Raw genomic sequence first — 72089 nt, 5'->3', positions numbered from 1 at the left:
GCAGTGAAGAGTATACCAGCCCAGTACTCCACAGCAAACAGGAGGCCCTCTTAGAGGTTGGTGACATTGACGGGGCTCTAGATAAGGCCTTCCCCACCATCCAGGAGGTGCTAGAAAAATGGACACACCGAGGGTCAGGGTGGGTTGTCAATAGCGTGCAAACACCCTGACATTGCAAGGTATCAGCCACTGAGAGGCGGGTCCTACATCCCCCTAGCTGCAGCTGTGAGTAACAAGAAAGCAGTCATCAATGTGAAGAACAAAGACGATGTCTGCCTCCGATGGGCATTCCGATCTGCCTTATTTCCAGCCGCCCGGGACCCTCAGAGACCAACAAAGTATCCCACCAATGATGGTCTTGACTTTAGTGGGATCGACGCCCCCACGCCCATCTCTCAGATCCCTAAAGTGGAGGAAAAGAACGACCTTGCCATCAACGTGTTCGGGTGGGACAAAGGCGTGATCGTGCATCGCCTCAGCAAGCAGCCCAGCGACACGCCCCGAATCAATCTGCTGCTGATTGGGAAGGCAGGCAAATTCCATTATACGTGGATAAAAGATCTCAACCGGCTCCTATTCCAAGAAAGTAAGGTACACCACTGCAAACACTTCTGCGAGCGCTGCCTACACGGCTACACAAGGGAGGACCTGCTCGAGGCGCATAAGCCAGAATGCCGAGGGACTGGCCAGACGGCGGTGAGGGTGGAGATGCCCCAGGAGGGGGAAAACAAGTTCACCTTTCAGAACCACCACAAACAGCTACCGGCTCCGTTCATCATATATGCCGACTTCGAGGCTCTGACCAGAAAGGTTGAAGGCCCACCGCCGTCACCTACAGAGAGCAGCACTCAAAAGACTCAGCACCACGAGCAATGTAGTTACTGCTATGTTGTGGTGCGTTGCGACGGCCACACAAAACGCCCCGTGGAATACAGAGGCCCTAACGCGACGGAACACTTCCTCAGAGCTCTCCAACAGGAGGAGCAGGAAATCAAAAATGTTCTAGCCAACCCTATAGCCATGACTATGACTCCCCAAGACTGGCAGCCCCACAACAACGCCCCAACCTGCCACGTGTGTGAGAAGCCTCTAGGCGTCAATTCTGTGCGCGATCACTGCCATATCACCGGCAAGTACAGAGGAGCGGCCCATAACGCATGCAACCTAAAGTTGCGGCTGGGTCCCAAGACAGCCATACCAGTAGTCTTCCACAACCTACGGGGCTACGACGGGCACCTCCTGACGCAAGCCATAAGTAAGGCGGAGGGCCGCATCTCCTGCATCCCCAACAACAGGGAAAAGTACATCTCCTTCTCGCTGGGGCAGCTCCGCTTCATCGACAGCGTTCAATTCTTACCGACTTCCCTTGACAACCTGGTAGAGGCCAACAAACCTGAGGCTTTCCACATCACAGCCCGGTATGAGCCCGCCGAAGAAAAACGAAAGCTAGTCATGCGAAACGGTGTCTACCCATATGAGTATATGGACTCCTGGGAGCGCTTCGACGAGTCCAGCCTCCCACCCAAAGAGGCTTTCTACAGTAAGCTCAAAGTCGGAGGCATTAGTTATGAGGACTACATCCACGCTCAACAGGTATGGAAGGTATTTGACTGCACCAATCTGGGAGACTACACAGACCTTTACTGCCGCACAGACGTGCTCCCGTTGGCCGATGTGTTTGAGGCCTTCCGGAAGACTTGTTTACGGCAGTATGGCTTGGACCCTGCTCACTACTTTACGAGCCCAGGTCTCTCGTGGGATGCGCTGTTCAAGAAGACCGGGGTAGAGCTGGAGCTGTTGACCGACTACGACCAACATCTCTTCATTGAGAAGGGGTTGCGAGGAGGTATGTCCATGGAAAGTAAGCGATACGCCAAAGCCAATAATCCGCAGGTGGAGGGATACAACCCAGAAAGTCCAAACAGCTACATCCAATACCTAGACGCCAATAATCTATATGGATGGGCTATGAGTCAGTTCCTTCCAACGGGCGGCTTCCAGTGGGTAGATGACGCGCGGCGTCTAGGCGAAACGATTGCTACCCACCCCTACGACGGTCCTTCCGGTTACAACCTCGAGGTCGACCTAGAGTATCCGGCCGGCCTACATAACGCAGATAACGGCTACCCATTAGACCCGGAGCGTCTGGTGGTCCAGAAGGAGTGGATGTAAGACTATCAGCACGACCTTCTCGGCAAGAAAGCGCCTACCGAGGTCGAAAAGCTGGTCCCCAACCTCCGCAACAAGGACCGGTACGTCCTGAACTACCGGGACCTACAGCTGTATTAATACCTGGGAATGCGCCTGACAAAGGTTCACCGGGCCCTGAGATTCACCCAGAGCCCTTGGATGGAACCCTATATCAGGATGAACACCGATCTCCGAAAAACGGCCGCGAGTAAATTCGAGAAGGACCTGTACAAGCTAATGAACAACTCGGTCTTCGGAAAAACCATAGAGAACCTTCGGAAGCGTGTGGACGTCAAGCTGGTACGCTCTGGAGAAGACGACAAGCTCCGACGCTTGATAGCCAGCCCGATCTTCGCACGGGCAAACATATTTGATGATGACCTCGCAGCGATTCAGATGCACAAGACCCGTCTAGTCCTAAACCGACCTATCTACGTAGGCATGAGCATTCTAGATCTCTCCAAGCACCTGATGTACGACTTCTACTATAACCACATGAAGGCCCAGTATGGAGAGCGCTGCCAGCTCCTTTACACTGAAACGGATAGTCTGCTACTCGAGATTCAGACTGAGGATGTTTATAGGGATATGGCTGAGAATGCAAACCTGTACGACACCTCAGATTACCCACAAGACCACCCCCTGCACAGCGTAGCAAATATGAAGGTCTTGGGGAAAATGAAGGACGATTGCGCGGGGTGGCCGATCGCCAAATACATTGGTCTGCGTCCCAAGATGTACTCCATTCTGGAGGCAGGTGGGGCCAACATTAAGAAGGCCAAGGGCGTGAAAAAGGGAGTTGTGGAAAAGCGCATCCGCCATAAGCAGTACAAAGAGGCCCTCTTCGAGAAGAAGATCTTCCGACACGGTATGGACGTGCTGCGATTAGAGCACCACCATATCTATGGGCAGCACCTGAATAAGGTCTCACTGTCCCCCTTCGATAGTAAGCGCTGGATCGCCGAAGATGGTGTCCACACCTTGGCTTATCGCCATGCGCCTCCTTGACGGCAGGATGGGACATCCAGGAACTACCGTAGAACCCCATCCGGGGGAAGCTGAGTATCGGGAGGCACTATAAGCAACTCCTCACGAACGAATCCCTGTCGCGGGCCATCCGACGTATCGTCTAGATAGTACAGCACGGGTTCATTAGGCTTTGTGACAGAGCGCCCAAGCCGATATATCTCTAGAGACCACACAGGATCAGTCGCGCGACGGCGGCCGCCCTCCAGCTCTCCAGGCTGATAGAGATAACAAACGCCAACACCCTCGGGGAATCTTCCGCTCATTTAGTCCAACGGGACGACCTGCAACCGCCGAGGAAGGCTTATGAGGCACTCCTTTTGCCTTGATGGCGTCTTTCGGCTTTTTACCGATCAGTCTCGTTATTCAGAGCGGCCACAACAGAGGGCAGCCGAGCCACCCATTCAGTAGACCAGTAGGGAGGGAGGCACATCTCCTGGGCGTACTGATGTCCAAAGAGCCGCTCAGCCAGAGTACGGCTGAAACGCTCCACTATGCCTTGGTCTCGGTGGATATCCACGCGGCCTCGGCAAACTGTGACATCGTGTTTGGCCAGCAGTTGGCGCACCGCACCCATAAACTCGCGCCCAGGGTCAATTTGGAGAAGCTTCGGCCATCGAAGGGGTCCCCTCTTGTAAATGCGAGAGAGAGAGTATCAGCGACTTCTTTGGAATCTTTAGTAGCCAGAGGTTCCGCCTCCTTGTAGCGAGAAGCGACATCAACAACTGTCAGCGCGTACTTATACAGCTTCCGGCCTCGCCAATCATGTGGTAGAAATAGAAGATCGGCTTGGTGGATGTCATTCGGCGTGGAAACATCAAACGTAGGCCTCGGTATTTTTCGGGGACGAGGCAGGTATATATGCCAGATAGCCTGCTTTTTCAGCCAGACCCGGACCACATCTTCGGAGACTTTAGCCGCAGTGGCAAGTTTCTGGATGGCCGCGTGGCCCTTCCAGTACCCACGAGGGCTGTAGTAGATATTTGCCAGGCGAGCAGACACTTTACTAGCCATGTCATCAAGGTATTCTAGCAGCCCTCTAACAGATTTGCGACGAAAAAGATCGTCGAGCGAACCTCACTACTAAGATCGTGCCCGGCACAGTCAGTTCGGATTACTTGGTGAGTTTTGCGATTCCGTAACTCACACCCCCAACCACACACATTCCCAGGATGACAAAGGTCATCTCGCGGTATTTTTGATCTTCACTAGGCACATAGAAATCGAAGAACTGTGGCTCTGTGCCCAGCAGCGCGTCGCGTGCGTCGCGTGTAAGAGTTTTGCCCGAGACCCTAGAATACTCGCGGATTGCAGCGTCGACATCCCGGAACGTATGGATAGCGCGGCCCTGGCGGCGGAGTTCATCGTTGATCCAGTCCAAGCGCTCAGTGCACATTCGGGCCCATTTTTCCTGGGCGGCTTGGAGCTGCTCAGCGCGGTCATGGCGCCTCCGCTCTTCGTCGACACCGGAACTCCTCAGCATCGAAAACATCTAGCCGCTCCCGCTGAAGGCCAAAGCGTTTACTAGGGCGCCGCCCAACATCTTTGCGATGGAGGCCATTACTACTTGATTATATTGGGAGGAAGGAGCCTTTGTTTAATTAGCACGTCCTTCGAAAACATGGCCAGGCCTACTTCTGCAATGACCATGCCGACGTCACGGGCTGTTAAGTCCAGCTTCGGGAGGGCTCCTTTCAGGAACATCTGGCCGAGACGAGCGTACCCAATAGCCAGGAGAGAGACCACAGCGGCGTGGTAGACCGCGTTGACTAGCACTTTTCCCTCACCGGGTGGAGTAGACATGCTGCTCTATATAGAAAGGGTCGCGACGTATATTCAAATGGAGATTCTTTTCTTGCGGCGCTGCATGCGGCGTAATATCTGCACCTCTTGCTGTATAGCGGCTGCACCACACGCGTAGCAACACTAGCACTGTAAGGCTACCAACGCCTAATAACGCCAGGGGCGCCCTCCAGTCGGGTGCCTTCGAAGAATGCGGTTCCTTCGTAGAATCCGGTTCCTTCGGCTGTTTCTTGGTGGAATCAGCCGCGCCAAGCAAGGCAGCCTTTGCCTCGCGAAGCTCGTCCTTGAGCTTTTCAGCCTTGGCCTTTCTCGCTGCAGCACCCGCTCGACCCGCAGCGACGTTTTGGGGATTCTTCGCAGGGCCGTCATTCATAGAATCCGCTGTCACACTCTCCACTTCCTTCGGGCCTTCCGGATTCGTTGTACTCATGTTCCTCTGGGTCATCATTTCTAGGACAGCGGTGGTGTTCAAATGAGCAGTGCCCAGAAATGGTCAGCGCCATGGTTAACGGTGCCAAGTACTCACCATAGCAGTAGTATAGCCAGCAGCTAGCACTGCTAAACGCCTGTTCAACAAATTGGTCGGTGGCGAGCTGTGCCATGAGCTTTGGTCGATTCTCGGGTGGGATTGGTAGGAGCCAGCTGGCCGCCCTTACATATGATCTCAAGAACATAACCTCCAAGACCGTTAACCATCCGCGCACCGAGCTTAGCCTCGTACCGGGAGTGCAGCCTTTCAACGTCTTCGTCGCTCATGGCGTCGATCTCAGCGGCTGTTATGTCTTTTCCCAGATATCGCTTGACCTGCCCACCCACCGCAAGTGCCGCCAGCCTATCCCTGAGCTGCCGTGCATGTTGGCTGGGGTCGGGCTGTTGGCTGGGCTGTTGGCTGGGCTCCTCAACCTCTGCACCCAGAATCTCGTCTATAAGCTCGTCGGTATCCATGATTTATACGTAGGGGCGCCTACGTCTAATATATAATCTTAGATGTGGCGGGCGTATCAGTCATTAGCAGGAGCTTAGAATGCGGATTGTTCTTTAGCTTCTGTCGAACCTCTGCCTTTTCGCTCTCGGCCTCGATGATGTGGTTCTCCTCCAGGCATTCGTTGAACGAGTGCCGATCTTTGCAGTGGAATAAAGCCACCCACCTTGTCTGCTCGCGAAAGTCTTTCAGGACGGCGTTGTATTTTTGAGTGAGGACCCAGACGCTTTGCTTTGCATGGCGGCCCGAGAAAGCCATGAATGACAGCATGTTTTGTTTCTTCTTCATCGCCTCCAACGCGCTACAATCATCGATGATGTGTAGGGTGGGCTCCCCTCAAACAATCTGTAGAAAGCTCTCAGGCATTCGTTGAGCCGCTCGCCGGGATCAAAACAATAGACCTCAGGGTCAGACAGTATCCATCGCCGACGGTACGCCTTGTTATGCTTAAGAGTGGGGCACAGGATCACAATGTGATGAAAGAAACCGCGGAAAGGGCCCTCAAGCAGGTCCAGCACGAAGACTGTTTTGACGCAGTTCGTCTGCCTACAGATAATCGCGCAGTGGGCGTCATCAATAAAGCGCGCTAACGAATCTACCATTCTGGATGTGCAGCTTTGCGTCCATAATCACATAGAGATATACGTTCAATGCGCCGGGATCTTCTCTCTCTTTTGTCACCTGTATCGTAATCCCCTCCCTGGCGTTCAGAACGCGCCTCCCACTGCCATGCAGCTCGTCATCGTCGCTTGTCCGAAGGTCAAGCCAGAAGGCGTGCTTGTGCGTTAAGAACTCTTCCAGGGAGACGTCTGCCAGGCCTAAGTCTTTTACGACCCTGGCCATCTGAGGGCCCCGTTTCCGTAGGGGTGAGCTGGCGAAGAACCTCTGGACCTCGCCCCATTGCTGGTACGCTCGCATGCCCTGGCTGTACAGCTGATTGGGGACCCCTTCTATTGTGACTTCTACTTTGGTGATCTTCGAATTGGAGAAGGATTCCGACCTCCTCTCCCACGGGGTTCTTTTAGCCTCGAACAGCATGAGGATGCCCTTCATTGCTCTCGCAGGCGTGTTCAGGTTTATGTTCCAGAGAGTATCAGACTTGTCCTTCACAAACTTTCGGTGGCGGAGGACGCGATCATACAGAATGGAGACGCTCCCGGCAAACTGGGTGCGGATCTGTCTAGCGAGCTCCTCATCGGTGACCATATCGAACTCCAGGCTGATGTTGTCGATGGTGTAAGTCGTGTCATCGTCTGTTATCTTGATGACCCGGCTGTAATCGTTGAACATCAGTTCGTACTCCAGTCGGTCGGCCAAGGCACTCTGGTAGAATGGCATGTGGCTATCTAGAAGCTCAAAGTCTAGCGGGATGTGGAACCCGCTGCCAAAGGCGCGAGCGATGGCTTTTTCTCCAGCATCGTCGTTACTTGCGTCCTCCGCTCCGACTCGAAGTTTAAGCATGTTCGCTGCCGATGCCTTCGTAGGCCGCATTCATCTGTTCGTTTTTGGTCAGCCATAAGTCGCCGTAGCAATGAAACACATCAGAGTCGTCGATGGACATCACCTCATTCCGGCTGATTCTGATCGTGGTTTTCTTGACTACTGCACGTCCGAGATTCCCGACCACTGTGGCGTTCGAGTCTTCTGAATTGATCGTGATCGAGGCCAAGCGCACAATGACGTCATTTGGACCGAGGTTGGGGAAGCGGACCATGAGTTGTTGATTCTGGTCGATCGTACTCGGGTTGTTGGTGACGACCAAGGACTGCCGTACACCTTGTACCCCCCCCCCCCCGAGGCTTACGGAGTGTTCTGAAAGGGTTTAGCCTACGTCCGTATGCATCCATTGTGTGTACTGAAGGTATACCTTGCAATGTTCAATACGAGGATTATGGCAGACTTTGACATTCCGGCGTTCGACGACGTCGAAGAGGACAACGCCCAAGACGATGTCAGAGAGGACAACAAAACCTACGACGAGCAGACCACTCTCCGTGCAGGTGGTGATGTCCAGATCGGGGTGGTTCCCGAGCAACAAAGCTTTGATGATGAGTTCCTCAAATCCCCAGAAGGAAGGATATTAGCGCAAGCCGTTAATGATTATTACAACAACTTGGAGGAGATGTATAAACTCACCCCAAAAAGTCTCACACGCCGTTACATAAATTTTGAGATTAGCGAAGGGAAAGTGCGACTCAAGGATTACCCCGAGGTGGGCCTCATCAACAAACTAACAGGTAGACCGAAAACCCTCACAACAGTCGCCTCAAAAAAAGGAGGGGGTGATGCTATTCGAGAGGGGCTGGGCTTTACAGACTGGAACAGAAGTGAACCGACAACGTTGCATCCGAATGCAGTCGCAGCCCTGGGGAAAGCGAGTTCAGAACTCGGTGCCGCGGCCGCCGAGTCAGAAACCATACCGCTGGAGTATTTAAACCAACCAGCGAAAAAGACCTCTGATGCTATCCACACACTACTGGAAAAAAGCTTGACAGATAGTGAGGTCGGGCGGGCTCTTGAAACGATAAACGACCCTCCTCTTCCCATGCGAGAACTTCTGGAGCTTGACAAGGCACTGCAGACCTCGGAAGGCGAACACGCGAATAACCTCGCCAAGCTGTCAAGTCTCGATAAGTACATCGCAAAAGAAAAACGAATGTTGATGAATTCTCCCGAAGCCGGATGGAAGACCGAATAAGGAATCTCGAGGACGAGAGGGTGGCCCGCCTCGAAGCAGCCTCTTTAACGGGCGAAGCCCTGTGCACGCAAATACACCGCATCAAGCAGACGATCGATCGCATCCTACACAAGGATACCACTCTGGCTGAGCGCGTCCGCACCCTCTTCCGGGAGCAGGGAATAACCGTGGTCTCCATTCTCACGGCAATTGGGATGGCGATCTCGACACTGGGGCTAGCGATAAAGTTGGCGCTAACTGGCGGGTCCGGCGGGGGCATCCAACCATTACCACCTCCATCCGACGGGCGTGGTCTTAAAGAATGGGTGAAAAAACATCTTCAGTCCTTGGCGCGCGCCCTTGGCAAGATGGCTGGGAAGGCTACCGCTGCGATTCCGGGTATTATTTGCAGTATCGTGTCCTGGCTACTGAACCTTCTCGGGAAAGCGGCTGGGTGGCTGGCCGATAATGCCCGGGCTCTAGACGTCGCAGCAGGTGGCCTAATGCTCGTGGCTGTTCGCAATTATTTGACGCATAGTCCACAGCAGCAGTAAGCCGATACCAACCCCAGCGACGACGATGGCTGTCTTCTCCGCATCGTGATTCTTTTCCTTTAGGGGTTCTGCGGTGGGTGGTAGGACGCTTTCTTGTGGCTCAACGATCCGGTGGGAAGGTGGTGGGACGCTTTCTTGCGGCTTAACGATCCCGTGGGAAGGTGCGTGCTTGTGCAAAGTGAGCGTTCACACCCTCATTGGCGCCTAGCTTCTGGTCCTCTGTGGCCACGACGGTTTTGTTGTTGTAGTTCGCCACATGGCCGATCTGCAGAAGCATGTCGCTGGAGGCCATATATAGGCCTATGCCATACACAAAGTCTACAGCGCTCCCGGCATACTGTAGCACGTCCTGGTAGCGTTTGATAGCAGACGGAAGGTCGATCGGAGAGGAAATAGCGTCTTCAACGTTCGCGGCAAACTGTTTTTGCGCGTCGAAGGCTGTGCCTCTGCCTAGAATACGCGCCCTTGTTTGCGCTTGGGCGCCTAGAATAGCCCACACGTATGTCCGGATGGAATCGTTTAGGCGCTCTACGCCTGGCTGCGTGAATCCTTGGGATTTGCCGGCAATGAACGACGCCCAAGCCTCCTCGGCGTCCTGCTGGATGTAGTCGACGTGGAGCGCTGTAGGCTTTCTAGAGAACAACATCCTTCTCGGATCAAAGGTCCCATTGCCAACGGGGCTGTAGCCCGTTCTCGTGATATAGTAATATGCCACTCCGAGGCCGTGATTCACCCCCCTGCTCCTCCAGTCTGTGTGCTTATCTACGCGGAATTCCCTACAAATCCTCTCATAGGCCCTCATGTCGTGGGGGGTTTTGAATGCTGCCCACGCTCTGTCTTGCGGCAAGGGGGGCCTGGATCTCTTCCAAGATCCGCCTAACTTGGTAATACACATGGAACGTGTACAGGGCCCTTATTTGTTTGTTGGGGGCGAGAAGATGGTCTTTTACAGAGACCCCACAGCCCGTGGTTGCGCACCAGACCGCGAAGTTCACTTGGTTCTGCCAGAATTGCATAGGATTGGTGTTCCAGGCCCGAACAATGTCATTGCTGGTTATCTGTGGCAGCCGGTACTTGGCCAACACATCTGTGAACTGGACTGGAAAGGCCTTCTTTTCATCGATGTAGATGTCAAATCGCGTGAGCTGATCTGCGTGGATTTGGATACTATGAAATGCCCCGGCCTTGTAAGTGACCTCTCTATTGAACCTGTAAGCCTCGCTGTTCATCGTGGCTAAAATGTTTATCACATTGACTGACATTCTAAATGGGGCACAGCACACGCTGCCTCATGCCCTTATCAACCTCGACGTCCGCCTTAAAACCGCCCTTCGCGAGATAACATTCTACCCGGCCTGGGTGAATATCCTACCGGAGTGGGCTTCTTGCTTGAGGGCAAACGTGTTGAAGTGCCGACGGGCGACTACAATGTCTGTACGCTGAACAAGATTATATTCCACCCGCGTGGGGTTTCTCTGGAAGTAAATGAAGCCACGGGCCGCTTAGTCCTTACTCTCCCAGAAAATACCTTTATAATACTCCAAGAGCTTGCCCCCACCTTAGGGTTCTCCGACGGGATTGCGCCTATAGGGGGGATTATGGAGGGTCAAAATATACCTAAATTGGTCACACACAGAGAAGCCTTCGTGCATTTAGATAAACTGAACACCTCAGAAAACGTGAGAATAACCTCAGTTTACGGAGGCAGTTCCACACTACTTCAGACCATCTCCGTGACTGGTGAATGGATAAACTGCGGAAAGACGTTTTCATTTCCCAACCCACAGTACAAAGCCTTGCGCGCCGACAATATAACGCGCTTGACCTTATCACTTTTAGACAAAAACGGCAGGCGTATGTATGTAGGGAACATTAGTGCTATCCTAGAAATACAATAAGTATGGTGGACCCAGCCGGTCCCTGGTCTGCGTGCCTGTCTTTAAGCGACTTGGCTGATGTGTCGAAGTTCGAACTTCAAGGCCAGGAAGGTAAAATCTACGCCTTCGAGTTTCAAAGTGGCAAGTACATCCGCAAAAAGATTACGGGGCAAGCAAAACCTGCCACGTTTGCTTCCCTTCAAGATATCTCATCCTCTGTAGAGCAAGATCGCAGGTAGCCGTCTGAGGTGATTGAAGAACAAAAACTCTCTTTAATTCGCTTTGAAGACCGCTTTGTTCTTACCAGAGCTCGCGACCCCGATTGGTTTGTAGATGTGAAGGTGTCCCCGATGACGGTCCAGGCCGACGGGGCCCTTTTGAAAAAAGTTTTCAACTCCGGAGCCTCTTTCGTGTCGTGGGTACCAACCAGCGACTGTCATATAGCTTTGGGTGGAAGAGGTTACTTCACATGCTGCGAATAAACCCTGGATCTATATTTATCTTCAACATCATACTTGGCGTGGCCTCTCAGCGCCGTTCCTCCTTGATTACCGGGGTGAGACTAAAGTGGCCTGCAGAGCGCGATGGAAAGGAGCTCAGACTTATGATCAAATTACAGGCCCAGGGCGATCCAGTCATCCGGAGCTCTCTCGAGGATATACGGGTCTTTGCAGGGAGCGATGACATCAATTTAGAGTCCGGTATAAGACTTCGCAGCTTTCGTGTTAGTATTCCCGATGATGATTTAGAGTTTACCAACGTTGTTGATTCGTAGGACGGACAATATGGGACGACTGTACCCAGCGATCACGGATGAAGAGCCGACGGATGACCACCCCTTGGCCCCGACCGCGCCGATGGTTGAAAACCCCCCGGAGGGCGTGGCGCACGCCCATTGCCTGCAATATATCAGCGAAATACAGAGGCAACTTGAATCTGAGCGAGATCTCCGCCGGGCCTTGTACAAAAAGTACCGGCGCGGTGTCTTAGCCGCCGAGGCCTTTGATTCGGCCATGCTCACGGCCGGTTTGGGACTAGGGGTTGCAAGTGTGGGACTACTCACAACAATAATTGCAGCCCCTGCTGTCTTGGTCATGGAAGCTGCGGTCCTAGCTTGCGGCGTCTTAAATGTCGCCGGAAAATTCGTTAGCCGAAGAAACATAACGATATACGGCTGTTGGCTGAGGCCAAACTTAACAGCATCCGTGTGCAGGTATCTACGGCATTATCTGATGGTGTTATTTTAGACGTAGAGTACAGGCAAGTCGTTCAGGAGCTCAAGAACTACTCTGATCTGAAGCAGGAGATACGTGCTAAGTCTCGTAACACATTCAACGCCTTAGAGATCGATGAAAGCACGAAAAAACAGCTTATAGATCGCGGCCGAAAACTAGCTCGGCAAGAGCTGAAAAACGCTCTTTCGAAATGATGTTCTCGGGGGTTAGGGTTGTTGCTTCATTAGCTCGGGCAGCAGCCGGTTTTCATAATACTGCCGGATGGGCTCGGGGTGATCCACCGAAGCGCACACGTCGCTGGTGAAGAGCTTCAGCACGAGCAGCCGGCCCGCGTGGACACGGCCGTCTTCAAACATACTGTGGGTGACTTCTTTGTAGCCTCGCAAGTCTTGCACCGTGCCGACTAACTTCGCCCAAATAGGCCGGCTGGTCGTTTCCAGCGCGGGAGATCCCATGATTATCCATTGTATGCGCTGTATACCTAATAAGAAATTTCGATAGCCATCAGACCCTCCGCTGGGGAGGGCCCAAGGGGGCCGTACGCCAGAACTTCTGGACCTCGCCGGAGGCTGGGAGCCTCTATTTACCAAGGGGAGGGTGTGCCAGAACCCTCCTTCCCTATACTACTATGTTTATATCTTTTGCCAAATGAAGGGTGCGCCAGAACTCCTATTCCCTATACTACTCAATTTATTAGTTCGTTTAATGAAGTATTGAATTATAATATTACTTCTCCCATAAAAACAACACGTTTCGCGTTTATGGCGACAGCCAGAACAGCCAACACTTGCAGCACGTGATGCGGACACCCGAGCCGCATCTAATACACAACTACATATAATTAAGTAAACAATCACATCATATCAGGTAAACACACGCGTGTTATCAGTCGAGTTAAGTCATTTCATCTTAATTTTAAAAACAAATTCAGCCAAATTATATTTACTTATTTATTTCACTGTGATTTACCTCGCCACTCACATACCGAACGTTAGACTGTGTTAATGGTCGCCTCATAGGGGCACTTCACACTGAACGTTAGACAGTACTAATGATCACCTCTTAGGGACAACTCACACCGAACGTTAGACAGTGCTAATGGTCGCCTTAAAAGAACACCTCACACCGAACGTTAGACAGTGCTAATGATCACCTCTTAGGAACACCTCACACCGAACGTTAGACAGTGCTAATTGTCACCTCACAAGGACACCTCACACCGAACGTTAGACTGTGCTAATCCTCACATCATAGGGACACCTCACACCGAACGTTGGACAGTGCTAATGGTCACCTCAAAAGGACACCTCACACCGAACGTTAGACTGTGCTAATCCTCACATCATAGAGACACCTCACACCGAACGTTAGAAAGTGCTAATGGTCACCTCAAAAGGGCACCTAACACCGAACGTTAGACAGTGCTAATGGTCACCTCAAAAGAACACCTCACACCGAACGTCAGAAAGTGCTAATGGTCACCTCAAAAGGACACCTCACACCGAACGTTAGACAGTGCTAATGGTCACCTCAAAAGGACACCTCACACCGAAAGTTAGACTGTGCTAATCCTCACATCATAGGGACACCTCACACCGAACGTTAGAAAGTGCTAATGGTCACCTCAAAAGGACACCTCACACCGAACGTTAGACAGTGCTAATGGTCACTTCATAGGAGCAACTCACCTTGAACGTTAGACAGTGCTAATGGTCGCCTCACAAGGACACCTAACACCGAACGTTAGACAGTGCTAATGGTCACCTCAAAAGGACACCTAACACCGAACGTTAGACTGTGCTAATGGTCGCCTCAAAAGGACACCTCACACCGAACGTTAGACTGTGCTAATGGTCACCTTACAGGGGCAATTCACACAGTAGACGCTTCACATCAAGTGACTGTTTACAATCTCTTGGGTTACAATCAGGGCAAATCGGGTACTACTGAACACGATCAAAACATGGTGGCAAATGGACAGGCTACTTGTCAGTCGCTGAGGGCCACTTGTCTTCTGGCAACATTTGTATGTAACCTACATATCGGTATTTGTATGTCGATACAAGCTGCAGTGTCCTCCATTTATAAAAGCAACCGCCTTCCTAAAGTTTGACGCTAAACAACAACCATATGAAGTAAATAAATAAAAGTAAATAACAAAGGTGTTCTAAATCGAAAATATTATTTGTTTCTCATTCTATGTTTTTACAGAGTTTTGTAACAGGATTTTCTATTACTTCTGTACAGTTTCTTGGCACTGACGACATTCGGTCTCTGCGCAACTTGGTTTATGTTACACACATCAACTCTGATAATTACGTCGCAGGAAGTGACGTCAGTGTGCAAAGAGAAAACTAACGTCGCCTTTTTGAAGGTACATAAAGCAGGTAGTTCTACAGTATTGAACATCTTGCAGCGTTTCGGAGAAAAACGAAAGCTGACTTTTGCACTACCTAAGGTGGGAAACTACCTCGGAAAAGGAAAGACCATTCAAGAAGACCTCTTACTGAAACCACCGAGAGGCAAGTCTTACAACTTACTGATGCATCACGTGGTGTACAATCGCCAGGCCTAGTGACACTGTTTACATCGCAATTGTCCGCGAACCCTTGGAGTTGCTGGACTCAGCTATCCGTTATTTGGAACACAGACCGTCGTACAAATATCTCAGCTACATTCCTGAAGACAAGGTAGAGTCATTTCTGAGCGCACCAGCAAAATACGAAACTCATACGAAAGTTGCCCACTCGTTCACCAACAATCGCATGGCGTATGACTTCGGACTGGCAGAAGAACATCTGCATGACGCCATAATTGCCCGCGAGTATATCGAGACACTGAAAGCGGACTTCACTCTGGTTCTTGTTCTTGAGTATTTCGACGAGTCACTCGTCTTGCTGAAGAGGTTGTTATGTTGGAAGACTGAAGACATTGTGTACATGCCTGCTAATGTTAACCTCAACCGAAAACGGAGGTACTTCTCACAGGAAGTGAGACAAAATCACCGGAATTGGTCGATATCTGACAATCTTGTATATGATACTTTCTACAAACAGCTTTGGAAGCAATTACTACTGCAAAACGTCGATATTTTCGAAGAGGTAAAAGTGTTCAAACAAATCTTACACTATGTTCACGAGTTTTGTACCCATGTCGATAACAACAGCGCCCCCTACCTTCTTGTGAACAAGACAGATTTTAATGAGGAGTTTAAAATTGATCGTGAAAACTGTAGACTTTTGGCCATGAAGGAGCTGGAGTTTTTAGCCGTATCCCGTAAAAGGCACCTAAGAAATTTGCATGACCAACGCCTAATGACCAAAACCACTGACTACTCCAATAGTCCACAGATTTGGACCCCTGACTACTGACCACTGACCTAGTCCATGTATTTGGATCACTGACCTAGTCCACAGATTTGGACCTCTGACCAAATCCGCAGCATTTGACAACTGACCTAGTCTGCAAACTTGGACCGCTGACGACAGAAATTTGGATCACGTATGAGTTACCACAAACCCCTGAAGAATGACCGACCCCTAATTGCCAAAACTGACCACTGACGGGAAACGCAGACCTAGTCCATAGGCCTGAACCACTGGTCACTGACCTAGGCCACAAATTCGGACCCCTGACCTAGTCCGCAGCCTGGACAACTGACCACTGGACTAGTCCACAGACTGGAACCGCTGACCACTAGACTAGTCCACAGACTTGGACCGCTGACCACTGGTCTAGTGCACAGACTGTAACCGCTGACCACTGGACTAGTCCACAGACTGGAACCGCTGACCACTGGACTAGTCCATAGACTGGAACGGTTGACCACTAGACTAGTCCACAAACTTGGACCGTGGACCACTGGACCAGTCCACAGACTTGAACCGCTAACCACTGGGCTAGTCCACAGATTTGGACTGCTGACCACTGGACTAGTCCAAAGACTTAGACCGCTGATCACAGGTCTAGTGCACAGACTGTAACCGCTGACCACTGGACTAGTCCACAGACTGGAACCGCTGACCACTGGACTAATCCACAGACTTGGACCGCTGACCACTGGGCTAGTCCACAGATTTGGACCGCTGACCACTGGACTAGTCCAAAGACTTGAGCCGCTGACCACTGGACTAGTCCACAGATTTGGACCGCAGACCACTGGACCACTGGACTAATCCACAGACTTGGACCGCTGACAACTGGCAAGTCCACAGATTTGGACCGCTGACCACTGGACAAGTCCACAGACCTAGTCCTCAGACTTGAACCTTTGACCACTGGAATAGTCCACAGACTTGAACCGCTGACCATTGGACTAGTCTACAGACTGCAACCGCTGACCATTGGACTAGTCTACAGACTGCAACCGCTGACCATTGGACTAGTCTACAGACTGCAACCGCTGACCATTGGACTAGTCCACAGACTTGAACCGCTGACCACTGGGCTAGTCCACAAACTGGAACCGCTGACCACTGGGCTAGTCTATAGACTAGAACGGCTGACCACTGGACTAGTCTACAGACTGGAACCTCTGACCACTGCACTAGTCCACAGACTGGAACCTCTGACCACTGGACTAGTCCACAAACTGGAACCGCTAACCACTGGACTAGTCCACAGACTTGGACCGCTGACCACTGTATTAGTCCACGGACTGGAACGGCAGACCACTGACCTAGTCCTCAGACTTGAACCGTTGACCACTGGACTAGTCCACAGACTTGGACCGCTGACAACTGCACTAGTCCACAGACTGGAACCGCTGACCACTGGACTAGTCCGCAGACTGGAACCGCTGACCACTGACACCGTGACCTGACTCTCATAAATTTCAGTTAGCAAGAATATTTATCTCTAACACCTAAGCAGTAATTTCTTGTGGTGAAACTATCACTATAGGTGAAATTATCAATGTAATGCCTCTTATATTTGGATGTATCAGAAATAGGTCGGCCTTTGCGTTACATGGCAGTTAGAAAGTCTTTAATCACAAGAATTTGGATATCTCATTTGTATCTGATTTCTTAGCCAAAATACAGACTAAAATGTAAGTTTTAATGTTTGTCAGTCCGTCCGTTTGTCAGTCCGTCAGTTTGTCATCAGATGTGTATATATATATATTATACACTGTGACTGCTTGCGGCAGGGGAGTCCAGGCCGTCAAAGCGCTGTGTTGCAGCTCTTACTGAAATATATTACCCCTACTGAAAACTTTGTTTCAATCATTATATGATTGTATAATTTCCACGTGGCTTCACTCTCGCTGTGTTTTTATTTTTTATGTGGCTATATTTTTTTATCAGAATAGATATGTTTGTGGTTGTATTTCTGGGAGTAGTGATGCATTTGTATCGTTTCATGCTTTATTTATTAATCCCAATCCCGGGACCCGGGGTATTATATGTTTGCACCCTTCTGCCCTTTAGTCCATGTCAGTCCGTTAGTTTGTCAGTCCGTTTGTTTATCAGTCCGTCACTTTGTCCGTCCGTTTGTTTGTCAATCCGTCAGTTTGTCAATCCGTCAGTTTGTCAGTCCGTTAGTTTGTCAGTCCGTCATTTTGTCAGTCCGTTAGTTTGTCAGTCCGTCAGTTTGTCAGTCCGTCGGTTTGCCAGTCCGTCAGTTTGTCAGTCATTTAGTTTGTCAGTCCGTCATTTTGCCTGTCCGTCAGTCCATTCAAGTCCGTCAGTTTGTCAGTCCATCTGTTTGTCTGTCTGTCAGTCTATGTCAGTCCGTCATTTTGCCTGTCTGTCAGTCCATTCAAGTCAGTCAATTTGTCAATCCGTCAGTTTGTCTGTGTCTGTCAGCCCATGTCACTCCGTCAGTGCGTCAGTCCAAGTCAGCCGGTTAGATTGTCTATTCGTCAGTCCATCACAAACGACTTTCAAATCGTATTTGAAAACGGATCAGCCGTTTAGTCCATACCGTTTTACGTATATTTTTCAAAAAGTATCATAGTACCGAATTGGAACTTGGACAATTACCTTTATATTAGCAAGGTGCAGATTTAGTTCAAGTTTCGAACCGTTTACCTTATTTATTAAAGATCAGTTTGGAGTTGAGGACACTTGCGACTAATTTCGACACAATCATGGCTTTTGTACAAACAGTTTTTGGACTTTTTCTAAAAACGGTCAGTCATACTGGAATGAATAACCTCCGTCCTCTCACAAACATCACTCAACATCCACAGACTAACCACTCACCCACCCGCAAGCCCAGCTAAAAAACTCACCCAACCAAAACAAAACAAGAAAAATAACAACCAAAGCATCCACCCATCCAACCAAAATAAAAACCAAATCACACACCCATACACCCAACCAAAACAACCAAACCGATCTTTCTCTTCGCTCTGTTCATTTATATAGAAACGTTGCCAAGACCAGAGATGACAATTTAAAATTAAAGTAAAAAAAACTTAATTACAATATAAAATTATTTCAACATTGTAATTTATTTCAATAAGAGTTGCAACAAGGCAATCATTTTACTTACAATTTATGTGGTGAATTTGTTAGCTTCAACCTCAAATGTGTACATCGCTAACTTCAGCGTGATACAATGCCATACCACCACATGCAGCTTGCAATTTTCTCTACAACATATCAAAAAATGAACCAAGCATGATCATGGCTTTTTGGAGCTGTGGTTTCTAGAATTGAAGTTATAGCATTTCACCACCTTGGTAACCTCCAGGGGGATGAGCAGAAACAATGGAGAAAAAGTTTTCAGTTCTAAGCAAAACAGACAAACTTCTGATATATTTTAACTAGGTCTTATATAGCGGTGCAGAACCAATAACCTAGAATGTCTCTGTGGCAGTATTATCCAATCATTGCCCCTTCTCCCTTCAGTTTAGAGGCAAATCTTGAACCCGTGCAATTCCATCAATTTCACACGTGTAATCATCACAGTACTAGCCAAGTTTGTACAGAAATCTTGAACAACGACGAGGTCACTCAGGTCACGATAAAGAGACGAGAAGTGATGTTAGAAAACAGAAGTATTGCTAACAATACGTTATACATATGTATTTTCTATTGTTAAAATATGTACAATATCATTCTAAACAACTCCTGAAACAATTTTATTGTAATGCTGAATAACAATTTCCGCGCGTGGACACCAATGGTGAGGCTAAACCTAAAGTAGGTTGTATGTATAGTACGTTGTGTGGCATCCAGAGATCAAACTCGTCTATGATACGAGTGAAAGTGACGTAAAAAGGAACATAGAGAGCAGCACATGCGTAGTAAGGAGTATGCTGCTACGGTAATAATTTTTGCCGGGATATCTGCCATTTTGGAGAAATCATATTTTGGCTCGTGAAATCTATAAATGCTGAAATGAATCACCAAATTGAGCCTGTGATTTGAACTCCGATCAGTGGTGTTTTCTACAGAACTGTGACTGATGAAACCGTTAACTTGGATCGTTAAAGTCTTATTTTATACAAATACAACATGTTTCCCCGCCCACCGTCTGAACTTCCTCTCCCCCCAGTATTAGGTCCCGTCACCATTTCACTGTCGGTTGGACAAAAGTCATTTTTTTGCCTCGCTGGTAAACATACTTTTATGCATATTTCCAAGCTGTACAAACTAATCAAACTGGGGTTTCAGAACTTTGAGGTATTATACAGTCAGCCTTGTGGTAAGATTTCCGTTTTATTGACAGTAGGTGACCATGCCCAGCTGACTCACAATGTTGGCAGAGATGATGGTAAGAGAGGACGTGGGGAGATAAACTGTTGTTGTAAAGATGGGGGCCTCCGTGGCTCAGTTAGTTAGCGTGCTAGCGCAGCGTAATGACCCATGGGCCTCTGTGGCTCAGTTGGTTAACGCGCTAGCGCAGCGTAATGACCCATGATCCTCTCACCAATGCGGTCGCCGTGAGTTCAAGTCCAGCTCACACTGGCTACCTCTCCGACCGTACATTTGAAAGTCTGCCAGCAACCTGCGGATGGTCGTGGGTTTCCCCTAGGTTTTACCAGGTTTTTCCCCCCACAATAATGCTGGCTGCCGTCGTATAAGTGAATATTCTTTAGCACGGCCTAAAACACTAATCAAATAAATAAATATATAAATAAAGATCACGTGTTTTTTTTTTCTTACAAAAACGTTATTTCTTACAAAAAGCATGATAATAATTGTGAAAATGGGGACTGTTTGAGATCTGTCCTGCAGCTGGCATTAGTCATTCCTGGAGAAGGCGTCGTGGCAATACGACAAATCTGTCGACGGCCTGAATGATGACGCAGGTATTCGAGTTGTGTTGTACACACCACGTTTCTGTGACAGGTAAAACTGCTTTAACGCTGCCATCGTTGTCAGCTGTGATAGCTGTATTTATTAGGCGTGCACACTGTCCACAAGATTACTTTGAGTCAGACGCCGTATAACCTCGTTCTAGTTCTTTTTGCGTGGAGTTTATTCCATTACATCTGTTGCTAAATTAACTTGATTCGCAAAAATGGTCACATTGATTCGTTGGTCAGTCAGATTTGACATTTTGTAAATCTATCCCTGGCTTAAATCGTTGTTACGACTTAGTCGTAGCTATGCCTTGATAAACTGTAATAACGTCGTGTCAATTCGTGATACGACAGCACGGTGCAATCACCCAGAAGCCTCTCATCAATGCGGGCGCTGTGAGTTCAAGTCCAGCTCATGCTGGCTACCACTCTGACCGTACGTGGGAAGGTCTGTCAGCAACTTGAGGCTGGTCGTGAGTTTCCTTCGAGATTTGCGCTGTTTCTTAGCACCATAATGCTGACAGCCGTAGTATGAGTAAAATATTCTTAATTTAGTAAGACGTAAAACATAAAAAAATCAAAAAAAAAAATGTATGCAGCATGTTTATGCTGGTGTCAAAGGTTAATGTTGAATACTGTGTGTCATATACTGCTCTGTTATATATTGCTGTGTATTATCTATTGCTGTGTGTTATATATTGCTGGGTGTTATCTATTGCTGTGTGTTATATACTTCTTTGAGTTATCTGTTGCTGTGTGTTATATATTTCTGGGCTTTATCTATTGCTGTGTGTTATATACTTCTTTGAGTTATCTGCCGCTGTGTGGTATATATTTCTGGGCGTTATCTATTGCTGTGTGTTATATATGTCTGGGTGTTATCTATTGCTGTGTGTTATGTACTTCTGGGTGTTATAAATTGTTGTGTGTTATATACTTCTGAGTGTTATCTATTGCCATGTGTTATATATTTCTGGGTGTCATCTATTGCCGTGTGTTGCATATTTGTGGTTTTGTTTTATGCAGCGTTTAAAGACGGATTCAATCTACATAATGTAAATAAACACCGGTCGCAATAAGAAAAGAGACAGGTTTACTAGCCCCCATGGCTGGAATGCACAATGTGCGGGGTTAGATCCAGCCTAAGACAACGAATATTTTGAATATGGCGTTTCGTGTGATAAGTAGCCTGCAGTCAAGAAATCAGCGTTTTGTCGGTGTGATTTAAATTGAGGAAGGTGTATCTAAATTTATGTGGAAACCGTAAGGCTATAATAACGTAGTAGTAGGTATATCGATCGCTCCAAGCACGGTGCAGTAGTTTTGATCTACCTCTATTCCCTATGTCAGCTTTGAATTACCGGCTATTCTTCTAATATTTATCTCCATGTATCTCTTACTGAAGTCAATTTTGTCATATTTATATTCAATGTATAGTCCGTGTCCACATTTATGCACGGTAACAAATCATGTATCAGGTTATGCTTTTGCATACAATGCAGAGTTGTCATGGTAACCAATTGTTTTGATACAGTACTTAGTTAAATTATCGATTATCGAATATCACCCGAATGTGACAGACTTCTCCATGGTGATATAGAGGAAAGATTTCCCACCCTTCCCCACCCGTCCCCACCCCTTCCCACCTCATACTGGAATAACAATTCACTCATGCGACCACGGACCGGTTATTTGATTCATCTCGGTTCATCTAAGCTGTTGTGAAATCGAATAAATGGTTCAAATAAGCTGAAATGAAATAAACGGCTCAAATAAGCTGAAATGAAGTGGAACAAAACGATAAGTATTAACACAGTCCTACCGATTCTTCAATTCAGGGGAAGCAACTTTTGGTAAATAGCCTTCGCAAGTACCCCAACTGGCGGTGCCTTCTAAAGGCCAGTTCTTTGTTTCAGTGAGTCCCCGGGTTTCAGTCAAGACCTCGCTCTCTCCCTCTCTCTCTCTCACCTCGCGGGAGAAGTTTCACGTTTATTTATTTATCTATTTATCTATATTTATCTATTGTTTGTTTATTTATTTGATGTTTCGCTCCCTACCACAGCGACTAGCATTATGGTGGGAGGCTTCATGCCAGGCGGTTGGTCAGGTAGGCGGTTGGTCAGGTACTTGCCTAAGTGCAGTTACCATGGTTTTCGTTGTCGGTTCTGTGCAGTGAATTGTTCTTCAGTATGGCTTAAAACCTATAAAATAGGTCAATTAAATGTAGCCACCTGACCAAATCACAATCGCTATCACAGGGCTGAAATACTATCCATGTCGTATTAATCCATAAATATTCATTCAAAATCACTATGTATAAAAAGGAAATCACTCAATCAAAATCACAATTGCATGAAACGACAAGAATTCATTCAAACTTACTTTGGGGTAAAATCATCCCGTCAAAACCTCAAAGTTACCGGTCAAGAGTTCTACAAGTGATATGGTGCATACTTTAGTTCGTTCAAGGATTATTTCATGTGAAGGTATGTGAGTTATTTGTCTTTTAAATTTCAATCATAAAGTCAATTCGCCGATCGAAAAGTTATAGCAGAAAGTTCTATCTAATCGGCTATTCCAATATGGCGGCCTGCATTGAGCCTTACAGAACTTAGATCAGGTTTCCTTACTGAACATGTTTTTTAAATCGACATTCAGAAATAAGGGTGAGAACCAAGAACAAAGAGTCCTATCTTAATTGAATACCAGAGGCATTCACCAAATTCACAGTCACAAACACAAGCACAGAGAAATACTATAGTCTTTCCACTTGTCAAATATATTCAGCTCGCTGTAAAGTTATTCACACTCTCTAACATAAATGCCGTTCGTTAGTAACACATAAAATCACAAGCTACAAATCGATATGCTAGACGTCCATATTATTGCAAAGCAAATGCAAGTTCTTTAAGATGAATCTAGAAGTTGGCAGAATAACTTCACTAAGTTTCTTTACCGATAACAACTTGCTTGATAACGAATCAAGCTAGGAACAAATTATAAGTTGTTATCCATAAAGACACTTTTGAAAAAAAGAATATTTTTTTTTAATTCACTGTTTTCTTTTAATATTTATTACGTCACCCGATGCAATGAGTTCTTTGTGTCGAACGTTTCACCAGCAAAAGGCAAGTTTTGTAGTAAATGCGACTGATTGTACAGAGGGCTGAATACAAGAGATAAATTAAAAGAAACAGACTGTAGTGGGCCTATCACACCTGTTATCCTCGGCACAGTTGCCGCCTCCCATTCCCCGCCCCCAGATCCCAGCCCGGCCCCTTCTCTTCGCCCTCATCCTCCGGCGGCAAAACAGAGGCTAAACAAACTCTACGGCGTAAAACACCAATCAAATGAATAAATAAATATGCACCATTTAATACGGAAAACAAAAATGATTGAATGAATTATCATCGAACAGATCAAGTTCTTAGTGAGCTTGTTCTATCCTCCTACAGCTCAAGAGAAACAATTAAACCTGTGAATTCATTTCAGAATTGGAAGAATTGGTAGAGCAGAGAAGCTGAATGTTAGAGCATTTTGGAATGAGTGTTAGGAGATGGCGTTGTTGTTGTTTTGGGGGATGGTGCGGATACGTCCACTTTTCCCAAATTCTCTCTGGTAGGATTAATTTTGCACTGTACAAGTTGTGGCCACATTTCTTTCTTCTTTATCTTACTGATCATACTTTTAAGTAAACTGAACAAGAGCTTATTGTATCCTATATCCAACCACTTTCCCACACGAATGGCGACTGTTGGCCTTACGCATGCGCCGTTTGCATCGACCGTACCTATAAAGCTATTTACTAGTCGTGCTGTAGTTTGCGTGAAGAATACCTGCTAGTATTTCTGTTAAATGTTACGATATAATTCATGCCCTGAAATCCAAACACTATATACCTTTTCTTAATAAAGCAGTTCCTGTATTTCTAAACTATACTGGACAATCGATGCAGGGACAGATTATTGACCCCATCAAAAGTAAGGTAGACTTCCTGTGTAAAAACTCCCAGCTCTGTACATGCGCAGTACTCACTGTCATCCCAGTTATGCGAGGTCCAAGTCAACATGGCATCGATCTCTCTAATCACAGCCTTCAGTTTCGGTCATTCGTGACTAATCAAAAGTTTTCCTCAGGCACATATACAATTTGAAAATATCATTTTCTTCAGACAGGTAACTTCCTTCGGGTAAAGTACCCGGATGTGCTGTACATTTTCTTTTCCGGGCCTGCGAAGTCACGCTTTTGGCGAAGATTAAAAACCTTAACCTGATAAGCATGTTTGCTCGTGAGCGCAAAAGACGCCACGCGGACTGATGCAAAGAGAAAAAGGATCAAGGGCTAAAAGTCTCCATAACGAAAACGGATTTATATCGATTCAGATCTGAAGGGTATCATAATGCCCACACTTAAAGTGAAACCCAGTTCCTACATTAAGGCAAGACAGAGAGAGAGAAAATGAATCCTAGAGGAATATGACTCAGACGGGACACATATAACGCAGAGAATGACATGGCTCATACGCATGCACGCACGAAATATTATTTCAGTTTTTACATTTTTACAACCGAGCTTTACCAATTCACGAAGACAACCTGGAAGCGTTCTGGGACAGATGATCAGAGATTAATAAGCATGAATTTCTTCCAAATGGCTTAGGTTCTCTCTTATACATATTACCAGTTTTATTTACCATTTATTTAATAATTCTTACATATTCTTTTGGGAATTGACGATTTAGGTTGGTTTGGAAATGGATCTTAAGGTTATCGACTTGGAACTTCCATTCGTGGTTTGCTAGTAGCATACAAATGTCAGAGTTGACTTTCAGATTATAGTGTCGAACTGTCAATGTAGCGTGACTTGAGTGGGGTGTTCGGTTTTTGGTATAGCATTTCAGCGGACTGAATGCTAATAATTATGAAGAAAGAGATACATGTCGCAAATATATCGATGGGCCCTGCATGACGTGTCAATGGCATTTACATATCTCGCCTTCTAGCTTTTATTAGATAAACTGTCTTTTGTTGTCTAACTGTCGATTTAAATACACGTGATCAGTTATCACTACAAAAGCTAAAGTGTGACGAATATTCCATCAAACCCTCTCACTTTATGTCTCTAATAAAGAGATTGCCAAAAATTTCTAGCGTTTATTATTGTCCCTAATTCCGCCTAACAAAGAAGTTACAAGGTCTAAGGTGAGACCAGACCCAGGATTTACCCTGGATCTACTGGTCCCGAAGCGGACGCTTTAGCGACTGGAATATCAGGGTCTGTTTTTTTAAAAACTAGATTTGGATACTCATTGGATACACAAAACTACAGATTTGGATACCGATTGGATACACGTGACCATGGATATGGATACCCATTGGATACACGAAACTATATATTTGGATACTGATTAGATACAAGAGATCATAGATTTGAATACTGATTTGATACTCAAAACTATATATTTGGATACTGATTGGATACACGAAACTATAGACTTCGATACTGATTTAATTTACGCGCCTGCAAATGTTGATTGCTTTTCTTTACATGAATGCGTCTTCTGACTTACAACACTTTCTTATATTTAGCTGGATTGGGTTGAACTTTCTTACAGGAAATGGGTTCTCCAGGTGAATGGTAATTTGATGCCTGTGACGGCGCACCAACGCGGGCGGAGAGCAACAGCTTTATTTACTGTTCTGTCACATCAACGCGGGCTCGCAGTAACAGCTTTATTTACTGTTCCTGTCATATTAATGCGGACTCGCAGTAACAGCTTTATTTGCTGTCTCTGTCACACCAACGCGGGATTGGAGTAACAGCTTTATTAACTATTTCTGTCAAATCAACGCAGGCTGGGAGCAACAGCTTTATTTACTGTCTCTGTCACATTAATGTGGACTGGGAGTAACAGCTTTATTCCTGTTCTGTCACATTAACGCAGGATGGGAGCAACAGTTTTCTCTCATATCATCGCGGACTGGCAGTAACAGCTTTATTTACTGTCTCTGTCACACCAACGCGGGATTGGAGTAGCAGCTTGATTAACTATTTCTGTCAAATCAACGCAGGCTGGGAGCAACAGCTTTATTTACTGTCTCTGTCACACCAACGCAGGATGGGAGTGACAGCTTCATTTACTGTCTCTGTCACACCAACGCAGGATGGGAGTGACAGCTTTATTTACTGTCTCTGTCACACCACCGCAATATGGAAGTAACAGCTTTATTTACTGTCTCTGTCACACCAACTCGGAATGGGAGTGACACCTTTATTTACTGTCTCTGTCACACCAACGCGGGATTGGAGTAGCAGCTTGATTAACTATTTCTGTCAAATCAACGCAGGCTGGGAGCAACAGCTTTATTTACGGTCTCTGTCACACCAACGCAGGATGGGTGTAACACCTTTATTTACTGTTTCTATCACAACAACGGGGGCTGTGTGCAACAGCTTTATTTACAGTCTCGGTCACACCAACGCGGACTGGGAGCAACAGCTTCATTTACTGTCTATGTCACAACAACGCGGGCTCCCAGTAAAAGCTTCATTTACTGTCTCTGTCACAACAACGCGGGCTCGCAGTAACAGCCTTATTTACTGTCTCTGTCACACCAACGCGGGATGGGACAGGCAGCTTTATTAACTATTTCTGTCAAATCAACTCGGGCTGGAAGCAACAGCTTTATTTACTTTGTCATACCAGAGCGGGCTTCCAGTTACAGCTTCATTTACTTCTCTGTCATACTAACTCGGGATGGGAGTGACAGCTTTATTTACGGTCTCTGTCACACCAACGCAGGATGGGTGTAACACCTTTATTTACTGTTTCTATCACAACAACGGGGGCTGTGTGCAACAGCTTTATTTACAGTCTCGGTCACACCAACGCGGTCTGTGAGCAACAGCTTCATTTACTGTCTCTGTCACACCAACGCGGACTAGGAGTAACAGCTTCATTTACTGTTCTGTCACACCAACGCGGGCTGGGAGCAACAGCTTTATTTACAGTCTCGATCACACCAACGCGGACTCGCAGTAACAGCTTTAATTACTGTTTCTATCACATTAATGCGGACTGGTAGTAACAGCTTTATTCCTGTTCTGGCACATCAACGCAGGATGAGAGCAACAGCTTTCTCTCATACCAACGCGGACTGCCAGTAACAGCTTTATTTACTGTTTTGTCACACCAACGTGAGCTGGGAGTAACAGCTTCATTTACTGTCTCTGTCACACCAACGCGGACTGGGAGTAACAGCTTTATTTACTGTCTCTGTCACACCAACGCGGGCTGGGAGTAACAGATTTATTTACTGTTCTGTCACACAAGTGTGGACTGGGAGCAACAGCTTCATTTACTGTCTCTGTAACACCAACACGTGCTGGGAGTAACAGCTTTATTTACTGTCTCTGTAACACCAACACGTGCTGGGAGTAACAGCTTTATTTACTGTCTCTGTAACACCAACGCGGACTGGGAGTAACAGCTTTATTTACTGTCTCTGTCACACCAACACGGGATGGGAGTAACAGATTTATTTACAGTTCTGTCACATTAGTGTGGACTGGGAGCAACAGCTTCATTTACTGTCTCTATAACACCAACGCGTGCTGGGAGTAACAGCTTTATTTACTGCCTCTGTCATACCAATACGGACTGGCAGTAACAGTTTTATTTACTGTTCTGTCACACCTTCGTGGGCTGGGAGCATTAGCTTCATTTACTGTCTCTGTCACACCAACGCAGGCTCGCAGTAACAACTTTATTTACTGTTCTGTCACACCAACGTGGGCTGGGAGCAACAACTTCAGTTACTGTCTCTGTCACACCATCGCGGGCTCGCAGTAACAGCTTCATTTACTGTCTGTGTCACACCAACGCGGACTGGGAGCAACAGCTTTATTTACAGTCTTGGTCACACCAACGCGGACTCGCAGTAACAGCTTTATTTACTATTCCTGTCATATTAATGCGGACTGGGAGTAACAGCTTTATTCCTGTTCTGGCACATCAACGCAGGATGAGAGCAACAGCTATCTCTCATACCAACGCGGACTAGCAGTAACAACTTTATTTACTTTTCTGTCACACCAACGTGAGCTGGGAGCAAGAGCTTCAATTACTGTCTCTGTCACACCATCGAGGGCTGGTAGTAACAGCTTTATTTACTGTCTCTGTCACACCAGCGTGGGCTGGGAGCAACAGCTTCATTTACGTCTCTGTCACACCAACACGGACTCGCAGTAACAGCTTTATTTACTGTTCTGTCACACCTTCGTGGGCTGGGTGCATTAGCTTCATTTACTGTCTCTGTCACACCAACGCGGGCTCGCAGAAACAGCTTTATTTACAGTCTCTGTCACATCAACGCAGGATGGGAGTGACAGCTTTATTAACTATTTCCGTCACACCAACGCGGACTTGCAGTAACAGCTTCATTTACTGTCTGTGTCACACCAACGCGGGCTGGGAGCAACAGCTTTATGTATACTCTCTGTCACACCAACGCGGACTCGCAGTAACAGCTTTATTTACTGTCTCTGTCATACCAACGCGGGCTCGCCGTATCAGCTTTATTTACAGTCTCGGTCACATTAATGCGGACTGGGAGTAACAGCTTTATTCCTGTTCTGGCACATCAACGCAGGATGAGAGCAACAGCTTTCTCTCATATCATCGCGGACTGGCAGTAACAGCTTTATTTACTGTCTCTGTCACACCAACATGGGCTTGGAGCAACAGCTTCATTTACTGTCTCTGTCACACCAACGCGGACTAGGAGTAACAGCTTTATTTACTGTCTCTGTCACACCAACGCGGACTGGGAGTGACGGCTTTTTTTATTGTCTCTGTGACACCAACGCGTGCTGGGAGTAACAGCTTTATTTACTGTCTCTGTCATACCAACACGGACTGGTAGTAACAGCTTCATTTACTGTTCTGTCACACCTTTTTGGGCTGGGAGCAACAGCTTTATTTACTGTCTCTGTCACACTAACGCGGGCTGGGAGTAATAGCTTCATTTACTGTCTCTGTCACACCATCTCGGGCTCGCAGTAACAGCTTTATTTACTGTGTCTATCACAGCAACGCGAGCTCGCAGTAACAGCTTCATTTAGTGTCTCTGTCACACCATCGCGGGCTCGCAGTAACAGCTTTATTTACTGTGTCTATCACAGCAACGCGAGCTCGCAGTAACAGCTTCATTTACTGTCTCTGTCACACCAACGCGGGCTGTGAGCAACAGCTTTATTTACTGTTTCTGTTTTCGGTTATTTTGAAATGGTTTTGTCATTTCCGTCTCTCCACTGAGCCTACCTCTTGGTGTAAAGTGACAAATGAACCAAGCTTTTCAGCACCAAATGACCCAGTGTGATTCTGACACCCGCCTTACCATTCATATTAATTTCACCCTATGACCTCTCCAAGCTTCCCTGATGTCAATATCCATACGAATTTCCACTTAATTAATTCCATATTCTCTCACAAACTCATATTAATAATACAAACGTTCTCTTGGGGTTGTATGTAGTTTGTTCAGACTGAAAGCTGTTTGCTAACTGCCCCCACCCTCCCCTTACCGCTCTTCGCCCTCCAACCATTTCTCTGACGCCATAACCAACTCGTACAGAGATTCCGTTTTTCGGGCATTCAGTTGCCACCCAGACTGCAGGCTTGGTGACACATTTTTAAGGCCATGAATGTATTAATTGTTATTATGCAGGTTGACAGTTTGTCAAGAATAAGCCTACATGTAAACCTCAATGTGAGTCATAAGACAAAAACACTGCAGCGTAGAGAGTAAAACCGGAGCATTGACGGCAGTGTGAAAGCTGGCAAATGGTCACATGTAACCGGTGATATACCGCTTGTTGTCAATGTACCCCAGTTAGGTTTTTATTCTAACTGTTCAAATAAATTCTTAAGTGTGGTAGAAATCAGACGCCCCTTACCACCATGGCTTAAGCAGAATTAGGTAAACAAAGAAATGCAGGGTTGTTAGTTGCTATTCTTAAGGCGCCACTGGTCTAGGATAAGGTTAGCGAGCCATCCGGATTCAACACTGAGTTGTGTCGCACAAAATGTACAAAAAAGTCCACGTTTGGGGCTATTAAAACGTATGTTAGTAAGGTCGTGTATGTTGAGCTATAGTCGTTAGTGTAAGTTAGCTATTGCGGCTTGAGAAGGGTGTGAGAAGGTTTCGTTTTCGGGATTTACGTATTTATTTGATTGTGGTTGAATGTTATAATCAAGAATGTCTAGCTTGTACGATCTTCATGGGTGGTATGGCCAGAAAAACGCAGTGCCCGTGGTAAACCAATGACCTTTGGCATGTTATTGACGAACTTTCCCACCTGGGACGTACAGAGTTGATAATTCCGTATGGTCGGAAGACTTCGCAATCGGCTACACGAACAATGGCCACGGCTTACAGTGACCAAGACTGCGTTTGCGGTGAGAGCGGCTGAATCTACAAATTCTCTAGGAGCTAGAGAATAGGAAAACTAGGATTGAAACTGCAATCGCCTTTTAGCCTACTACCAACGACCTGCTTCCCATTATCAATATGGTCGAACTGACATGAAATAGAAACTATGACCCACATGTGCGGTATTTATATCATTTTTCATATCATCTTTGATTTATTTATTTATTTATTTATTTATTTATTTATTTATTTATATGATTAGTGTTTTACGCCGTACTGAAGAATATATAACTTATATGACAGTGGCCAGCATTATGGTGGTTGGAAATTCACGACCATCCGTGTGTTGCTGCCAGACCGTCACAAGATATGAGATATCATATGGATACATTATTTAATTAAATAATGACTGAAGACGCCTGACGTCAGTTATCACAGAATCGTCCCTGATTTTGATTCGACTAACCTCGCCTTTCATTTGTCTGCATGTCATCTTCAACGGAAACTTGAAGTGGTAAGAACTTTCTGACAACACGACATAACTCAGCGACCAGATGTGTGAAGGCACAAGCTGACGCGACGTCAAGTAAATCTACATCGCTTAGCGCGCTAAATACATCGCAATAAATGCCAGTTTTTTGTTTCCTTGGCATTCATCTGCTCATTAATTTATACCGGACTTGGCTAAAAATAAAGTTAAGAAATTATGGCTTTGTCAGTAACTGTAATAGGAACCAGGTTTTTGCCGGTAAAATGTAGGATTTATAGGACTTAGGTAAGCATAGAGCAAGAAAAACACGATGTAAACGTCAGGTAATTTTTACAACTGCATCAAATCTGGGATAATTAGCACCTTCGTCACACACAACGGGTGGAGTAAATTTACAGCCACTTAATTTAGGAAAAGGAATGATTCATGATGAGGAAATTATCAAATGAAAAATAGACGCTTGAAAATACCTTTACTTTATATTTTAGACATCATCTCTCCTTCTCCAAATAAACGCGCCCAGATATATAGCCTTAGTTAAACTACTTACGTAAAGTACAGTTTTCGATTTTCGGCAGCATAAACGGATCATTTCATATCAGAGCACCTATTCCGTGTTCCTGAATATAGGCCCACGAAGCAGTTCACCAAACATGTACCAAAGCAATCGATGCAAAGTCACTGTGCTGAGAACTGCACACACGTCATAAACCTGGCAATGAAACCAGACGTCGAAACAGACATTCGTATACTGTTGTATAAAATCTACTGTTTGGTTTTGAAACTTTACGAAATACGGTATTAGACTCCATGTCAGTATTCGAATGTCACAGATTACCAGTTCTGTCCGGAGAACTGCACACACGTCATAAACCTGGCAATGAAACCAGACGTCGAAACAGACATTCGTATACTGTTGTATAAAATCTACTGTTTGGTTTTGAAACTTTACGAAACACGGTATTAGACTCCATATCAGTATTCGAATGTCACAGATTACCAGTTCTGTGCAGAGCATCTGCAAAAAACGATTTATGTGTAGAAACAGACATTCATATGCCAGACGTCAACCAAAATGGACGTCTCAGATCAGTAAGCACAATCGTTGGAAACACGTCTATCTCCATCCTGAATATATCGACCTTGATTTTCTCTCTGGGGTGGACGGTTCGCGCGAGATTTTACCCTAGTCTCACGAGAAATCACAGCAAATAACAACTCCAGGTTTCTATATAAATATAAAACCGGGTAAATTAACAGATGAGTCAGCCGAATCCTATGTATATTCATAGTTGACCGACCTGTGCCTATTAGTATCGGTCAGTTGTACATTAACGAGAATAAATAGGTATGTATCGTTAGACTAGGGACTGAAAAAGATGGCGCCGTCTCCTCAGTGGCCAACTAAACTAAATAGGTTACAGGGAATAACCTCTCCTGATATGGAGGTAGATAAGGTTGACTTGCTTTAAAAACCATTTGATCGGTTTATCTGAGAGGAATAAAAGAGTATTCTTAAATATTCCTAAATTCCATTAATTTTGCTGCATATTATTTCCCGTTGATTCAGAATTCTTATTGAGAATAATATTAATACTACAACACATCGGACATCGTGGGTTCGAACCCAGAGTAGTCCTCCACGGTTTTTCCTCTGAAAGGCCAAGTAGAAAGGCGCGAAATAATCTTGAGCACAGTATAAAAAGAATCTTGTAATTTCCGGTCAGTTCCACCTTTTTGACGTGTTCTTGAGGTAATCGTGATGTAGAGTTAAAAATGGCAGATATCATGAAAAAAAGACCCTAATTTTGACTGAATGACGCCACAAGCATTTCGAACCAGACAGATCGGCATCACTGACCCGACTTTATAGCCTTTTAGTGCAGAGGTTACAGAAGAGGGAAAACAAGTAATCTTGATATTACCACTGCACTGCACGATGAAAGGACGAATGATACCAAGTAAATTGGTTATAATGTTTTCAAAAAGGAGTTCACATTCTCTTAACACTTGTGATTCTGTTTTTTCCAACGCAATAGTGAAGAATTCATGGAAATAGCGTTAAACAAAAAAAAAATTGAATGAATAAATAATTGTATTTAAAGCGCAAAAGTTTTGGAATAAACTATCAACTGTATGTGAATTTATTTCACGGCCTTAAAGGCACGTAAAGAACGGATCCTGATTTAATCTGAGGGATTAAGCACATCTGCACGTTTGCCTCCGTCTCAGTGACGATGCATATAACGACCGCAATCCGACTGGATGGTTAAACGGGGGCTGTCAGAGGCGATCAAATTAACAGGGCAAAGACGAGATGTAAGAGATAAGACAAGCGGACCCTGCATGTTCCCGCGACTTGATAACGCTTCCTGGTTCAGGAAATGGTTCACTAACTCGACGGGTTTCCCACCAAAATTCACATCACCGGGAACCATCCAGAGCGATATGATATATTAAAGAGTACATTCCGGGCTGGTTTCCGATCGCTGTTTGCTTTTACCCTCCTTAATTGCGCATAAAAGCAAGTGAGTGGAGAGTGCGCATGGAGCCACGATTTGCTCCCAGGACGTTAATCGCTAATTATTAGGGTCCTAGAATTATAAATTCAGTCATCACAACCAGGACAGCATAACCGACCCATCCTGTTGGTTCTGCTAGTATAAGCCCGGCTCCTGGATGCCTACACTCAGCTCTGTATCCGTAGTTCACATTAACGTGGAGAGGGTAATTAGTATGTTCGAGGGTACAGCTTGTAAATTGTCAGTATTTCTTTTGCGCCGTTGTCGATGTTAGCCGCATAACGAGCGGTAGACCATTGCCCGTCGTCACCCTCCCAACAGAACGCAACACGCCCTCTGTCGACGTGCGTTGAGCAATTCTCAGCTCTCTACGTGAGTTTGTAAAAGCGAGTAGAGTTATAGTAGATAGTAGTAGTAGAAGAAGTAGTAACCCCGGATGATTTGAGAAGATCTAGCCAAGAAAATACACACACACGTAAACTGCGAAGCGGCCAATGAGAGCGAATCGGACTGAAGAGATCCACTTCCCACAGATTTCGCCACAGATTATCGTTCCTGTCAAGACTTGGTAAAACTTAGTCGTCCGTAGTTTCTAGGAACCAAAAAAAGAGGTTTTTTTAGGTGGTGGGCGGTATTTTTCACCCTGCTTCTTGATCGGCTGTGGATGAAAATTTGGCGAACGAAGTTCCTCGGACCGGGGAGATTTAATAGCCCGCTAGCCCGAGAGAGAGAGAGAGAGAAAGAAACTGCCCTACCCAGATGTAAGCTAAGAGGCTAAGAACCTCGGACTAAGAAGCCTCCTTGTGGTAACAATTAGGCAAGCCTCCCCACAGCCCCGGGTTTTTCCAATCAACACACGGTGTGCAAGCTACACCATCACTACCATTACAAGTCGACACAATGTTACTGCTGAATGGGTGTACAATTCTGTGGGTTGGTGTCATATTTCTCTGGCATTCTCCATTCGTGTAAGTATTTCTATGTTATTTGTAGTGCTCATCACTTCTGCTATATTCCACTGCACCTTGTCAGTCATTGTCATCTATACCCCTGCGGCTGTACATCGGTGTTGTTACATGCGGGTAGCGGCACACATTAAACCCGTCACTCACATACGGGTAGCGGCACGCGTTAAACCAGTCACTCACAGGTCCCCTATATTTTGTTGTCATTCTGCCCAGCGTCCTACGTGGAAATGTTTCATGTTTCGTCATAGTATAAAATATTGTACAGCCTGTGTGCATTGTTATTATTCCAATGTATAAATGACAAAGATCACGGAATTTCAGTCAGGAATACCTATTTTATAAGGAAACAGTTCGTCAAATATACGAAGTGTCCAAAGCTCGCCGAGCGTCCGAAGTTGGCTGACCTGACCCTATGGAATTCATAACATTTTCCAAATATTATTTTTATTTCTTTGATCCTAGATGTTCTTTCTGCTTTCACTTTCCGCCAGAAATTAAAGATTTTCGTTATTTCAGAGAATTGTAGGAAAATTATGTCACATATCTCACCCAAGCTGGCATTCTTGCTTAACACATAGTTTTATCCTCGATGGGACATATGTAGTCCCACAGTGTCTTTCATGTGATTTTTTAAGTGATATCCGAGACATCAAACATATTCTAATTGTATTTGTAGACTTCGCCGATATTCGTTTTACTCTGCCTACTCCATATTTACACTATCGTTTCCGGTGATGCGTTATTCCTTATTTACACGTCATTTGCCTGTTTTCTTCTTTGGTTTAAATTGTTTAGCTGGTTTTAAAAATGTAGGTTTGGTTTTGTTTAATGTTGGATGTGTTCGGTAAACCATTTACCATCGCCTGCTTCAAACGTGTTCTCTTTACGATGTGGCTGAAACAATACTAAGTCACAAGTCATTTATATTTTATCACTCTAGTTAGATGAAATGACGGATTTCTCTATTTCCTGTTACAGTAAATGTGATATTTAGGATTCTTTCTTGTCACACGAAAAGTACACCGTACAGAGTAAAAACCAGAGTAGCGATCGACGACATTGTGATAATTTTCGAATGGCGACTCGTAACTGATGAAACCCGGCCTCTTGTCAGTGTACCTCAGCTAGGAATTTTAGAACTCCCATTGGACAGAACGACTGGTTACATATCATTTTTAATTCGATGCCTCATTTGTGGTTTCAGCGCATTTCTGACGATATGTAGATAATATGGCCTATACAGTTCTTTGGCTTTATTTGTGGGATCCTTTGTCGTTTATGTCAGATTATAATGGTATATAAACTAGGTGTTTAATGTTATGGTCGATTAAACTGTTACATAACAAAATATCGAATGCTGAAACAAAATCATCTACTACTGTGGTATCAAAACGGAGTCAGAATCACGTCGCCTGCTCCTGGTGTCAAGGCCAAAGTAAGTCAGTGAATATTTCGTGATGTTCTTCTTCCCTCGCACAAAACACGCACAGCACATAAAGTACGCACTGTGCACAAAACACGCACAACATTTAACAGTTGTTTTTAAGTGGTATTTATAATTATTTGACAATTTTCTAGACTATTTCTAGACAAATGTAGACATGGGAATTGCCGAAAGCGGCTATAGTTGTTATTCCGGTGACCGTATATGTAGAACCATCACGAAAGATATAATCTTTTCAAAACATTCTGGAAGGGTCCTATATAAACAAACACACATTTCCACCTGAAGTGTTTCACGTCTACGTTAGAATGCAACGCTTTTGAAGTTCCGTGGGGACAAGAAGGGCTTCAGAGTTAACGAACCAAGATGTTCTGTCTGACGCCGTAGAATGCCCGCAACAAGGGTGATAGATGTACACGCCAATGCAGGATGTGGTTTGCGTCAGCATTTCTGATCAGCTGTGTAAGACACATGCCAAAGTCCATTCCACTGAAACGGACTGTGGTTTCGGCAACTGCCGTATATTTACATCGATGTTTTGATGTTGTTACGTCGAATTACATCATATGCCAGCACTAATACAGTTACGTTGACTCTTTCGCCGTCTCAGCTGTGCCAGATGTAAACAAGGAGAATTTAGAAGCATGTGGAAATGCTTACTGGTTGAAAAACGCTTGTAAAAGCGTTATGAACACAAATGGAAGCACTAAACCATGTGTGAAAAGGTAGATCAAAAGGTGTGGGGGTGTTATAAAAAAAAGGTGGGATAAAGAGACTAGAACAGTCTGTGGGTATACAGACGGTGGTAATGTAGGTGTAGAAACAAAATGGTGACCTATGACTGAAACCTACAGGGGGCGTAAACCCGACAGGAACAAGTTAAAATGATAGACTCGGCATGGCTTGGGTTAACAGTCGATTTTGGAGAGATACGGTGAAGTCGACTGACAGGCTGACGAATTCTTGACTGGGTAACATACGACTTGGGTTCCCTCAGTAAACGAGACAACCACCATTTGGTATGAGGCAGGGGCCAAATAAAGTCCAGATGTGGTCCGGCGGTATGATTCTCCTCCTCCTCTGTACCTCCTCTCTGGTGCCTCGCGCATCCATCAACCTTTACTCTATCGGTGTTTTTTAAATTCTGCAGAGATTATAGCACTAATGTTGGCAAATATAGACAGAGCTAGTTCAGGGATTTTGGCGGTCTAAATCGAAAGTTTCGTGGTTGAAATCTGATCTGGATCTCTTGCTTACCGATTGTCTTCATAGGTTGGACAGATTGTCAAAATTTATAGTAGGGATGTGACTCAAACTTGATCTTGGTTTTTCCTTTTATTTGTTTGAGGTTGTACGATATAATGGTAATATCCTAACATTAAAACAGTTGACATTTGGTTCTGCTAAGGTTCTGAAACCCTGTGTAGGTCAGTATTCGACAAGGTGTGTGTATGAATTAAGACTTCCAAAAGTACTAGACGATGCATTGTTTATGAGAGTGTTCTCGCTAACTAAGAGATATTCAGGTGAATCGGTCAAATGTTCATCGCATTCGTCAACGACTTATTTGTACATAATATTCCTTGCGTCTTCCAACATCGTTGAAAACTGTTGACTGCTTCTCTTTTCATGAATCAGTCTGAAATTTATACTTGATATTCTTTCTTAGTTGTAGTCAACGTTGGTGGGAATTGGCCTTGCAGTTATTGGCCTGGAAAACTCATTATGATTTATGGCTGGTTTATGGATGTCTGTTTTGATGATTAAATTCAAATTCGACATTATGCCATTCATAACAGAAGTTAAAGTCTATTTCATGTGGCGAAATGTACGCGATTTTGGTTATAAAGGGACATAATAGCCGTTACGTAGAGGCGTAATAGACTGTCAAGTTTACTTCATCTGGATTTGTTTAGATTAATCCAGCGCTCTACTGATTTCATCGCCTTTTTCCTTTGTGGTATAAAAGTTTATTGCAAATACAGAGTGTCTCCATCATCACCAACGGATGCAACACAAATTAAGCGAGAAGTTGGAAACCACAGTTTGGCTGATAACCCATAGGATGTTATTTAATGTCACATGAGTATGATACATCTAGATTACAATTAGCCGGAAGTGGTTGAGTAGGCGTGGTGACCATAGCAACCCACCGAACTGCGCAGGTCTCCTGTGACAACATTCAAGGAAGGTGGAGTTGTGCGTTGACGTCACGAGAACTCCCAGGAAGCGGCATGGAAAGATGTAAATTCACTGATTCTTGCGTTTGTCATTAGCACAGATGTTGCTCCGTTCGCAGTTAGGGGTGCCCCGGAGAAGCCAGTGCGGGGGTGGGAGTTGATTACGAGGAATGATAAAGGCAGGAACTAATAACGAGTAAGGGACGCGGTGGCAAGAAAAGTGGAGCATCTGAAATTGATGCCAGTAGGCCCCTTCCCATCACTCCAGTGTAAAAAAACCCAAGAGAGATAGAAACCCTTCAATAAACTCTGACTGATGGCAAGCCAGATCATATCTCCAGCTAAATATATATATATATCTCTATACATACATATATACGTGATTTCAGTAAGATATCTTTATTTTCGCTGCTTCATTCACCAATGGTACATACAGATTCAGAGCTACAAACTCGCGCCCAAGGCGACATACTGGTGCATCTGTATATTAACAGACCCGTTCTTATCATAACTCCCCAGTCTGAAATTAATGTAAGCAGTTTATTCTTTTTCCAGCTGATGTAAGGATCTTTGATTATCAAAGCTGAATTTTCTTTTAAAAGAGTTACCTATTTGCTCATTCGCCTGTATCTTACTATGATGTTTATCGGATACGTGTAGTTTTTACGGTTTAAAATGTTAGATGCACACAAAAAGCACTTGTGTTATATGAACGCAAACTTGTGTTCTTTCCATCAAAAGTCTTGTGTCATATTTGAACAATTCTATTTTGTGTTCCATTAACATGTGAAAATGATGAAAGAACTGAACACACTACATGTTGGCTTTTATACACAGTGTGTTGCAAGATACAGTAGTTTTTGTTGTTGCTACACAAGTTTGGTTGATGTGCATAAATTTCCTCATTTTAGTTCAGCACAAGTGTGTTTTTTTCATTTTGTGACACAAACCTGCGTAATTCACATGCATTTACCACATGTTTGTGTTGGAGTAAAAACATTTGTGTGCTAGATTTCGGCACAAGTTGTTGTGCTGGATTTCGGCACAAGTTGTTGTGCTAGATTTGAGCACAAGCTGTTGTGCTGGACTTCAACACAAGTTGTTGTTCTAGATTTCAACACAAGTTGTGCTAGATTTCAACCCAAGTTGTTGTGCTAGATTTCAACACAAGTTGTTGTGCTAGATTTCAGCACAAGTCGTTGTGCTAGATTTCAGCACAAGTTGTTTGTGCTAGATTTGGACACAAGTTGTCGTGCTAGATTTCAACCCAAGTTGTTGTGCTAGATTTCAACACAAGTTGTTGTGCTAGATTTCAACACAAGTTGTTGTGCTAGGCTTCAACACAAGTTGTTGTGCTAGGCTTCAACACAAGTTGTTGTGTTAGACTTCAACACGAGTTGTTGTGCTAGGCTTCAACACAAGTTGTTGTGCTATATTTCAACACAAGTTGTGCTAGATTTCAGCACAAGTTGTTGTGCTGGGCTTCAACACAAGTTGTTGTGCTATATTTCAACACAAGTTGTGCTACATTTCAGCACAAGTTGTTGTGCTGGGCTTCAACACAAGTTGTTGTGCTAGATTTCAACACAAGTTGTTGTGCTAGATTTCAACACAAGTTGTTGTGCTAGACTTCAACACAAGTTGTTGTGCTAGACTTCAACACAAGTTGTTGTGCTACACTTCAACACAAGTTGTTGTACTAGGCTTCAGCACAAGTTGTTGTGCTAGATTCAACACAAGTTGTTGTGCTAGATTTCAACACAAGTTGTTGTACTGGGCTTCAACACAAGTTGTTGTGCTAGATTTCAACACAAGTTGTGCTACATTTCAGCACAAGTTGTTGTGCTAGATTTCAACACAAGTTGTTGTGCTAGATTTCAACACAAGTTGTTGTGCTAGACTTCAACACAAGTTGTTGTACTGGGCTACAACACAAGTTGTTGTGCTAGGCTTCAACACAAGTTGTTGTGCTAGATTTCAACACAAGTTATTGTGCTAGATTTCAACACAAGTTGTTGTACTAGGCTTCAACACAAGTTGTTGTACTGGACTTCAACACAAGTTGTTGTGCTAGACTTCAACACAAGTTGTTGTGCTAGATTTCAACACAAGTTGTTGTGCTAGACTTCAACACAAGTTGTTGTGCTAGACTTCAACACAAGTTGTTGTGCTAGACTTCAACACAAGTTGTTGTGCTAGACTTCAGCACAAGTGTTTCTTGTGTGCATCATCGCTTAGAAAATATACCAAGACAGTCAGTTAGAAGACATTTGTGAGCCCAAATGTAGAGATAAATGTCCTCATGTGACCTGGGGTCATGGATGAAAATGAAAATGATACGTCGGCGGTCACCATTATGGGAAGCCCACTACCATCCGGAGGTTGCTGTCAGACCTTCACAAAAGCATGACGTTGATGCCATAAATATGAAAGCCCATACGCCCTCCCAGCCCCGGGCTAGAATACCCGATAACGACCCATTCCTTGCCTTCTTCTTACTTTATCAGCAAACAGTCATATATGAGTCTCTACCAAAATCTCTACTCCTAAACCTTAGCATGATTTAATTCGACACACATGCGATATCATTCTTTATTATTTAGACAACGTTTGTTTTATACTCAGAAAGTTACGAGTGACGGTGAACAGATGTGTATCGGTTTCTGGTTACACTACGTTACCTACTACCTCTCCACGATACGGGACTTTGATTGATGGATGGGGTGTGGAGAGTTAAGTCAAACAGCTGGATAACGGAGTAGGGATGGGGGTGGGGATGGGGTGGGGACAAATATGTGTTAGTTAGCCAGTATGAGTAATCCCGACTCTAACCATATTACGGACGGACCTAGGCTTTCCTTTAAGATATAAAAATGTATATATAACAGCAGATCGACATAAATAGAGAGAAGCACGCCACTGCGTTATATGGCACATGCAGTTAGCATGTGTGTACTCCATCCAGTCTGACTGGTCACTAGTGCAATGTTACCAAAGATAGACAGCGGGATACTGTGATGAGAGTTGTGAGAAACAGTGCTTGGGGTTTCACGTACTTTCTTACACTGTGCGGAAATCGACGACCATCCAGAGGCCTGTTGATTCTTTAGACTAGCAATGTAAGAGACAAACACCATATAGCAAGGTTTCGTGACAAGACTTGTGCCTGTGCTTGATTAGCCTTGTTGGACTGACAGAATTCTTGGATGTTTCAGTCAAAATATAAATATAACTAAGAATCCCCGGTTTCCTCGCACCATTATGATGTCGTATAATTGAGACATTCTTGAGTACGGCGTAAAACACCAATTAGATAAATAAATAGTCACAATATATCGCATAACAATTAGACAAGATGTCAAGTGTAATAGAAAGGCACAGTTCAGACATTTAACTAAAACATTTCCATTGTCTAAAATTTGCCTCTATCGCTTTCCCAGCATATATCAAAGACACTATACTACCAAAATCAAACCTTTATTTTTTTCATTTTACTGGCATCCAATCGTCTAAGAAACATTAGATCGGCTGTTTCAGTGATTATATGTACCTATCACTGTGTATTCAGAGTACAAAGATAGGGAATAGGCTTTTCTCTTTTTTTCAATTAATTGCTGCAATCTACATCAACTGAATAAAACTTTACATCAGCTGAATAAAACTTTACATCAGCTGAATAAAAACTTTACATCAGCTGAATAAAACTTTAAATGACACTAAATTTAGTACATCAATATAAAAAAAACTCTGACGTACAAGAACATGCCTGAGGCCAGTCCCTGTCTATTGTTCTCATGTTAGGGTTTATTAAACGTGATGAAATGTGATAGACCAGTTACTACAAAGAATCAACTACTAATATCACTACATTTTTTTCAGCTAATTCTGCGTCGGCCATTATAATATATGGAACGTGTACCTTGCTACTATTTAAGCATTTACACAAAAAAGGTCGGAAAAAAATACAAACCGAGGTAAAGTTCTCGAGTGAGAGTGTAAGCATTTGCCAACTATCACACTGTCATCGCTACTCAGATCTTATAATCCATTCTGTTATCTTTACATAAGTCACCTTCAGCTTTTATGAGCACACCTGTGGGAACACAGCATGAGATTGTTATGGTTGGTCGTCCTGTGTCCCTAGTCTCATGATCTTCATGTTCTTGATTGTGGAGTGCGTTTTTGAAATGCGCATGCGTCGTAGCTTGTGACCGCGTTTGTCGCTTCATTATTCTGCACAAAGTCAACAGACTTGCCAATCCAGTCCAGCTATTCAGTTAATTGTTTTAGTGAAAAATATATCTTCATTCCCCATTATGCTGCCAATTACTTACTGATTTAGAGAGGTGCCCCTTAATCAATTTCACTCAAACATACTCATAATCAAGACGTACAGTATACAGAGAAAAAACTGAGCAGCGAGGACAGTGTGATAGTTGGGAATCTGTCTGTTAGTCAACAGATCTGTTGTTACAGTCAGATACCTAGTGTAATGTAGAGCCGCGGCCCAGCGAGCCAGAGCTGGATTCGAACTCACGGCTGCATTTGTCGAGGGTTACGGAACTGTTAATTCGAGAACTTGTCGAAATGCACACGTTTACATATTGTGCCACCTCCCCAAACCTCTCCAGTTGCACAACTTCCCAACATTATACACACGTTTCATTATACTAAAGGTATTCACTTCTATTTTTACTCACCAGATGTTCAGCGCGAGATTGAGTTAGCTGTGAATTCAGATTTGTCCGACACTAAACAAAACAGTTCCTTGACAAAGTGATTTGGACAAGAGCCAAAGCATTACTCTTCGATGGTATCACAAGCTATCTCTCACGTTCACGACGGTACCTCTGGCCTCTCCTTGTAGCTCATATGAAGAGATCTGGAGGAAAAGAGCTGGAAGACGAGTTGGAAGATGCTTTCAGACGAAGACTCAGAGTTTACTTGAACTGTTTTTACTTGCTACTCAACTTTAAATCCATTGACCATTTAACTTGGTTATGGCCGAAATATAAGCTGAAATTTGTTCCTTAACCTTGGTCTGAAATGTTGGAAAATATTTAATTGCAAGGGAAACATTTAAGATGATAAAGAACCATTGTGCTCCCTATGTTGTTAAGGACCGTGTTGCCCAGCATTGGTCTAGATCTATTTCAGTTTACGTTGGCACCGAGCTATTTTAGTCTGTGTTAGTAGAGAACCATTTGATCTCTGTCCATTTAGATCTAGTTATCAGATACGTCGTAACCTGAAGGCAAAGGGGGACATTCGCAAATCACCACACACCACCCACCCTCACCTCACCTCACCTCACCTCACACCCATTTACCCACAACTTTAAAAACGTTCCGCAAAAGAGGAATGAAATAGTAAGATGTCTCCTACATGAAATCAGAGTTGAAGTGTTGTACGTATCCTGATGTAAGTGTGATCAGTTAATCAGAAAATACCTTTCAGTTATCCGCGCCACTGGCCTAAAATTAGCCGAAACGTCATCTCTATCAATCTAGGAGTACGGAGCTTGCATTATTTGCCGACTGGGTTTTGCTGTCATAGGTGATCAGGCCTTCCGCCCAACTCCACCCACTTCAAGGTCAAAACAACTGCCGGCGCCTATGATTTAGGTGTATACTGGCACACAACCATTTTGATGTGTATCGGCAGCCTATTATTTTTTCCTTTGTTGGTGGAGAGCCATTTTGGTCTGTATTGGACAAGAGCGGTTTTGGTCTGTATTGAACAAGAATGGTTTGGTCTGTAATGCCAAATAAAGGTTTTGGTTTGTATTTCCCAAGAACAGTTTTGGTCTGTGTTTGACAAGAATGGTTTTGGTCTGTATTTTCCAAGAACAGTTTTGGTCTGTATCGGACAAGAACGGTTTTACTCCGTATTGTTGGAGGACGATTGTGAAATGGACTGGACTGGGGATACTGTGGTCTATATTCCTGTATTGTTTGTGTCGGTGGAAGAGCATTTGGCTACGGTACATGATATAAAACCATTAAGCCCCACGCTAAGGCACATGTTTGCTTCATTTCTCCCAATCCGTCGACATCCCCAGTACTTCGGCTGGTCTGTGGAAGCCAGTCTGTGTTTGTTTAACAAATTATGCAATCATGGGGAAGTTAAACGTTATGTTCAGTAGCAATTATACACTCTACATAATCAGGCATTAATTACTTAGTCGTATGTGGCTTGTCGTTTAGATCAACTGCAAGTATTATGCACACATGCTCTTGCGCATGTCAATATTATATTGTTTAAACGCAAGTGTAATGTAACAAGTAGGAAATGTACGGTTATTAGAGCAGCGAAGGCCAGGCACAGCAAAAAGTATACTTGCATTTTCAAACTGACCAATCGCGGCCATGAGAGTGCTCACGTGACCGGATGTGTTCATGTCACAATGACGTAAGCACTATAACCCGGTCAGATACAATCGTAAATATCGTTCACTTCGTTACCATAACAATTAAATACGACCGACAAGGCTGAATTAGACAATTGTTGAGCACAAAGTGATGTCAGTAAAACAATGAGTCTGACATCAAACGCGGCATAATGACCGACCGGCGGAGGTAACTGACAAATAATAAAAGAGTATACGTGCTATTACGCCTAATTAGCGCGGCAGAGCAATAATTAAAGCTGAACCATGTGATCATGTAATTAGCTTGTTGTAGGTTGCTATCCCTTGTCACAATTTTGTCTCGTGAATTAGGCTATACAATGTACTGGCGTAAGTGACAATGGGGGGTGGGGGTGAGTATGAAACACGTGACACCGTCCGTTGAAGCACAGATGTGACGCTGTCATTTTCATCGCGTTCAGTTTTTCCTTTGAAAAATAAACCAGACAAGGTAGTTAAGAAGCCTACATTTGCACTTAAATGAATGTGACCTTAAATTCGTTCCGTGAGTGGTGGAGTATAACGTTTTGGTCTGTCTAGTGAAATTAAGCCGTTCCGATTACGGATTAACTCGTTAACAGTAACGGTAAAATCCGTTAGATGGACGAAAATGCAATCCTTCGTCTCGTCAGGAACGAAGTTAGTGGAAGAGTTTTTTAAAAATTAATTGATTATCAGGAAGATAATTTCGTTATCATGAACTGATTATTCCGTGATATAAACAAAAATTCAAACATCACTCGGAGTACGAATTTAACGGAAGATTTCTTCTAACGTGAGCAGTACTTATACAGAAGTCCGAATTTGTCCTAATCTTTCTTCGACTGACGCGTGAGGCATTAGTGGCAAAAACCTGAGGTATCACGAAGCCTGAAAGTTTTCACTAGAGCCTCTAAAACACAAAAGCAGTAGAAGGGGTGAGGGTCAGCTTCATTAAGCTTAAATTCTGCAAAACGGAAAGTAATTGGATATTTAACTGAGCCAATGAGAATAAACAATTGAATGAAATAGACACCCGATCTGATGTTTTCTCTTTATTCATTGTGCATAATCGTTGAACTAACAGCACAGCATTCAAAAGGCTACGTGACCTCTTTAGACGGCGTGAGAAATACATTTACATGCTAGCCATGGTTTGCTAATCTTGTTAGTAAAAGTCGACGTTGATTATTAAAACTTATAGGAGGTCCACCATGCATGTTGGTAACCAGTCAAGCTTGGTAAAACAACTTGTGTGGTGAGCATCAGGGAAAAGCGTTCAGATCATTTTAAGGGGGAAAACTCGCGACGTGTGCATCACATTAGAGATATTAGTATGATAAATGTACGTCAGGGAAAGGCATATATATGGCATATGTCAAGACCACATGCTCCAAATGTAGATCTTTGATTGAAATAAAACTTGCGAGGTGTGCATGGCGTAAAAGATGTAGATCGTTATAACTCCGTGTTATTAGGAAAGCTAATGGACATTTAACATTCCATCAACAACCAATCAACTGTCAGTTGCGAGAAAACTCGTATATTCCTGTGATAGGTTAAATGTACGTTATAACAGATGTTGTAATTAGAGCAGACGTTCTCAGGTGGTTTTCCAACCAAATTAACAGTTGCGCAGCTAATTCTGAAAAAGGCGATTATACACTTTAGAGTGGTTTGCACCAAAACATAAAGGATGTTTTTTGTTTTTTAATTTGAAGAGTTTAAAGATGAGACAAAATTGTTGCATTAAATCGCGTGCTGGCGTTATATCTCCGCGCTTCAAGACGGTTGTCCTCTGTCTAACATTTGTCCACGCCATTTATTGTTAATTAAGGCACCGCGGCTCAAAGCTTTCTCCATGCTATAGTCTTCACATTATTCTGTTTATCTAAAAGTAACAGGTGTGGATATATCTCTCCACAGAGTAAGAAATCTGTAAAAACTATAAAGTGTTGGGAGCGGTTGGTGGGCACGTGGTTAAAGTGCTTGTCTCAAAGAGAAGTTCACCCGCGTCACGTGGTTTTAATCCCATTTTGAGTCACAGGACTTTCTATATCTCTGGGCTAAATATAAAACGACAGACAAAGAAATAAATTAACAAATAAATTTTGACATGAGCCTGAATGTGAAACTGGACAGATAATTGGGCTAAGACGAGTTATGTGTCAAAATAGAACCCTCGTTCTCGTAAACATATCCTGCAGAACTAAATCTCAGTTGTAAACAATTATTATTACTGGATAACAGAGATCGTTTTTTGTCGACTTCCGCCACGCATGTGCACAGCTGTTCACTACACATTAGATTGAGTCATGCAGACATGTGGAGTGCACATATTAATATGAGATAATTACCGTGGCAAGGCTGCATTTCCGGAGTTAGACATTTTGTGACATTTCATTGACCAATTTTTTTTTCTTTGACGGGAGTTCGTGGACAAAAACCACGTTTCTGTTAATCTGATGCTATTTGGCGCGGGATTAGAGAACACCGGCTTTCCAAAGAGCGCCATGTTTGTTTTAGCTAGCGGCTTAGCGCTGGACAAACAGGAAGAAACGTCTGCGTAGGAAAGTCGTGGTGGTTTTGCTCAATATTTGCCCACTGTTTTCAGTGAATGCTTCCGATTTATGGACACGGTGTAATTGTGGGAATAATGAACGGTTCATACTCAAGCCAAAAATAACTCACTTAATTATTCCTTGGTACAGCACCAGTTATAGCGACCTTTTTGGAACGATTGTCATAACGTAGGGTAGACTGCAGGGAAAAGATGAAACTGGTTTACGTGCTGTCGGATTTACCGAAGATTGCCGCTGGGCAGCGGTACACAAAACGTAACAAAGAATCATGTATATGTACAAATTATCACACTGACTATGATAATGACCTTTCTTCAAAATTCCACTTTTTTAAATTATACATTAACATTCTAACATCATGTATATTATTCTGATATGGAGCAACAGATATAAAAAAAAAAACTCGTGTGTGTTGGAACGTAAACATTCTAGTCATTAAGATTGTCTCTGGATACAAGGCTGTAGAAAACTGCGGTTTCCTTGTTGTTTTTCCCATTACATTCATTTATTTAATGTGTTCTTCACTTATAAATATATCACACTATCAGCAAAACTAATGATGCTAAGCAAACAGAGACGGAAGGGAGAACCACTGCACCCAGCTAGGTACTTGACAAACTATTCTGGCCGAAAGCCACGTGCAGCCGAAAAACTTCAATGGGGCACAGTACAACCTCATATATCTAGTTGATTAATCCTGCGTACGGCAAAGACTACAATGCTCTGGTGCGTGTCTTCACCTCAGATTGTAGTCCCAAAACATTGCCCTCTTCGGTGAAAGGTCTTTAGATTTTAACTTGGTTCTTTGTACTAAGAACCGACATGCACTGAATTTTCTCTTATATGATCTGCTTGCCAAAGCGTGAATAGTTATAGAAATATTCAAAATAGTCTTAGAAATTTTTTCGGTGTTTGTTTTTTTCTATTTCTCTATGGTTGTCGGTAGTAGGGTTGAGGCGTTGGGTTTAGGTTGATTTTTAAAGCGTCAGAACGCTGCTATATTAATATTGCTTTTTTCTTGGATCCGCTACCCGCCAAGAGAGGTTTGGAATACTGCCGAACTAGCGTAAACCATTTAAACCCATCATTAATTTGAAATTTCATGCTTAACACCTAGACAAGACGCCTCACCTTGTAACAGTGGCCTGGCACCGTGGGCTTACACCAGTACTTGACCTATACTCACTTCCACGTGTAGTCTGCTGAGTGCCAAGTGAGAAAGTATTAAGTCTGGTGTTTGGTTATCGCTTGGTTAACTTTGGTTAACAACCGCCATAATATCCTCCACATTTAATTTCCCATTTGTTGTAAAGGACGGTATTTGTTTCATGTTGTTTAGATTAACCCACATATGTGTCTTTGGCTCCTAGCCACCTGTGCCAAACAGTTATGCGTCAGATTATGTTTGATCGTTTGTATTTGTATTCACCTCCATTCATGCACTCTAAGGATTCCTTTTGTCATCATATGACTGAACAGTTGTTAAGTACGACGTTAAACCCCAAGCACTCACTCACTTCCCTGAAGCACGTGCGGTTTGAACAGCGTCCGATTTGCTGTCGTCATGTAGCGTTGTCACGTAAAACATCGTAAAATACTAGAGTTACCTAACGTACAGGAAGTTGTCTGCAGTGGAACCCCGCTGTTATGAACACTATGTATCCATTTACCTGAACAGTCTAATTCTGCTTATCCCGCGGTTATGAACACTATGTATCCATTTACCTGAACAGTCGAATTCTGCTTATCCCGCGGTTATGAACACTATGTATCCATTTACCTGAATAGTCTAATTCTGCTTATCCCGCGGTTATGAACACTATGTATCCATTTACCTGAACAGTCTAATTCTGCTTATCCCGCGGTTATGAACACTATGAGATAATGTCAAAAGTGCGGATTTCACACATGACGCGCAAATGAGATACGTATTCTAAATTAGCATGGTGCACGATTTGCTCACCGATTAAATTTGTTGCACCTTTTCGCATCACTACATCGTTATTTGCATAATGTAACACGCCTTCCTAATTCCACAAATGTATCCACGCCTACCTAGGAAATTCTCAAGTTAACTATGACTATGTAAGCAATCACATAAAAAAAATAGTAAACCTGACAGTGGTCATGTAAGTTAAATAGTCTGGAGGATTGTGTACAGCACCAATCAAATGAAAGAAACCACATATACACACATACACGGAGCCTGTGGGAAACACGTGATGGAGGTCATAATTTCTGCGCAGCTACATGTATATACAGAGTACACGAGCTGTCATAGGTGATCTACGTCACTATTACTAATAGTTAGTCTTAATTGGCTTTAGAAAAAAAAAAGGAGAGCAGGAAAAAAAAAAACGGCACGTCAGTAAGCTACAGTAATAATTAACACCAAGTATTGTGTATACAAATATCATACGAGTTGACGGCGGCCTGCATGCGAGTGGGACTTTAATCACTCAGATCGGGAGTACAGCACATCGAAAGTCTTCCAAAAACTGCCATCTTTTTTGCTTTCGTTCCCTGCAGTTTAACATTTTGGTCCAATCACGACAGTGTTTTATATAGGAGACTCTGGTCATAGTGTCACGGACTATTTATAGTTATATTCACTGTAAAACGATGCCGTAGCCATCATAGGTGGTGCCCCGCCATATCACAGAATGGTGAACAATAGGCAGGCCAGTACTGGGCCGCCATGCGACGACGTTCCATGCACGATTGTCAATTTTAAACCTGTCGCTCCTCGGTATTGAATCCGAGTCTACAGCTTAACAGAAGGGAGCTTTGTACTCTCTCCTCCACCTTGGCGTTGCTGCAAATCATTTTTTATCGTAAAATTGCCACAAATGTACACTTCTAACTATCCGGATTCCATCGGCTATGATGGCAACGACGGTAAGAACGTATGAGAGCCATGCAACGATTGAACAGTTATTGTTTTCGGTCCTTGTTAGATATCTTTTTCTTTTGCAAATAAGAACTGTCTCCATAGTAAGATGCTTTGGTTGGATTGCTATATGTCAATAAAAACATAGGCAATTTTGGCAGGAAAAATCCGATAAACAACAGAAACCCTTTCTCCATTTTACTCCACTGCTTCTCTTTACATGAATCCCTATGCTCTTTTTCAGAATGATTTTTTGGGGGGGTTTTGTAAATGTAAAAATAAAAAAGTAGAAATAAATCTTGCGATTATTGATTTGAAACGTTGGTTATAGTTGACGACTGGTATTCGAATGTCTGTTTCGACGCCAGGATAAAGGCAGATTTACAACCGCCGCACCGAGTTTTACCTCATACTTTCTGATGTATTCGAGGAAGGCCAGCGAAGTAATTGGAACTGGATTGGCGGATCACTTATATCATATTACTATACTATTATAATAGTTCAGGGACTATTTGTACACCTGTAGCCTTAATGCATATATACTGTCCAAAAGAGTATTTGTCCATGTATGTATTTATTTATAGAGCGCCAAAAAGATAACGTATGCGGTGAATTGTCATCCTGGAAAAATCTGTTTTGTTCAATGGCGAATCATTAACCGAATACGTCGTCATGGCAACCAAGATACACAATGAGAAACTCGCAATGTGAATAATCATGAAATAATCAGCGGAATCCCATTCAAGCATTACACCAGGTGTCGAACGGACGATTTGGAGAATGGTGGTTATCTGGTGCCACCAGCATCGTCTAACAATGAGTTTATTGTTTGAATGAGAATATTTTGTGCTTTTTATCTGGTTTCAAACTATGCAGGTGTTTCTTGTTTGGATAGAATATTCTGTGCTTCATATGTGGCCACACGGGCGTAGCGCTATAGACCGATTAGCCAGTAAGCCACCTGGTGAAAATGAATATGACAGGAATCATTTCATACTTGGTGTACCCATCTGAACCTGACCCTCTTCATAAAATGTCAGTTGGGTCATTCGGTGCATTTCCCGCGGAGGGAGCGGATGTCGTGCTACGTTACATGTGTTCTGGTAAAATGTTGTGTCAAGACCCTTACTCGAAGAACTAGGGGTGTTTCGACGTTTAACGGTGTAGTGAAAAAAAAAAAACAGTAGCAAGGAAAAAACATTCCGTTGATGACCTAATACGAGGTGTGATAATGATAGCGCCTAAGCACTGACACTTTGCCGTGTATGTCGGGTGAGCGCTGTTTTGTCGCCTCTTTTCCATTTCTTGGAATCACTTTCAAGTTTTCGGCTTAAAAAACTTTCGTGAAGTGTTGCTGACGAGGTCCACTCACGGGCTCACTTTTCATGAGGTGTTGCTGACGACGTCCCCTTACAAGCTTACTTTTCGTGAGGTGTTGCTGACGAGGTTCCCTTTCGGGCTCACTTTTCGTGATGTGTTGCTGACGATGAAAGGTTGACAAATCTCGTGACAGCCGTCTAACGTTTCAACCAATTTGGCGCGAATATCTGTACCTCACATGTGGGGAAACTTCGTCAAGTACAATGTACTTGCTAAAGATCGGTGGCACACCGGTGTCCGCCATCCATAAAACTAACCTTTGAAAAATATTGCCCCAGCATGACATTGAACATCAACATTGGTTTCTTTGAGAAAGCTAAAAAAAAATATACAGAATTTGTTTGGAAGATGGGATAGGGGCAGACTAAAGAGTTGTGGGGCAGCGAGTGTTAAGTTTAGGATGCTTTGTCTTAAAACACCCAGTATAAACATGTGCAAATTGTACAAGAGAACCAGGCCTGCCATGGAACACACCGTTACTGGGAGGGTCCTCTCTCCTGGATTGAGCTGTTGCCGGATTTATCGCTATATCGCCATTTGTTTTGTCAACAATTAGGTTAATTTTTCTGATAGCCGACCGAACTGGCCTACGTTTGTGGAGTATCAGCTTACTGGCTTTGTGTGTTGGGAGTTGGGGGGGGGGGGGCTAGGGGAAGGGGACTAATTATTAGCTGGCAGCCACAGCAGTGCATCGGTCCACAGTTCATACATGTATATCTGTACATCGCTGAGCCAACATGGCGGCCAACACTAAACTTGTGTAGATAGCTCTTTTGAAGCTGCCTAAAAGCAATTAATGCGTTTGCTCCCCCACCGCTGACGAATGTTTGTATTAAACATAATAAAAGTCATGAAGATTTCGACCTTAAGAGAGTTTTTATTACACTGCGGGATGTTAATGTGATTATTAAATGTATTTGCAAGAATTGTGACAAATTTGCACAGGAACATTAATGTGTACTTTGCATACATCATTCCTCTGTAGCTACACTTTTAATGTGTACCAAATTAAGCAACACTAACACATGTCTGAAACGGTACACGTTTGCTTTTTGAAAGACTCCGTACATCAGACGTGACGAAAGTTTTTAAAGGGTTAAGCGTCAGTACATTTTTCTCCGTTCACAAAAGGGAAAAGTTATTTGCCTGTAAGATCGCCGGAAAATGAAGATAATTAACACAGCCACTGTTCTTAAAACGTTTCTTAATTGGCTCGTACTATAATTCCCGTGCTATCTGGCTGTCAACCCTTTTAGTCATCTTTGCTCTAGTATTAAGATGAAAAAAGGAAGAAAAAATAAAAACAACAAAAGCAACGTAGTGACTTAAACACAATGTACTACTGCAATTAAAGCAAGCTGCATGAAAATAAGATATTTAAAACTACAAGAGAGACGAAAGGTAAGCATGTAAAATGGAGAGGAAAGAGAAAACAAGAAAACAACAACAACAAACATACATTAAACACTAAAAGAAATTCTCTTGTAAGTAAAGGTTGATGGGAGTGTCCAGGATCTGTGGGACTCTTCTTTATAGTTACGTCTGTTTTCCGCTTACCCCGAGACTAGGGGCTGTACGTTCATCGTATTAAATTGGATCGTCACGTTGGATATATTTATTTATTTATTTGATTGGTGTTTTACGCCGTACTCAAGAATATTTCACTTATACGACGGCGGCCAGCATTATGGTGGGAGGAAACCGGGCAGAACCCTTGAGAAACCCACAACCATCCGCAGGTCGCTGTAATACCTTCCCACGTATGGCCGGAGAGGAAGCCAGCATGAGCAGGACTTGAACTCACAGCGACGTTGGATATATGAACAGTTGCAATCAAAACATGGGACATATAATATCGTCAGCTATGATTTATTATTGTGCAAAGTTTGGACAACGATTACCTTTACTCACTTAGAACATTCTAAGTCAAAACTGTTGAATTGAAAGTTGTTGACTACACTGTTAAAATTTCCCCTTAAACGTTCACTGAAAAGGTGCAGGTGGACTGCATCCGATTTAGTAAAGTTTCACTTTACATAAAAGTTTACTTTTGAAATGAAATGGTGATCATTTATATTGCTAAACAGTTACGGGTAATGGGTAAACCTTTACTGAAACAGTTACGGGTAATGATTGAGTGCATGGGGTTTAACGTCGTATTTAACAATTTTTCAGTCATATGACGACGAAGGAATCCTTTAGAGTGTATGTACGAGTGCATGTTGCAGGACGGATTTCCATTGCTCTTTTATCTAGTGCTGCTTTACTTAACCGCCTTATCAAAGGCAAGTAAGCCGCCCCGCCCGAGCCATTATACTGACATGGCTCAACCAGTAGTTGCACTATCCCCTTCACGCCGAACGCTAAGCGAGGAAGTTACAACTTCTTCTCTATTGGAGGTGACTTGACCCAGGATTGACCCTGGATCTACCGCTCCAGAAGCGGAGGCTCCACGAACTGTGCTATCGGGGCCGTTATGGGTAATGAGTAAACATTTAATAAAATATTTACGGATAATGAGTAAACCTTTACTGAAACATTTACGAGTAATGAGTAAAGCTTTACTGAAACATTTACGAGTCATGAGTAAACCTTTACTGAAACATTTACGAGTCGTGAGTAAAGCTTTACTGAAACATTTACGGGCAATGAGTAAAGCTTTACTGAAACATTTACGAGTCATGAGTAAAGCTTTACTGAAACATTTACGGGTAATGAGTAAAGCTTTACTGAAACATTTACGGGTAATGTGTAAACCTTTATTGAAACAATTACGAGTAATGAGTAAAGCTTTACTGAAACATTTACGGGTAATGTGTAAACCTTTACTGAAACATTTACGAGGAATGAGTAAAGCTTTACTGAAACATTTATGAGTCATGAGTAAAGCTCTACTGAAACATTTACTCGGACAAATACAGCCTAGATTTGTAGTCTTCATTCATGATGGTGCAGTAGGCTTATAGCCCTATCTGCTTTAGGAAAGTAGCGATTTAGTTTACATGATTTAAAGAAACACAAGCGTGCGTCTTACATGGTCAAATATAAATGTTCAGCTATTTGGTGGGGGGAGGGGTATTGAGATATACCGGCCGTACCTGAATATGTACATGTTTACTGACTGCTACTATCGCGACATAAAAAGTTACTATTTCAAATTTTTTAAAAACTGAGTTTATCCCACAAATGTGGAATGTTTACTGTAAAAGGTAAACATTTACACAATAAGGGTAAAACATATACAGTAATCGCTGAATTCACATTTACTCGGAATTCTAACAGTGGACTTCTCTTTTATTTCTGCTGATTTCTTATTTTCTACACTTTCTTAGTTCTTTGGTGGTTTGCGCTGAAAGTTCTTTTTGAGATTAGTATGGCGACTATTGACCGAGACCTTCATTTTGGTTGGCATCTGCAGCACTATCCAATGTTTATACGAATATCTTATGCTGACCAAGAAGATATAGCTAATTACAAACTCTACTTTCAGCTGTCAAAAATTGACATTCAAATAATAACGGAGGAGTAATTTCTGTCAGAGCGGGTTTTTTTTATAGCATCATGTGACCTAACAACGGTGTATCGCGGGTAAACACAAGACCAGCACTCTCACCAGGCGGCGTTGTTATATCAGTCTATGTCAATGTAACCACCTCAGCCTGTCATTACCACTTACATATTTACAAACAGTACACACAAAACTCTTCCCTGTGTTTTTTTTTCTGACTGGCAGGTCTTTGGAAGAAGAAAAGAAAAGGAATTAGTTGATAATGATTTGGTATGTTTTTACTTGTGTTACTAACATGCTGTGGGTTTGGTGAAAAGCTTGGAAGGGTGCCAAAAAATACTACGCAACCGTGTCTAAGAATAGATCAGTGCTAGCAGTGATACACTAAATGCTGTCAAACTCACGCCAGCTTTATGTATCGCTGGCTATTCTTGAGGTACAATTTAAGATTGTCGACAGGCGGGCAATCTGGTGAAAGTCATCTTCTCTTTTTTTTTACCCAGCCGAAAACGTTTTGGAAGCCCTCAGTAAACTGTGAATGGATCCTCTAAGTCTGAGAACTACACCTAAGTTTGAGAACTACACCTAAGTTTGAGAACTACACCTAAGTTTGAGAACTACACCTTCACTTGTCAGCGATGTTCAATCTGAGTATGACTGTCAATAGCCAAGAAGAGCAAAAGCCGAGCATCGCTGAATTTGCAACTGTCCCCTGACAACATATATTTTACTTATGCGATTTGTTGTTGTTTTTTTTCTCTTTACAATACGAGGCCTCTGTGGCCTAGGAGCTTCCCACCAGTGCAGACGTGTTTATGGGTAGAACAAACAGGAGTGCCCGGAGTAAACCACTGACCATCGTCCGGTACCCGATACCTCTGGACTTAAGCCAGTGTCGAAACAGCGAGAGTTGGATTTGAACACACGACCTCATTGGTCAAAGGGATAATGATCCTAGCGAGCGAACGCTTTAACCATCTAAACCAACAAAGCCCTTCATTCACGAACTCGCTTGGATATATCTGCACGAGCGAGATTCCTGTGTTCTCTGATTCGCCTGGACCATATTCGATGTACAGCATGTATGCAGTAGCGCGTATGATTTTTATTGCAATTGTCCATACTTGTATATCCAACCTGAGGATTTTGATTGCAGTCGTCCATATATCCAACCTGAGGATTTTGATTGCAATCGTCCATACTTGTATATCCAACCTGAGGATTTTGATTGCAATCGTCCATATATATCCAACCTTATGATTTTGATTGCAATTGTCCATACTTGTATATCCAACCTGAGGATTTTGATTGCCATCGTCCATACATGTATATCCATCCTTATGATTTTGATTGCAATTGTCCATACATGGATATCCAACCTGAGGATTTTGATTGCAATCGTCCATACATGTATATCCAACCTTATGATTTTATTTGAAACGATGAGATTTAATTAACAGATTTAATTATTTATCTGTCTGCTGTCTTAACACCGTAAGGCCTACTCAGAAATCAGTCCTCACTTATATGATATCGGTCAGGTAAATAGCCCAACCCCCCTCCCCTTCCCCCGCTTTCCCCCAACCCCTCACCTGCCATAATTAGACAGAATATAACAAAACCCCTCAGTCGGGACCACACACACTCGTGTGATGGTGATATGTAGATACGTGTGATTTGTCAACATGGGTGACTTTAACGGGTCAGATTCTCCCGATACCTCAATTGCGGCAGGCGTGAACGCTGAAATGTCAAACGGTGCAGCGGGCGTGTGGCCGACTCTAATGCTATAAGTGTACTCGCACTCAGCACGATTCCATCTCTTAATGGGCGTTGTGTACGTGACGCCGGCCTGTCGTGTCACTTTCATAAATATATTTATGTAGAAGACGTAAGAGGTAAATATTTAAAGTATTAATAGTTCAGTTCACATGTTAACATAAAGAACAAAAATAAAGATGCACAGGTTAACCCTTATGTCAGGTATAAATGCACGGTAATATTGGATATCAAGCAACAGACCGGTACCATAATGAGGTCACCTGTCATCATAAGTGCGCCAGGTGAGAGTTGGTTGTGGCGTGTAATGGCTGTATTCAGAATCAAGACCTCATACTGCTGTTTCCCTTCTAAGACTTTTTAGGTGTAAGAAATAAATTCTCTCAGAAATTTTTGTTCAATCCTGACTACACTATCTTCATTTAATCAAGCTTGCGATGAAGACTATAGCGAGGTATCAACATTTCTGGCGGGAAGATGGACTATACCAACTATTGGTAGATCTTGGAGCCGATCCCAGTGAACCTTCACATTACTCCACAGCTGGTCCCTTTCCTCACAACCACGCATAAATTTTGAAAAAATAGTGTTATGTTCCGTATAACGTAATTTGTCCTAAGTGCTATTTATCATCTCACAATTTATAATAATTATCATTTCTTATCAAGCCGCTTCGGTGACCTAATGTCTAGAACGTCCGCCCTGAAGTCAGGAAACCCCTTTATCAAACCTGAGTCGGGTCATACCAAAGACTTTAAACATGATACTTATTGTCGCCTTGCGTGGAACCCAGCGCTGAGAGGTTAGAGCAAGGAAACATGACCGGTTGGCCCGGTGTCAGTATAATGTGTCTGGGTGGAGCATCATACTTCAGTGGGGCAGCACTTTGTCAGCATGGACTCGCATTGACACAAGAAGACATAGTATATGTACATACACGTAATGACTTCCTGGTCACGTAACTAAAAAATTGCTAAGTACGACCTAACAGCCCAAGCATACACACTTAGATACATACATACATACATACATACATACATACATACATACATACATACATACATACATACATACATACATACAAACATACATACATACATACATACATACATACATACATACATACATACATACATACATAGATACATACGTACATACATACATACATACATAGATACATACATACATACATACATACATACATACATACATACATACATACATACATACATACATACATACATACATACATACATACATACATACATACAAACATACATACATACATACATACATACATACATACATACATACATACATACATACATACATACATACGTACATACATACATACATACATACATACATACATACATACATACATACATACATACATACATACATACATACATACATACATACATACATTTGTTATCAAAGCTATTTAATTATGTTTGTATGTTTTTGTTTGGCGTTATTTACCAGACTATTTACCTTAAATGTTTTTTGCCATCAAACTCATTTGTAGGTGGTGGCATTGGCTAAGTCATTTGTGGTAGTTGTTATTTGCCAGCAAAACCTTTTTGTCATATTTTGCCAGCCAATACATGAATTATAAGTGTCATTTTCAGTCATTGTCAGATAGCAGTCCTCAATCATGCAGTGGGCTTCCATGAACGAGGAGGTTAGCACGCGGCGCAATGACCCAGTCGCCTCTCACCCATGTAACCGCTGTGAGTTTAAGACCAGCTCATGCTGGCTTCCTCTGTGGCCGTAATTTGGAAAGTCTTGCAGCAACCTGCGGATGGTCGCGGGTTTCCAACGGGCTCCGTCCGGTTTACTCCCACCATAATGCTGGCGGCCATCAAATGAGTGAAATATTCTTGAGTAAAACACCAATCAATTAAAACACCAATCAAATAAATAAAATAAATAACTCCGTCATGAAGGAAACACAAAGTCGCCCCGATTCACATTAACCGGAGTCAAGGTGTATTCCATACTTGTGTTTGCTTTTTTGCTTCTTTGTTTGGATTTTAAGCCGTACTCGAGAATATTCCGTGTAGCCTATATCTCGATCGAGTCGGATTTAATGGTTTAAGTAAACCAGACAGGGCTCGCTGAAAGAGAACGCGATTCATTAAGTATCTGTCACATTTTACAACTTAAGGCGGTAAACCCTCAAGAGTTGGATTCGAACCTATGAATCCAATAACATCAATGCTCAATAAGCGATTTTACAATGGTAAGGTATGGCTTAAGCCGTGGTTGTAGGAGACGTATACGTTGCCAGTGTCTACGCAACGTTGCTGCTCTAGTTTTCTCGCTAAGCTGTAGTCTACGTTTTTAATTTATGTTGTCATGGAAACTACACCAGGCAAAAGTTATGATTGCTTCGCAAAATCCTAGAATTTAGAGGGGTTTTTTTAGATCTGAAAACCTGATAACATCGTACAATTTTTTCTCTCTCTTTCTTTAAGTTACTCCGGCCTGTCTGACGAAGAACTCTTGGACACTAAATTATCGGACCATTTTGATGTTCGTGTCCGGCCTCGTGTTATCACGCACGAGCCCGCGAACATCTCAGCCTCTACTTGGCTCTCTCACATTCACAGCCTCGATCTCGATAAAGGTGAACTCGATCTGACCGTCTGGCTAGAACTGGTGAGTAGAACATATGAGTATAAACAGTTTCATGTTGACGTTCGGGTACTTCTATTTTAACGCTCATTTCTGGTGGTGGTATCTAGTAAAAACTGGGCTTACGGTTATTCGTAAATGGGCTTACGGATTTGTAGTTAGGCGTACGGCTATTTCCAGTTAGGCGTACGGCTATTTGCAATTAGGCTTACGGTTATTCGTAATTGGGCTTACGGCTATTTGTAATCCTGCTAATTACTTGATTGATGCTCTGCATTCAAGCTTACATGCATAGACAACCACTGGTCGGCTCGATGTGTGTATACTCTAAACATCATATCTGTTGTCTTCGAAATGGCATTCTAGTGAGGCAGCACTATAAATATGTGGGGCAAGTACAGGAAACATACTCGTGAGTTAACCAACATGATGTTCAAAACGACTAAGCCTTATGCATGCAGACAGGTGGTGCAAAGGTTATTTTAGGAAAACGTGCCACGTGTTGCAAACTTCTTTTCTTTCTTTCATAAGCCACATTTCTTGTATACTGTGGATCAAAAACCGACTACAAAAAGTACAATCACGAACTTAGGTACTTCCTGTAAGCGATTCCTAATGAGTTGGAGGTAATGAACCATTTGTCTGAGACCGTCACAAACACCTGCTTTGGGGAGGTGAAGCTAAAATACTTTTCTGCCAGCAGTTGAAGTATCCATGAAACGATTACATTTGGATCACATGGTATACAGCTGCTGCCGTGGCTTTTTCTAATAGGATTCCTGTCAACATGATTACACTGTAAGAGAAATGGGTTCCACAACACTGTTCGCATTAGAAGTCTAGGGATCGTCTAAATAATCAACTGCATGGAAGAGATTAAGAGGGAAGTATCTTTGATAGTCTTAAAATGGCCCATTTTTTTTAGAGCATACTATATGTGCAATAGCAGTGCACCTGTTATATTTATTTCTGTGCATTGTTGCTTCGCTTTAAGGCGACCTGGCACGACAACAGTTGATGTTATCCATAAGTGCCTAAAGAACTGCTTAAATATTGCTAAAATTGTTTAACCAATGTGGCCATTACAAAACTACGGGGAGAATTCTTTTCATTTGTGATTCACAAATTCATAAATCGTAGACCTTCACGATCTAAATACAGATTAAAGTTTCACGCCTAGACCATTTCGTGTCTCTTTACATGACTTCGCCCTAATTTATTACAGTTTAGATTTTTGGGGTGTTTTTTGTTGAATGTTGTCTCGCTGTTATTGGTCAGGAACGTCTAGGTTGACTGTTGTGATAGCCAAAGTATTTCCACGTTTCTGTGTAATCCCAAAGACGTAGAAAAGAAAGAACTGACTTTAACTGCATGATATAGCCTTTGTATTTATTCCATTTATCTTAATGCTGTTTGACGTTATTCTCGGGAATATCTGAAAAATATCATTCTGGAGAATAAAAATTTGTAACATCTATTGCGTCATTTGGCTGATATTAGTCGTTGAATTTACGGACACCGAATGGTCGTGGGTTTCTCCCTGCCTCTCCCACAATATAATGCTGGTCGCCGTCGTATAAGTGAAATATTCTTGAGAGCGCTGTAAAACACCAGTTAAATAAATAAATAAATTAATTGACGCCATCTTTTTTTTTCTCACACACAGGAGTGGACGGACCCCCGTTTGAGATGGGACGTACAGCAGACTGAGAATAAAGTCCGACAACTCGTCCTCCCTGAGGACAACGTGTGGACGCCGGATATCACCATTAGCAATGCGTAAGTTTTTATGTGCATGCTTCAGCATGCAGTAAAGCATTGGTTTTAATCCACAGAATTGCCCCATACTGGTCAACTTGTTAACTGGAGTTCAACTAAAATCAAGTCTGCATATTTATTTATTTATTTATTTATTTGATCGGTGTTTTACGCCGTACTCAAGAATATTTCACTTATACAACGGCAGCCAGCGTTATGGTGGGTGGAAACCGGGCAGAGTCCGGGGGAAACCCACGACCATCCACAGGTTGCTGGAAGACCTTCCCACGTACGGTCAAGTCTGTATAAAATGTTTGCTGGCTTAATTGAGCCGGTTTCCTTCCACCATAATGCTGGCGGCCGTCATGTAAGTGAAATATTCTTGAGCACGGCGCAAAATACCAGTCAGATAAATTGAGCAGTCTGATAACTGAGTTAAATCTTGTTATTCCATCTGTTTCAGTGTTAGTAAAATCATCCCCATTTTCGGAAAACAAATCGTGGTGGCGTCCACTGGCGCGATGACGTGGTTCCAAGCGTACCGCACGACCATTGGTTGTGCCACCAACGCCACAGCGGACGAGCAGATGTGCACACTTACGATTGGCTCTCGTCGATCTGACATCACAAACGTTGACGTGTATCCAGTGTCGGAAAATTTCACGGTGACGGATGAATTCTTCAGCCACGAGTGGGAACTCCTGGATTCTTTCGTAGAACGCCTGAACGAAACTCGTGGCGGCTTGGTTTTTCCATTCCTTGAAGTGACCATGAACTTGCTTCACATCGCTGTGGAGGTCACCGAACCGACGCCTGCACCGTTATGCATGACTGAGAAGATTCATCCGCCGTCTGCCAGCACGTCCGTACAGCTCACATCTATGTCTATACTAGCCACTACAATAATAGCCTTATGTCTAGAGAAAATAGCCATTTTGTAGAAAAAGAAAAGTCTTGTAGGACGGAAGTTTAAATGCATCTGACACTCGGAAAAAAACGCAAAATTCAGCGAAAACATTCATTTATCAGAGATTCAAACTTCTGGTATACCATAACGATTTTTTTCTTTTTTTTCACAAATGTAAATACGTATATGGAAAACTTTATGAGGTTAACTGAAAAGTGGTTTATTTATTAAAAATATGGAGAATACAGATTTTTAATATGCATCGTTTCGAAGATCAAAAAATTATCTGCTTTATGCGTTAATTATGAGTTCGCTGCCAGCAAGCTGTGGATGGTCGTGGGTTTCCATCGGACTCTACATTATAGAATCCAAAACCTGAAAAGCAGTTTTCGTAAAAAAAAACGACTAGAGATTCCAGACAAACGCGTTTTCTTATGTAGTATAACCTCTAGTCAATTATATTACCATGGGTACAGATATAAATTAAAGTCAGGACTGCTTAAATCCTCGTGTAGCCAACAGAAAAGTTCCATTACGTGCGACTCGAAGCCTCTGGAACATGCCTTAATATTTCTAGCAATGTGGGCTTTCTTGGTGCCACTGTTTGCCTCTACACTTTCTACGTATGACTGCTTCGTGGCTACCAAACTTTACGGTATTTTACGGTAAGTCTACCGTGATGTCATCCGACGTTTTCCCGGGAGGTACACAGTTTGCCGTCAGGTGAAGAGGTTCTTGAAGCCATTTTAATTATCGTGTCTTTCCAAAATGACTTTACAGAAAGCCAACAAGCAACCCTGTACGGTACGTCGACTGTATCCTGACCAGCGTGTGGCAATCAAGCAAAAAATGGCCATTTGTTTTCATCGATGCTCTTTGAACAAAGTCGTCCATTATAAGCCCAGATTTAGTATCGTCAGTCCTGCAAACGAAGTGATGATGGACCGAGATGATATTGTGCCATACAGTAGTCTATATATACACGTTGCACGGTTGTTGTGGGATTTCAAATGAAAGAAAGAATGGTTTATTCTAAACACACATAAGATTGTTTAGCCGTACCGCATGAAACATTTTTGTTATTGTATAATAATTTTGACGGTCCGAATTCCAAATCATCCATGTCTCAAATGTACTGTATAAAATCATTCTTAGAAAAGCAAGAATTTAGAAACGGAAGTCAGATCCCAGTATTCATGAATGTTTCTGCAAGAAACCGAGTGAAAATGTCAGCTTTGTTAACTCAGCCATTTAATAGGCTTATAGTCCTGCTACTATCAGGCCTACCGCTTCATACATCTGCGATCTTTCGATCGTGGTCGATCCTGGTAGACTTTCCCCGAATAAAACCCGAGAAATTCTTTGCAATCACACCTAAGCCGACCCACTGAATCTTGCAGGATTTCTCAGTATTTATACGCGGGCGTCACGTCATTACATGACACCAAAGACACTGTCATGTCCATAAAATTAATGAAGAGCGTTAATCTTGCTCGACGTATTAAGATTAGTCAGAATGTGAAGACCGCTCCTGGGTTTTGATCCTGCGGCCACTCCAACCGCTTTGGCCTACACGAGTATATAAGATCAGTTTGTCCCAGTCGCTGATGAGCATCCGGCAGCATATACGTAACGACTAGTATACAACTCCATCTGGATCGTGTCATTTGGCATACACCAGCGCTTAGGGCCTCACGCGACGGTCAAGCTGTGTTGAGTTAGGGCCACTTTCACAAATTTTCATATTTCTCGTAACTTTTTTTTCGTAAAAGACTTTGTACACGTTAAAGTGCCATAAAGCGAAGACATTTACGGGAAAAGTTACGAAAAAATTGATTAATGAAGTTTTGTGAAAGAGGGTCTTGAGTCTAGAGCTCCCGTGCGTGCCGAACTTAAGATCCCCCACGACTTATGGACGATGTGTCCAAGACTTTTCCCTCACAGGTTGTAGCAAATCGTCTTAAGCCTCGGTGTGACTGGAGCTTAAGATTAGAGAATGACTATCGGGTCTTACATGAAATGGTACGAGTAATACGAGGATAATGTTTGAATACGCAGGACATCCGAGAGAGATATGTATGAATACGTATTACAATGTTAACATATGAAGGCTACATATATATGAAACTTTATGTATGAATATATATTACAATGTTAACATATGAAGGCTACATATGTATGAAACTTTATGTATGAATATGTATTACAATGTTAACATATGAAGGCTACATATGTATGAAACTTTATGTATGAATATGTATTACAATGTTAACATATGAAGGCTATGAATGTATGAAACTTTATGAATGAATATGTATTATAATGCTAACATGTGAAGGCTATACATGTATGAAACTTTATGCATGGAAATTTTAACTACTTGAAGACATAACGTATAAATGTTTTTATTTACCTGTATGGTAATATATTTCACACAAAGACATCTCTTTCACGTGATGTCATTGTACCCAATGTCTCTCGAGATCTTGACGTCACGTGCCATTTCTGCTCTTGCATCACTGAAATCCGATCATCACGGCAAATCTCGAAGTTGCTTTCTTTTTCATATTTCTTTGAATGTATCTGGTGAAAATGTTTAAAAATTGTACATAGCATACTGCCCAAGTCATCCTCAACCATTGTTTCTTTTGTGTCAATAAGATCAGGACAAAATCGATTACGTTGTTGTTGTTTCACTCCAGAAAAAAAAGCAGAATATTAATCTAACGTTAAATCCCGCATCTTATATTTAATTCCGTGTATGATTCATTGGCACTACCCTCAAACCCGTAAAATAAAACACCAACTACTGCAAAAATAATTATGTGTTCAATTCCGAGATAACCAGTCCAGTTGTTTGAATTAAAATGTAGAGCTCCTTTTTCATGGTAACCAATCGGATCATTTGTATTAAAACCACAATGGGGGAATGTCATTCTAAGCCAATCATGTTGCCAGTGATAAACATCTTGATCGAGATTAACCAATGGAACGGCTGGTTAAAAATCTCGCTGTTCGCTGTTCGGCAACCATTCAGATCGTTTGTATTATAGTCATACTTGAGTACGTTTTAGTAACCCATGAAATTGTTTGTAGTAATACTTGTCAAAGTATGAGGTAATCTAGCCAAACCTTTTGTACCGTTTAATCTGTAGATTCCCCTCCACTGGAGCTGTCTTTCATAATAAAATGATTTAACTCAACGTTTGCTAGTTTAAGAATTTGTTCTTTTCTTCAGAAATGATTCTAGACAGCATCAAGGATTCACAGAGGCCTAAACATGTATCACTCAAAACGCGGATTCACCGGGCCTCAACATGTATCATTGAAAGCGCGGGTTCACCTGGGTCTAAACATGTATCTCTAAAAACGCTGATTCACTTGGACCTAAACATATAACACTGAAAACGCGGATCTCCTGGGCCTAAACATGTATCACTGAAAACGCGGATTTACCTAGGCCCAAACATGCATCACTGAAAACGCGGGTTCACCTGGGTGTAAACATGTATCTCTGAAAACGCGGGTTCACTGGCACCTAATCATATAGCACTGAAAACGAGGATTCTCCTGGGTCTAAACATGTGTCACTGAAAACGTGGATTCACTGGGGCCTAAAGGTGTGTCACTGAAAATGCGGATTCACCGGAGTCTAAACATGTATCACTAAAAACGCGGATTCTCCGAAGTGTGTACGGATATCACTGAAAACGTGAGTTTATCCTTGGACATATACCTTATTCCAATGCACGGATTCATTCACACGCCTAAACATATCGCATAATAATCCAACATAAGACTCACCGAGCGCCTATACATAAATCACCGAAAACACAGATTCACGTATGGCCTACGTCTGCACATAAACCATCGAAAACACAGATTTAAGTATAGATTACGCCTGCACATAAAACATCAAAAACACAGATTCACGTATAGCCTACGTCGGAACATAAATCACCGAAAACATAGATTCACATATAGCCTACGCCTAAACATAAAAAATAAAAAACACAGATTCACGTATAGCCTACGCCTGAAAGTAAACCATCGAAAACAAAGATTCACGTATAGCCTACGCCTGAACATAAACCATCGAAAACACAGATTCACGTATAGTTTATGCCTGCACACAAACCATCGAAACCACAGATTCACTTATAGCCTACGCCTGAACATATACCATCGAAAACACAGATTCACGTATGGCCTATGCCTGCACATAAACCATCGAAAACACAGATTCACGTATAGCCTACGCCTGAACATATACCATCGAATACACAGATTCAGGTATATCTTACGCCTGCACATAAACCATCGAAAACACAGATTCACGTATAGCCTACGCCTGCACAAAAACTATCGAAAACACAGATTCACGTATGGCCTATGCCTGCACAAAAACTATCGAAAACACAGATTCACGTATGGCCTATGCCTGCACATAAACCATCGAAAACACAGATTCACGTATAGCCTATGCCTGCACATAAATCACCGGAAACACAGATTCACGTATAGCCTACGCCTAAACATAAATCATCGAAAACACAGATTCACGTATAGCTTACGCCTGAAAGTAAACCATCGAAAACACAGATTCACGTATAGCTTACGCCTGAACATAAATCATCGAAAACACAGATTCACGTATAGCCTACGCCTGAACACAAACCATCAAAAAACACAGATTTACGTATAGCATACGCCTGAACATAAATCATCGAAAACACAGATTCACGTAGAGCTTACGCCTGCACATAAACCATCGAAAACAAAGATTCACGTATAGCCTACGTCTGCACAAAAACTATCGAAAACACAGATTCACGTATGGCCTATGCCTGCACATAAACCATCGAAAACACAGATTCACGTATAGCCTATGCCTGCACATAAATCACCGGAAACACAGATTCACGTATAGCCTACGCCTAAACATAAATCATCGAAAACACAGATTCACGTATAGCTTACGCCTGAAAGTAAACCATCGAAAACACAGATTCACGTATAGCTTACGCCTGAACATAAATCATCGAAAACACAGATTCACGTATAGCCTACGCCTGAACACAAACCATCAAAAAACACAGATTTACGTATAGCATACGCCTGAACATAAATCATCGAAAACACAGATTCACGTAGAGCTTACGCCTGCACATAAACTATCGAAAACACAGATTCACGTATAGCCTACGCCAGCACACAAACCATCGAAAACACAGATTCACGTATAGTCTACGCCAGCACAAAACCGTCAAAAACACAGATTCACGTATAGCCTACGCCTGCACATAAACCATCGAAAACACAGATTCACGTATAGCCTATGCCTGCACACAAACCATCGAAAACACAGATTTACGTATGGCCTATGCCTGAGCATAAACCATCGAAAACACAGATTCACGTAGAGCTTACGCCTGCACATAAACCATCGAAAACACAGATTTACGTATAGCCTATGCCTGAGCATAAACCATCGAAAACACAGATTCACGTATAGCCTACGTGTGAACATAAACCATCGAAAACACAGACTAACGTATAGCCTACGTCTACACATAAACCATCGAAAACACAGATTTACGTATAGCCTATGCCCGAGCATAAACCATCGAAAACACAGATTCACGTATAGCCTACGTCTACACATAAACCATCGAAAACACAGATTCACGTATAGCCTATGCCTGAGCATAAACCATCGAAAACACAGATTCACGTATAGCCTACGTGTGAACATAAACCATCGAAAACACAGATTCACGTATGGCTTATGCCTGTACATAAATCATCGAAAAAAACAGATTCCCGTATAGCCTACGTGTGAACATAAACCATTGAAAACACAGATTCACGTATAGCCTACGCCTGAAAGTAAACCATCGAAAACACAGATTCACGTATAACATACGCCTGAACATAAACTATCGAAAACACAGATTTACGTATAGCCTATGCCTGAGCATGAACCATCGAAAACACAGATTCACGTATAGCCTACGTGTGAACATAAACCATCGAAAACACAGATTCACGTATGGCTTATGCCTGTACATAAATCATCGAAAAAAACAGATTCCCGTATAGCCTACGTGTGAACATAAACCATTGAAAACACAGATTCACGTATAGCCTACCCCTGCACATAAACCATCGAAAACACAGATTCACGTATAGCATACGCCTGAGCATGTACCATTGAAAACACAGATTCACGTATGGCCTATGCCTGCACACAAACCATCGAAAACACAGATTTACATATAGCTTACCCCTGAACATAAACCATCGAAAACACAGATTTACGTATAGCCTATGCCTGAGCATAAACCATCGAAAACACAGATTCACGTATAGCCTACGTCTAGACATAAACCATCGAAAACACAGGCTCACGTATAGCCTATGCCTGCACATAAACCATAGAAAACACAGATTCACGTATAGCCTACGTCTGAACATAAACCATCGAAAACACAGATTCACGTATAGCATACGCCTGCACACAAACCACCGAAAACACAGATTCACGTATAGCCTACGTCTGCACATAAACCATCGAAAACACAGATTCACGTATAGCCTACGCCTGAACATCAAACATCGAAAACAGATTCACGTATAGCCTATGCCTGAGCATAAACCATCGAAAACACAGATTCACGTATAGCCTACGTGTGAACATAAACCATCGAAAACACAGATTCACGTATGGCTTATGCCTGTACATAAATCATCGAAAAAAACAGATTCCCGTATAGCCTACGTGTGAACATAAACCATTGAAAACACAGATTCACGTATAGCCTACGCCTGAAAGTAAACCATCGAAAACACAGATTCACGTATAACATACGCCTGAACATAAACCATCGAAAACACAGATTTACGTATAGCCTATGCCTGAGCATGAACCATCGAAAACACAGATTCACGTATAGCCTACGTGTGAACATAAACCATCGAAAACACAGATTAACGTATAGCCTACGTCTACACATAAACCATCGAAAACACAGATTTACGTATAGCCTATGCCTGAGCATAAACCATCGAAAACACAGATTCACGTATAGCCTACGTCTACACATAAACCATCGAAAACACAGATTCACGTATAGCCTATGCCTGAGCATAAACCATCGAAAACACAGATTCACGTATAGCCTACGTGTGAACATAAACCATCGAAAACACAGATTCACGTATGGCTTATGCCTGTACATAAATCATCGAAAAAAACAGATTCCCGTATAGCCTACGTGTGAACATAAACCATTGAAAACACAGATTCACGTATAGCCTACCCCTGCACATAAACCATCGAAAACACAGATTCACGTATAGCATACGCCTGAGCATGTGCCATTGAAAACACAGATTCACGTATGGCCTATGCCTGCACACAAACCATCGAAAACACAGATTTACATATAGCTTACCCCTGAACATAAACCATCGAAAACACAGATTTACGTATAGCCTATGCCTGAGCATAAACCATCGAAAACACAGATTCACGTATAGCCTACGTCTAGACATAAACCATCGAAAACACAGGCTCACGTATAGCCTATGCCTGCACATAAACCATACAAAACACAGATTCACGTATAGCCTACGTCTGAACATAAACCATCGAAAACACAGATTCACGTATAGCATACGCCTGCACACAAACCACCGAAAACACAGATTCACGTATAGCCTACGTCTGCACATAAACCATCGAAAACACAGATTCACGTATAGCCTATGCCTGCACATAAACCATAGAAAACACAGATTCACGTATAGCCTACGCCTGCACATAAACCATCGAAAACACAGATTCACGTATAGCCTACGTCTGCACACAAATCATCGAAAACACAGATTCACGTACAGCCTACGCCTGCACATAAATCATCGAAAACACAGATTCACGTATAGTATACGCCTGCACACAAACCATCGAAAACACAGATTAACGTATAGCCTATGTCTGCACATAAACCATCGAAAACACAGATTCACGTATAGCCTACGCCTGCACATAAACCATCGAAAACACAGATTCACGTATAGTTTATGCCTGCACATAAACCATCGAAAACACAGATTCACGTATAGCCTATATCTGCACACAAATCATCGAAAACACATATTCACGTACAGCCTACGCCTGCACATAAATCACCGAAAACACAGATTCACGTATAGTTTATGCCTGCACATAAACCATCGAAAACACAGATTCACGTATAGCCTACGTCTGAACACAAATCATCGAAAACACAGATTCACGTATAGCCTACGTGTGAACATAAACCATCGAAAACACAGATTCACGTATGGCTTATGCCTGTACATAAATCATCGAAAAAAACAGATTCCCGTATAGCCTACGTGTGAACATAAACCATTGAAAACACAGATTCACGTATAGCCTACCCCTGCACATAAACCATCGAAAACACAGATTCACGTATAGCATACGCCTGAGCATGTACCATTGAAAACACAGATTCACGTATGGCCTATGCCTGCACACAAACCATCGAAAACACAGATTTACATATAGCTTACCCCTGAACATAAACCATCGAAAACACAGATTTACGTATAGCCTATGCCTGAGCATAAACCATCGAAAACACAGATTCACGTATAGCCTACGTCTAGACATAAACCATCGAAAACACAGGCTCACGTATAGCCTATGCCTGCACATAAACCATAGAAAACACAGATTCACGTATAGCCTACGTCTGAACATAAACCATCGAAAACACAGATTCACGTATAGCATACGCCTGCACACAAACCACCGAAAACACAGATTCACGTATAGCCTACGTCTGCACATAAACCATCGAAAACACAGATTCACGTATAGCCTATGCCTGCACATAAACCATAGAAAACACAGATTCACGTATAGCCTACGCCTGCACATATACCATCGAAAACACAGATTCACGTATAGCCTACGTCTGAACACAAATCATCGAAAACACAGATTCACGTACAGCCTACGCCTGCACATAAATCATCGAAAACACAGATTCACGTATAGTATACGCCTGCACACAAACCATCGAAAACACAGATTAACGTATAGCCTATGTCTGCACATAAACCATCGAAAACAAAGATTCACGTATAGCCTACGCCTGCACATAAACCATCGAAAACACAGATTCACGTATAGTTTATGCCTGCACATAAACCATCGAAAACACAGATTCACGTATAGCCTATATCTGCACACAAATCATCGAAAACACATATTCACGTACAGCCTACGCCTGCACATAAATCACCGAAAACACAGATTCACGTATAGTTTATGCCTGCACATAAACCATCGAAAACACAGATTCACGTATAGCCTACGTCTGAACACAAATCATCGAAAACACAGATTCACGTATAGCCTACGTCTGCACACAAACCATCGAAAACACAGATTCACGTATAGCCTATGCCTGCACACAAACCATCGAAAACACAGATTCACGTATAGCCTACGTCTGCACACAAACCATCGAAAACACAGATTCACGTATAGCCTACGCCTAAACATAAATCATCGAAAACACAGATTCACGTATGGCCTACG

General features: G+C 43.2%; 1 protein-coding gene across 1 annotated transcript; it reads left to right on the top strand.

The window, feature by feature from the left end:
- The first annotated feature begins 34233 nt into the window (after positions 1-34233).
- On the top strand, positions 34234-64659 carry LOC135463671 (neuronal acetylcholine receptor subunit beta-3-like). Its single transcript, XM_064741052.1, has 4 exons — positions 34234-35014; positions 59646-59829; positions 61472-61584; positions 62027-64659. The coding sequence occupies exons 1-4, from the start codon at positions 34947-34949 to the stop codon at positions 62502-62504; spliced, it is 843 nt and encodes a 280-aa protein (XP_064597122.1). The 5' UTR covers positions 34234-34946; the 3' UTR covers positions 62505-64659.
- The last annotated feature ends 7430 nt before the right edge of the window (positions 64660-72089 follow it).

This window comes from Liolophura sinensis, chromosome 3 (genome assembly GCF_032854445.1).
Source record: "Liolophura sinensis isolate JHLJ2023 chromosome 3, CUHK_Ljap_v2, whole genome shotgun sequence".
NCBI classification, from domain to species: Eukaryota; Metazoa; Mollusca; class Polyplacophora; order Chitonida; family Chitonidae; genus Liolophura; species Liolophura sinensis.
Note: the sequence above shows the minus strand (reverse complement) of the source record. Positions and strands in the feature narration are given on the sequence as shown.

Excerpts from the sequence above, each read along its gene's own strand:
- LOC135463671 (XM_064741052.1), top strand. The coding sequence starts at position 34,947 with ATGTTACTGCTGAATGGGTGTACAATTCTGTGGGTTGGTGTCATATTT. Across the intron at positions 35,015-59,645 it reads CTCTGGCATTCTCCATTCGT|TTACTCCGGCCTGTCTGACG; the intron begins GTAAGTATTTCT and ends TCTTTCTTTAAG. Across the intron at positions 61,585-62,026 it reads GATATCACCATTAGCAATGC|TGTTAGTAAAATCATCCCCA; the intron begins GTAAGTTTTTAT and ends CATCTGTTTCAG.